Source organism: Aulostomus chinensis, chromosome 10 (assembly GCF_037954235.1).
Source record: "Aulostomus chinensis isolate RoL2024-O1b breed Wild chromosome 10, RoL_Achi_v1.0, whole genome shotgun sequence".
Taxonomy (NCBI): Eukaryota; Metazoa; Chordata; class Actinopteri; order Syngnathiformes; family Aulostomidae; genus Aulostomus; species Aulostomus chinensis.
This window is the reverse complement of record NC_141329.1, coordinates 3,637,450-3,709,538: the sequence shown is the minus strand read 5'-3', so window position 1 is coordinate 3,709,538 and position 72,089 is coordinate 3,637,450. Positions and strand designations below refer to the sequence as shown.

At 42.5% G+C, this 72,089-nt stretch overlaps 1 protein-coding gene and 1 long non-coding RNA gene across 4 annotated transcripts in view; both read right to left on the bottom strand.

Moving 5' to 3' along the window:
• The window catches only part of scn2b (sodium channel, voltage-gated, type II, beta), a 17,966-nt gene extending 386 nt beyond the window's left edge, over positions 1–17,580 (bottom strand). Inside the window, exons 1-7 of one of the 3 annotated variants that reach the window (XR_015118114.1) lie at positions 17,431–17,570; positions 17,291–17,348; positions 9,385–9,545; positions 9,078–9,294; positions 3,561–3,753; positions 2,301–2,364; positions 1–1,484 (exon numbers count right to left, since the gene is read on the bottom strand). The exon at positions 1–1,484 is cut by the window's left edge and continues 386 nt beyond it. Coding sequence is in view for 1 of the 3 variants with exons in the window: in XM_086215613.1 (XP_086071739.1) it covers positions 3,557–3,753; positions 9,078–9,294; positions 9,385–9,545; positions 17,291–17,366 (651 nt within the window). In the remaining 2 variants the exon portion in view is untranslated. Of the gene's footprint in view, positions 1,485–2,300; positions 2,365–3,556; positions 3,754–9,077; positions 9,295–9,384; positions 9,546–17,290 lie in introns of those variants that run through there. The other 2 variants (XR_015118113.1, XM_086215613.1) reach the window with 2 other exon arrangements.
• A 41,543-nt stretch (positions 17,581–59,123) lies between these two features.
• LOC147254092 (uncharacterized) lies at positions 59,124–69,865 on the bottom strand. Its single transcript, XR_015118020.1, has 3 exons — positions 69,807–69,865; positions 66,067–66,216; positions 59,124–59,677 (listed from the first exon to the last, which is right to left on the bottom strand). It is a non-coding gene; the product is annotated as an uncharacterized LOC147254092 (long non-coding RNA).
• Between the last annotated feature and the right edge of the window lie 2,224 nt (positions 69,866–72,089).

The following is a 72,089-nucleotide window of genomic DNA, read 5'->3' as shown; positions in this document are numbered from 1 at the left end:
ATAAAAGGTTTGTACAGAACTTTTTGTAATAACAGGGAAGTTTAATTTCCACATATTTCTTTTACAGGACAGAGATGCAACCAAATACATGTATAATGCATGGAAACTATTGATCCATGTATGAAGTTAAACTAAAATACAATACAAAGTCTTATTTGACAAAAGGTGCCAGTCAGTTGCTACATAGAGTAAAAGCTAAAGCATGCACTAACTGACTCGTAATGTGATGGTCTTCGTTTGTCAAAAGAAGAGAAGTAAATTTGTTAATTTATAATATCTTCGTTTTGAAATGCATTTATTCACATGCATCTGGGTCAGTATGATACACTGTTCATGCTTCGATTTAAAGAACAACAAATTCTACCAGTTCAATTCATAGTTCTGCACCTTCAAAACAATGTGATTACTGGTGCGATGTGCGTGTCATTATCAATGCTTCCTTTTAGGTGTCTTTGATATTTTTGGTTAAAGTGAAATCGGCCGACCACGGAATTTCTGTATTCAGAAAAATGAATGTATCAGATGTCTTGCAATGACACAGGGATGGATAGCCAGTAAGAACTCACGGTATGCGTTGATACACTCCACTATGCTGTATGTACTCATTTATACTTCTCCCGTGTAAATCAGAAATAATCTGGACTGGATCTGCTTGGTGCACATTGGTTGTTGCCTTGGCCAATGTTGCTGACAGGCTGGTAAAACAGAAGTGTACAACCTCACTTTTAAACTAAAAACACTTTTGCATGGAAAAGGGAGGGTGGGGAAAAAAAACTGAGCCAAGTGACAAACCCAGGCGGTGCCAAAAGACGAGGGACTGACACTCACTTTAGACTACAAGGGGGCAAAATAAAAGTGGAGACGCTGCAGGAGTGTAAGCAGGGCAACCATTCTGGAGGGGCATGGAATGTTAAGAGTGGCAAGTTGACATCTGGCTCAGTCGGCTGCTGCTGCTTTTATGAGTCCAAATTCACAGTGCAGCTCAAAGACATGTTGAAAAAAATGCTGTGACAAACGCAGGTCTGCACAGTGAGAAGCTTCTTTTCTTCGATCATTTATAAAACTTTGCCTCTACAATAACAGTAAAAATTGCTAACTGAGAATTAGATGTCACTGTAATTTAACGATAAGCATTATTTGTCCCAAAGCCTCAAACTGCCTTCAAAATCTCATTCATATTAAAATATATTGTTGTACAAATTTGAGGTCCTCCTGCCAGTCCTAGCCTGTCGTAGAGTGTGATCGTATCACTTCGAAAGGAATTAACTCAGACTTGTCATGATGAATAAATTCACTTCCATTTAGTCGTTGTTTTGCAGATGTTCTTGCTGATTTTTTTTTCATTTATTTTAACATCTCTCACTCTTACATATAAGCACACTTGTGTCCATTGACACACACAAAAATGCAGAGGAAGTTGATGGGAGCAGTGGGTGGTGGCTCAAGCAGGGGTTAGTAGAGGTCTTCACAAAGGGGGGTGACGTCTGAAAGGAGAGAGAGAGAAAAGGACGACAAACGTCACTTTGACCTAAACTAGCAGTAGACTTGCTACCGCCGATGACCCAGTAAATAAATCTCTCTGGAGGTAAAGCCCGCAGGTAGATGGTAGATCTGGGACACAACACACACATTAAGCATGTACATGTGCACACGTGTACACAAAAACGACATGGACTTTTTACACCACTTACGAGGACATCGCGCCTACCATTCTCTCTGCTGGAGAAGGAATTTCCTACTTTAGCGCATATCTTCCTCTGTTTGATATGTGACCACTGCAGTGAGTGCAGTTAAGTGGAATTGTAAATGTAAAGAGTAACCTGCCATACAATGCACCTGGCAAACTAAGCTCTAAAGCAATAAGCATGGGGAAAAAATGGTTTGTGTATGCATAAAACCATAAATCCACATAGCTGTGATGCACTGTCACATTATTCACTGAATATCTCTCGTGACAGCTGTCAATGACGCACAAGGGAGAGAGAAGAGCCGTTTCAATGTTTTGCATGATGAAGGTCCCCTAACAGTTTGTGTCTTGTTAGGTCACTACATGATCATTACACACAGCTGTGTGGAGGCCACAGCATTAACTGAGGACATGGGCCTGGAAACCCACTAACTAACCAGTATAAGCCAGAAGTCACTACTGGTCCGTCTGTATGTCCGTGACTCGGTTAATTCAACACCCCATTCGAGGGAAATATGGCGTGCAAACATCAAATATATAACGGGACCCTGTTGCATATGACTGAGGGCATCCATGCTCAGTCCAGATAAGTAGACACGGAACAGGGGTTTACCAGTGGAGGCGTGGGGTTGAGAGCTCCGCAGGCCCACGGCTCAATCTGACCCAGCTACGGCTGTCTGCAATTTGAAAAGAGAGGATGGCAAACAATGGGTTAACTATCAGTCAATAGAGAGGAAGCGACTGTGTGTCTGAGCTCTTCTTTGGCTTTGCTTTAGGAACATTTGGAAGCAAGGTGTTAAAATGTATCCTTTAAACCTGTTATCACAATCTGATGATGCTGATTCCCATTTCTACCTCATATCCTCCCTTGCTCATGCCAACCTATACGGAATGTCCATGAAATATATGGAATTTGCCGAATTTTAAATTTCTATTGGCTACATATAATTGTAGTTTTTTTTTCTAAAGCATAAACAAGGTCACACACAAAGGATGACAAGACGCTTGTTTCCAGATGCCGCACTGTCTGTGCAGGAGACAAGGATACAGTGTCCGCTATGTGTGATAGAACATTTAATTAGAAACGACCCCAGAGGAATGTAAAAGAGAGGCAGAATCAGCCACAGATGACACTGCGTGCTTGGCCGAAATATGACGGCGTTGACAAGGACAGCATGACCCCGTCAGACAATTCTCACTGCCGACCCTCTCCAAACATCTACCAAACATTTGTGGGGACAGAACGATGACAACGGAAAGTAAAAACATAGAGACTAAGTAGATTAGAGACGATCGAATCATGCACCCCAATCCCAAAAGATGAGGGCATATAGCACGTAGGCACAAAGTGTAAAGCTGCTGGATTCTCTGGTCTCCCGCAGCATCACGCCTCATTCACACATACACTGCTCTCTGTAATTTGCTACAATATAAGGAGGAAGAATCACCCTTCACTCAGCCTGTATGTGACTCTTTATCCTGTGGAGTATCTGTATGGGATCACTGCAGAGGCACCACAAAGACAGCAATACCCTGATAGCTCACTTGCAGTCTGTTGGGTGTTCCTTTTCTATTCTGTTTACATGATTTTATGTTTTTTATGTTAACATTATTTGATCTATTATTATTATTATTATTATTATTATTTTTCAGAATTGTAATGCAGCTTTTCACTCAGTGAGTCCAACATTCCACCAACAGCAGCACAGAATTCTACTGGTGCAGGTGACTCAGGTCCTGTGATGGAGTCGGCCCGTCCCTCAAGTGTTTATTGTGACAGGCCCGCGACAGAGGTGTCGATGAGAAGATGTGTGACATGTTTATAGGTGGACTTGGACTTACTTAAAGAAGATGTTATGGTAACATTTCTTACTTGGTTTCCTCCTCAGCAACACCTTCAGCCTCCAGTTTTCCCTCCTCCTCCATCTTCTCCTCTGAAAGTAAGTCTTCTTTCAAGTGTCGACGAAGACATTTCACGATCACCATAGAGAGGATCAGAAGAGCTAATGCTCCTCCCACCGATGCCCCAATCGCAACAGCGATGGTTGAGTCCCTCGGAGGGGGAACTGAGGAGAGGACAGGTGAGGGTTAAATATTTTGTGAAGTTGAAAACAAGTGAGATGCTGGCTAAAAGCTCGACTGGGTTGATTAAACAGAGCGGACTAAAAGTGCTGCTGGGTTGCGTGTGTGTGCGTGTGGGAGAGAGATCCTGGGGAACCTTAAACCTCCTTTAGCTCATTAATAAGTAAAAAAGCTGAGTCACCATCAATAGGTTTTTATGATCTACAAGTACACACACACACACTGTTAAATATGACATCTTTGACACTGAGTAGAGAGGCTTTGTCCTCTGACAACATACGATGTAAATCTGGGGCAAAGGGCCGACATGCTTGAATCTTAACACAAATGTCGAGAGCTACATGCTGAATTTCAATATCTGTTTATAGAGAGCTCACACCAGTGAAAGGTTGGTTGAAACAGGGCTTTTTCATCCGTCTCCCAGAGCAACCTCACAAGGCAAGGCAAGGCAAGGCAAGGCAATTTTATTTGTAGAGCCCGTTTTCACCAACAGTTTGTCTCAAAGGGCTTCACATGGCATCATAACAACATCCTCTGTCCTCAGACCCTCACATCGACTGAGGAAAAACTCCATAGAAAACCCTTTTAACAGGGAAAAATCTGAGAAACCTCAGGGTGAGCAACAGAGGAGGGATCCCTCACCCAGGACGGACAGACGTGCAGTAGATGTTGCTACAGACAAGAAAACAGTCTACAATGCAAAATATGGGAAACATGGAAATGTTAATAACAGTTGAAGAAGGAAGCTTCTGGATGGGGAGGCAGGGAGAGCAAGCCAGCTTGATGGGGGACTGGATGGCAGACTGGTTCATGGAAGGGGAGCGCAGGCCGGTGTAACAGTAGGGAATAAAAGGGGTGGGGGGGTGGGGGGGGGGCGATGCAGGTGGCGGTTGGAGCTCTGGTGGATCTGTGGAAACACAGAGAGACTGCGAGACACCAAGGCCAAACTACAAAGTGCAACAAGTAACGGTAATGACAGTTCCAAAAATGTGCGGGGAGGAGAGGAGGAGAGAGGGGGAGAGAGGAGAGGAGAGGAGAGGAGAGGAGAGGAGGGCTCCATGTAACCTGAAGTGTCCCCCAGCAGTCTAAGCCTATAGCAGCATAGCTATCAATGGTTCAGAGCTACCTGAACCAGTCCTAACTGAAGGCTCTGTCATAAAGTAAAGTCTTAAGCCTGGACTTAAACGTAGTTAAAGTGTCTACCTCTCTGACCCATGGAGAGAGCTGGTTCCATAGTGAAGGAGCCCGGTAACTAAAGGCTCTACCTCCCAGTCTGTTTTAGAGATACTGGGAATCACTAAAAGACCTGCATTCTGGGAGCGGAGTGCTCTGGTGGGACAGCAGGGACTAATGAGTTCTTTCAAATAGGATGCAGCTTCATCATTGAGAGCCTGATGAGTCAGCAGAAGGATTTTGAAGTCGATTCTAGATCCTACAGGAAGCCAGTGGAGAGAAGCTAAAGTGGGAGAGATGTGTTCTCTCTTCTTAACTCCCGTCAAAACCCTCGCTGCAGTGTTCTGGACCAGCTGGAGACTCTTTAGAGAGTATTTAGGACATCCTGACAGGAGAGAGTTGCAGTGGTCCAGCCGAGAAGTGATAAATGCATGCACCAGTTTCTCAGCATCACTCTGGGAAAGGCTATTCCTAATCTTAGCGATACTTCGCAGATGGAAGAAGGCGGTCCTGGTCACATGCTTTATGTGGGAGCTGAAGGAAAGGTCCTGGTCAAAAATGACTCCAAGGTTCCTTGCAGTTGTACTCTGGGTCAAGGTGATGCCATCTAGAGTAGTGATCCGATTCAAGAGTGTGTCCCTTAGGTGTTTAGGTCCAAACACGATGGCCTCAGTTTTATCTGAATTTAGCATTAAGAAGTTAGAAGACATCCAGGATTTCATGTATTTTAGGCAGTCTAGCAGATTAGTAAACTGGCTTGTGTCGTCTGGCTCCATCGACAAGTAAAGTTGTGTGTCGTCAGCATAACAGTGGAAGTTGATCGAGTGCTTCCGGATTATGTCACCTAATGGGAGCATGTGCACAAAGAGTGAAGAGAATCGGTCCTAAAACTGAACCCTGTGGTACACCATATGTAACTCTGCTGTACTCTGAATAGTCATTATTAACATGAACAAACTGAAATCTATCTGATAAGTATGACTTAAACCATTTTAGGGCAGTTCCTTTAATCCCAATGTCATGGTCTAGTCTCTGTAGCAGGATGCTGTGGTCGATGGTGTCAAATGCAGCACTGAGGTCCAAAAGGACAAGTACAGAGACAAGACCTCTGTCTGAAGCTATAAGGAGATCATTAGAGACTCTGACCAGTGCTGTTTCAGTGCTATGGTGTTCCCTGAATCCAGACTGGAAGGTTTCAAAGAGCTCGTTGCTGTGCAGATGTTTATGTAGCTGCTCCAGGACAACCTTCTCAAGGATCTTGGAGATGTAGGGGAGGCTGGATATCGGCCTATAGTTGGCTAACACATCTGGGTCAAGAGAAGGTTTTTTAAGTAAAGGGTTGATGACAGCCTCCTTAAAGGCCTGTGGCACATAACCTGTGACTAAGGAAAGATTAATTTGATTTAATATGGACGTGTTGACAAGAGGGAAGGCATCCTTAAGGAGGCTTGTCGGGATGGGATCCAGCAGACAAGTGGCTGACTTGGAGGAAGTGACTGCAGAAGTTAATTCTGACAGGTCGATGGGGGAGAAGCTGTCCAAGTGAGCACCAAGTCTGGGAGGTGCTTCTATGGGGACGGTAGTCTGTCCTCCATTACTGGCAATCTTTGTTCTAATATTCACAATCTTTTCAGTAAAGAAAGATAGGAAGTCGTTACTGCTGAGAGTTGGGGGGATGCATGGCTCAACAGCACTATGGTTCTTGGTGAGCCTGCCCACGGTGTTGAAGAGGAAACTGGGGTTGTTCTTATTCTTTTCTATTAGGGACGAGTAGTAAGCGCTTCTAGCATTACGGAGTTCTTTTTTATATATTAATAAACTCTCCTTCCAGGCTTGGTGGACTTCCTCGTGCTGGCTGGAATGTGTCTTCCTTTCCAGTTGTCTGGTCTTCTGTTTCAAGGCATGCAGCTCTGGGCTGTACCAGGGAACTATTCTTTTCTGGTTGATAACCTTCTTTTTCAGGGGAGCTACGGCATCAAGTGTCCCAAGGAGTGCTGCTGCAGTGCTGTCCACAAGATAGTCTACCTGGGTGGGGGTGAAATCAGCATAACTGCCCATTATATTACTACAAGATGTGGCAGCAAGTTCTGCTGGAACAAGCTCCTTAAATCTAGAAACAGCAGTGTCAGATAGACATCTACTGAAGCGGGACTTTTTCCTAGGTAGGATATAATTTGTTAAGGTAAATTCAAATGTAATTAAGGAGTGATCAGACAAGACGGGGTTCTGAGGAAGAACTGTGATTCGGTCAGCTTCTATTCCATAAGTGAGTACTAAATCAAGGATGTGATTAAAAGTGTGAGTGGGTTTGTTTACCCTCTGACAGAAGCCAACAGAATCAAGAAGCGACTTCAACGCAGTGGCCAGAGAATCATCATAGACGTCCACATGGATGTTAAAGTGACTCACTAGAATGATTTTGTCTGAGTTCAATGCCAAGTTAGACAGAAAGTCAGGGAATTCTTCTAAGAACTCAGAATAAGGTGCAGGAGGACGGTACACCACAGCAAGTAAGAGTGGTTTCTCTGCTTTCCAGTCTGGGTGGGAAAAGCTGACAGTCAGGCTCTCAAATGAGTTATAGGAACTGTTAGGTCGAGGGTTAAGCACCAAATTTGACTGATAGATTGCAGCTACTCCTCCTCCTCTGCCAGTGGTGCGAGGTACATGGTAGTTAATGTAACCAGGAGGGGAAGATTCATTTAAACTAACATTCTCATCTTGCTGCACCCAGGTTTCAGTAAGTGCTAATACACCAATCTGATAATTAGTAATTAAATCGTTTACTAGGAGAGACTTGGATGGGAGAGATCGAATATTAAGCAAACCACATTTAATATTTGTATTGGGTTGATTTGCTGGAGCAGTCGTTTTAATTTTAACTAAGTTGCTATAAATTACTCCTCCAGATTTGGGTGTAGGCTGATACAGCCTTGTGGCAGACACAGTTTCTATAGGCTGGGTGGGTGACAACACGAAGGAACCAGCAGAGAGGCGTGTTTAACTGCAGCTCTGCCTGCTGGTCTGAACTCTGAGTGATTGTCAGGGATTAGTATGGCTAATAAATTGGCCTATGTTCCGAGATAAGAGAGATGCACCATCCAAAGTAGGATGGACGCCATCTCTCCGAATCAGACCAGGCTTTCCCCAGAAGGAGCTCCAATTGTCTATATAAGCCATGTTGTTATCTAAGCACCACCTAGACATCCAGCGATGGAATGAACGCATGCGGCTAAACATGTCGTCACTCGCTAAATTGGGCAGCAGCTTTAGATTTGCCTCAACGTCGCCCGCTCTGGCCCCTGGGATGCACTTTATGCTTGCTGGAGTCTCTACCTTCACATTGCGGAGAACAGAACTGCCAATGACTAATGTCAGCTTCACAGCGGGGCTGCGAGCAACAGAGCCAACATGTAGAGTTTTACTCTCAGCGGGTGTGTCGCTGAGTGGGGAAACCATGAAGGGGTTGGTGGGCAAACACGTTTACTGCGTCTAGGTTTCCCTCGTGATGTCACCCAGCAGGACTGGCTAGTTCCCGGCTGCTTGGGAGCTGCTAGCGGTGGCTAGGCTTGGTGGCTCCGCACCCGCTAAGGTGGACTGAGAAGCTCCTGAAGGTAAAGGACTAGCGCTAGCTTCCATGGTGCAGGGCCAGGTCTCTAACTCACTAAGCCTCGCCTCCAGGACTACAAACAAACTACACTTATTACACGTACCATTAGCACTAAAGGAGGCAGAGGAGTAACTAAACATCTGGCACATGGAGCAGGAGAGGTGGGGGGAGAAGCGGAAAGAGAGAGAGCAGCCATAGCTAGTATGCTAAGGTGAACGAGTGGACCTGTGGCAAATACAACAAATAGAACAAGGAATTTCAGAGCAAAGTCCTGCTAAAGTCTTAAGTGACAGAAACCTATGTATTACACCAAAACGTAGTATTACACCAAAACGTAGAACAAACATCCACCCCAGATGAAACACCACAAGGCCATGCATCCTCACAAATGCGCTTCCTGTGGTTTGGCACTGAACAGCATGTAAAGAGTTTGAGGGACACAACTGCCAGCAACAACACAATCAGGGGAAGTTAGAGCCAAGTGTCATACCCAGTTCATATGGCCAGAGAGTCAGGTTAAAGTCTTACGTTCAGTGACAACATTGAGCCGTATGACACCGTGTCCCTGGATGCGGTCAGGAGGATTTCTCACGTAGCAGTTGTAAATCCCCTCATCCTCCAGCTGGATATCTGATAGGGTGATTGACAGGTCATTCTTTTCAAGGTTCCCCACAAACGTCACCCTGTCTCCAAACCGGTCAGAACGCATAGCCACCATTCCTTTTTTCTTATAGTACTGCATAAACTGGAGAGACAGAGAGCGAGAGAGAGAGAGAGAAAATTTGTAACTGCAGTCTTGAACACACTGCGTTTGATTTAGCGCTAACCCTCTTACCATCTCTTCTGTGTCGTTGAGCGATTCTTGGTAAGTCCAGTTCATGGCAAACCTGGTGGAATCCATCTTATAGCAGGAGGTGAATGCACATTGGATTTTGATTGTTGAACCGTTCAGTGCATGTATGAGACTCTGCACAGTAACATCCATGCTTGAACAACCTGCAAATAAAACTGAGTAAATTACAGGTACAACAACAACAAAATAAGGGAACTAAACATGTGTCCTCGTCACCTCCTTGAAAACAGCGTTCTCTTGTTGTACCGGTGTTCAGGTGTACACATCACATTGATTTTGCAGGCTAACGTTGACGTTGGCATCACCATTCATCAACCAAGAGCCATTGAGGTTTTTAAATTGGCTTTTAGATACTGACAAAGACACGACTCAAATGTCACTCAACTGGCTGTGCTTTTCCTTCTGCTTCTGGTGTGATTGCATGAGTCGCCTCATTCAGCCACGTGTTGGCAAAAGCCGCTTTTAAGATCAAGCAAATATTTGAAATGCAGAATTTATTGACAATTCTTTCTGTTTAACACAACATTTGAAGTTAGTGTCATCCCCTGAACTTATTTAAGACATTTAACCTAAAGCTCATTAAAAATCCTTGGAGGGAACCAGACATTCAGCAAAGCTAACTTATCCCCAGGTTTTAGGACTCATTTCTTTGCCACTCAACTGCAAATTCTACCTGGTCACTAATCCTGCTTTTGGGCTCATCCCTTCAACTCATTTTCTGATGTAGATAAACTTTCCTCCTTCGGCAGATGAATGCAGGTAATCAGCCTTCACTTGTCAAACCGCACATTCCTCCCTCTGCACAGCGTAGAATGGAGAGGGACTTTGACTTGGAGAAACTAAAATTAAATTCTTCAATTCTTCAGCAGTTGCCAAAGTGGTGTGAGACTGTGTTTCTAACTGCTGACTCCTCTGCTGCTCTCCATCTGGACGGTTTCTCCACAAGACAGTCATCAGACGTGACCTCCTGCCCATTTTTAACTCACAAAACATGTTTTCATGGGGGAGGTTCCACCAAAGCGACAGTAGATCGCACCAAACGCCTGTTATGTACTCAAACCGTCTGTCTTGTCACCACCAAACAGCTACGAGAAAGTGATGCTTCATAGCTGAGTTGCTACACCATAAGCCTGACGCGTCACATTTTAATTTGAATTGCAATCCCACAACAACTGGATCCTTATTTCAATTACTATTGTTGTTTTACATTTATAATACAGAAAATATGAGTAGATAAACAAAAATAACAAAACACATTTTCCACTAAAAAAAAATAACTAATCTGTTCATTGTCTTGATCAGTTGTGATGAATGAAAAAGCAACACAGCAGTTTCACTATTATATTTACAATTTAGTATCTTATGTTATCGTGAAGAAAAGAGCGCTTGATAGAATTTAAGGAAGACTCATTTTAGCATTTATTCTGTCATTCACAGCATGAGCCTTGCAGCATTGAGGCGTAGTCTTGAGTAAGAGGACACCATTTTCCCAACTTTAGAGAAGGGAACGAGGAAAAAAAAAAACAATTTGGCAAAAAGATTTTAGAATCTAATCATGATAATTCCTCAACCATCAGTAATGAGAACATGCAACACAAGTGGATGTCAGTCATTTTAGGAGTGCGCTCTGCTTCACACGGTAAAGTTTAAGTCAAAAGTATATTATGGAACACCTCGCTATTTGAAAACATTAAGTCTCCTCACGTTTCTTCCTGCCTTCTAACATTTTGTCACAGCATGGGCTTACACTCCCCAGACAGAATCTGTGCCTCTGTCTCAGTGTATGTGTGTGTGTGTGTGTGTGTGTGTGTATGTGTGATGGGACTCTGCACCATTCTTTCCTCTGCAGTCGGATGTTTCTGGCTCCCTCCCCACTGCTGCTGCTGCACCACTCCACAGGCCTGCCTCTCTGCACCACACACACCCATGCACTTTCTACATCTTCACCTACCATCCATATATATAATTTACAGACAACACGCACACACACACGCACACAAGCACACAGTCCACCACAGTCAGGTGTCTTGTGATGCAGCACAGCAGTTGCTGTTACGTACACATCGATATCCTGTGTGTGGTCAGCAGAGCTAAACACGCTAGGTGTGTTATGTCAACGTCATCCCCATATGCCGACCTTAACAGCTAACCGACCTCAACTAAGTCAAGCATGCATGTGCGCGCACGCACACACACACACACACACACACACACACACACACACACACACACACACACCCCTCTGCTAGTGTATTTAGGATTTAGAGAATCCATCTGATTCAGGCTCCTACTCCTGCTGACTCAGCAGTCCTGTGGGCGAGTCAGATGCAGAGACACAGACTTGCTAACAGATGAAATACTGCAGTGAAGCAGCCTCACGCAACTCCTCCCTCTCCCTGCCCCTCCCTTTCTCCTCTCCCATCCTTGTCCACCTCAATTGCCTCCTCTCACACCTCACCCCACCCCCCCAAAATAGTCATGCTGTTTCTTCTTGTCTTTCTTCCCCCCAAACATCATGCATGTTTCTGTCTTGCTCCCTTCTGTGTTTGCAAGGTCAGTGCAGGAAAAAAGAAAAGGTAAAATGCAGGTAGGGTCTTGCATCAGCTTTCCTTTGCCCCCCCCCCATCTCTCTCATCCAACTGGAAGCAATTTTCCTCCAGAGTTTATGTTTTCATTCAACTCGATTCACAGCAAAGGTGTGCAGAAGTGATGATATCAGTTTCATGTTCTCACTGATAAACGAAGGCGTGGACTAAAGAGACCCACTGCAGCCGCTGTTTCTATTCAAGATGACTTCTGATTTAGATTGAAGGAGGAAACAGAGAACAGCTGAGAGACTGACGATCAATCTCTGCTTACTGAAACGCCATTAATCACATATTCCTTTTTTCCTGGATGGAGAATATACAAATATGTATTTGTTTCATTTTCAAAGGATTATAACTCCAGCTCCAGTGTTTGGATGATCCAAGACGGTTTTGAATGGCGTGGGCAAATATCCATTGTGGATCAACCTTTAAAATCTCAAGACATCGGGGATGTACCGATTCACAGATGATCTGATGAGCAGCCTGCATCGTACGGCAGCAAGCGCTTGGCTATTCAAATGAAAGGAATTCACTCAGAAAGAACAGCCAACTCTCAGAAAATGAAATGAACATTGTGAGTTGTGCATCAGATTCTCTTTTCCATCACTGATGCGTTACGTCTCCCCACTCTAACCAAACCATTCATGTTCCTGCACCTCAAGAACAAACCCAGTCAGCTTTTGATTTGGTCAAAGCTGGAACTTGACTGCCTTTGGTAGGGCTTCCTAACATCCTGTGGCAGGCAAACTGGATTATGAATTTTTATAAAATCTTTAATATCTAACATAGCATGACCTGACTTTGGCTTTGTTATACATAATATTAAGATGTAACCAGTTTTAAGGCACATCTATGTTCTGTACTGACCTGAACTCCGACAGCTGTTTTTGAATTATAATAATTGAACATAAAGTATTATTTTGACCTTGACAAATAATCAAAGTGTATCTATTTATAATAGGCTCCTTCCTTTTACATCTTTGTCTAAAAAAAACAACAAACAAAAAATACATTCTGTCCTAATTTTGAGGACACAGGAGTGAACACTGTGACAGATTCGATTTCACCGCTGGAGGTTCCCTGTCACACCAACAGATGCTTCAGCCTTCCGTGTCGCTTCATGTCCCTGCTATTCTTGGCTAACCTGTCATTAGCAGTTAGCAAGACACTTTTGCATAAATTAACACATTTGTGTAGATTAGCATGGCTTCTAGCTAAAAAAATAAAAAAAAAGTCCTTTAACTAAATAAACTTGTCTGGTCCAATCCTGTCCAGGTTTTCAGGGGGAAAAAAAATCACCTATTTCCAACACTGGCTGAGAACAAATAATTAGCATTTACTAAAGTAACCATTTATTACACGTTTAGGCTTTTTAACTCTCACATATAAAAAGGTGAAACATGGTGAGGTGTTTAGACATTCACACCAAAGGACACTTTTGTGACTCCAACATTAAAAAATAAATGTAACGACTTAATGCATTTTAAATCTTGACAATACTAAGGGTTCTTTGTTTTTTTTTCCCCCCTTTTAATTCTTCTTCTGTGACAGTAAAAAAAAAAAGCAGCTGCACCATCCTGGGATAGACTATGTCATAAAAATAACATACTTCTTGCCTTCTCTTTGCTTGCTGTTGTGCTCGCCGGTTCAGTGAACCGGGGTTCTGGTCTGGCCACCAGCCAGAGTCTGACCGCTGGCTTCACCTCTTGTAACTTAGATCCAGGTCACGAGTGCAATATTGGAATGTTAATATGAGATGATACACTATCATCATGATGACAGCCCATCACAAGCAGACCGTAACATCAGGTTGGGTTTCCTGCTGCTGTTTCTGTTAGACAATGGGATTTTGTGGTTGAAGTCAACCATCCTGGGCTACATTTGGTGGGACAGCTGAGTACCTGGAGCCTCTTTTATCACAATCATGCATGGAACAAGTTCTAAATGCGTGTCCAGGAACCGGAGCCCTTCACACATGTTAAATTAATCTCCCCCGCGTCCATCTGCTTGTCAATGTCCAGGCCTGTTTTACGCATACAGACACCCGAGAATGTTGGTGCTCCACCAAAGGCTCCCAAAAGCTCCTAATGTACAGTTACTTGACAAATGCAGAAAATTAGATAAGAATGGCTTTCTCTTCTTCTGATAGCATGCCTCAGAGGTCGAGTGGCTGTCTAGCAACTGAAGGGTTGCTGGTTCAATCCTCACTTCCCCCAGTGACCATGTCCAAGTATCCTTGAGCAAGATACTGACCCCTAATTGCTCCTGATGGCCCTGTGATGGACTGGCGACCCATCGAGAATGAACCCTGCCTCTCACCCAATGTCAGCTTGGATAGGCTCCAGCCCCCCCCCCCCCGACCCTTAATGGATAAGCGGTATAGAAAATGGATGGTGGATGGGTTTTCTCCTATGCACTTGAGAAAAAGACTCATGGACCTGCCAATTCTGTATTTGCTTTCAGTGAGATAAACCACAAAGGGATGCAGTTAAGCCACAAGAGTGCACAGTTCATCAGAATATTCCTGTCATACATATTTCCTAGTTGAGAGCTGCAATATTCACATTCATATTTCTTTGATGGGTTGTCACTGTGATATGCATTTCGGTTTTAAGGCCTGTTATTTTGTTAGCGTCCTCCTCTCACCTTTGCTCTTCCATTGTTACGCCACACTCTCCATGTCTGGTTGTGGTTTGTATTACACACACACACACACACACACACACACACACACACACACACACACACACACACACACACACACAGGAAATCATCTGGAACTACAGTTTTTAGCAAACAAGAATCAGAATGAAAGTAATGGATGCACAAACAAATGCTGAGGTAGCATTTTATATATTTATTGTATTATTCTATGCCTCTCACCATCTCATTCTTTGAGGTATATGCAACTGTGTATTGGTACACCTAGTATTTGGCCTCTTTATATGTGCTGCTGCCCTCTAGTGCCTCTATGCCATAACTGTGGAGCTGCTGCTAGAAATAACTGGTGAACAGGAACATTCTCAGTGGGAACCTGCTGGAAAACTGTGCTGAGCACTACAACACTGGCACTCAGCAGCAGGCAGCTACGGCTGGGAATACTGGAATATTACGGGAAAACTGCACTTGGGTTGCTTGTGTAGAATTACTTTTTCTGTAAAGAATTTGTGTGTGTGTGTGTGTGTGTGTGTGTGTGTCTTGATTTTAAAGTTGAAAGCCAAAAAGACACAATACCACTTTAGTCGGATGGTAATATATGTCAATATGCCGCTGTAGCTTTCTTGAGCTCCTTTACGCTTTGATCAAAATCAAGATATGATCTGGTGCCATTTCATTTTCTTCAGACTGAAGAAAACTTTGTTAGTGAGTGACGCCATGATCCCAATGGTCCCGCCCTACTGGCTAATGAAATCTTTGTTTTTCAGCACATGATGAGGATAACTGCCTTCATCTAATATATAAATGAAAAGCCTACACAACAGCTGGAGGCTGACGAGCTTTGTGTACGGGAATGGAATGAAATTATGTCATTTTTGATCTAATCTGTGCAGTATGAATTGAGAACGGCTGCAGCTATCTTATGGTCCTCTGCTTGCAAGAGCTACATCCATGAGGGGAGGAAGAAAGGAGCGATTGTGTAGCAGCTCTGTGGAACAGACACGTCAACCACTGGGGAATTTGGGGTCTTGTGTCACTCAAAAATACAGCAGAAAGAATTCATTAGAAATCCTCCGGGCTGAAAGATTCTTACACTTCAGTTTTAAAATTGTTTAAAAAGAGATTTTCTATCAAAATGGTACGAACTATTTTTGAAACTTTGAATTTTTCCTTCATAACTTTGAGTTTGTGTGAAGCACAGGCTTCAATGACTGAAGGAACTGCTTCCTCTCCCCGATATGACACCCACCCCTAACCCCCCCCCCCAAAAAAACCCATCCTGCTTCCTGGCTGGGTTGTTCCCATCCCACTAGCTTGGGTGTGAAGGCCCAGCAGCGAGGGCCAGGAGCCAAAAGGGAGACCCTTGCATCATCAGAGGATGCCAATCACAAATGTCAGTGGCCAATGCTCATGTGTTGATGTGAAAGGTCGAATCAAATATGGCTGAATTTGTGAGCCAGAAGTCTTGATCGTGGTTGAGTTTAATTTTTTATTAATTTTTTTTGGGGGGGGGGTGCATTTTTTGTGTTACTTGAGCACAAAAGGTGGAATGAAGATGGATGACAGTTCCATACACAAACACACAAAAAAAACCCATCTGCATCGGCCGAATGATTATCTTAAACGTGGGTGTCGATATCGGTGCTTTCTGATCGTGCACATTTTAAAAAAAAAAGGATTAACAGGTGATGTCAACAATTATGAAGTGATCAGTGCTCATTTGATCCCAAAGTCCGGTTTACTTGTTGAGAGTTTTGAATGCATGAGACAGAGCTTCACTGGGGAATCTAATACTCCAACAAAGCAGCAGGAAATGTAGTTTACAAGCCTCCAAGCTCTAATTGTTGACATGCCACAACCATAAGCTGAATTGGATCATGCATGATTAAGTTACAGTTTGTATTTGTAAAGCTGGGCACTGTAGTGGATTACAGATTCACAGGCCCACCATCCTCCATTTAGCAAGGATGCAGTTGGCTGGACAGATGTGGGTCACGCCATGTACATGTTGACATACGGGGACAATATTCAGACAGCATGTACGCTCACATGTGTATCTGTTCTTTGTTTACATGTAAATTCATATGTTGGTGGTTCTTACAGTGGCTCTGTTTGTGGGGGAAGTCCAGTTAGGCTGCTACTTGACCTATTAACATCAATAACACCTCAGTAGCGCATTGTTGGACCTCTTTCCATCAGCACCCATAGTCACACTGATGTCCACTGTCATCCTGCAAAGCTCAGCCCTTATCAATTGTTATATAGTGCATCATAATCCCGTTTAAAGGCTGTGATGCATAGGCTAAACGGGGACATACGGGGTCTTAAGTGCTTGCACACCAAATTGATGAGGAGTGGTGAGCAAAAGCAATGAGGAGCAATGAGGATGGTTCCCACATTATGCAACAATTAACCGGCATTATCTCATGTTACACCCATGCATTGAGCCGTCTTATTCTCCCCCCCCCTCTATCACACACACATACACACACACATACACACACACACACACACACACACACACATAGAAAATAGATTGAGGAACCACATGGAGTATTGTGCGGGAGGTAGAGTGGAATAGAGCTTGTGATCCTCGTCTAATGTATCAGAGTATTCATCGGTGTGGATTTTGTGTTTCTTACCGGAGAGCGAGAGCAGCAGCAGCATCGCGCTCGCCAGCAGCACACCAGACCCCCTCTCCTGCGCGCAGGAAGACATGTTCTCTGTTACAAAATAAAAAAAATAAATAAATAAAAATAAAACAAATTAAATAAACAGCAACCTTTCTATCTTTAAAAAATACTGCTAGTAAGAAAACGCGAAACAAGTCTTCTTTTTTGTGGAAATTAAAAAAGGTTAAAAAATCAGAATATTTTCAGTGGCAGGACGCGGCTGGCAGTGTCAGTAGCCCTATGACGGTTGGTTTCATGGTTGCCGGTTAGTTTGCAGTCGAGGCGAGAGGGCGAGACAGGAAGCAGATGAAAATAAAATGGAGGACAGCTCCCACACCGATGTTTCCCACAGAAATCAGTTGGAAAAGCAACAAATGTGGCCCGTAAAAGAAATGATCAGAAGATGAAGACGCACAGATGGTGGAGATGCGCTCAGATCCGGGGGAACACAAACGGGAGGTTTCTGAGTCAATCAAGCACCTTTCAAATCACATGTGGCCTTAATCACATGCTGTCCGACGCACAAATACGTCCATCAAAACCAGAGGACTTTATTCTAGCTCTTAATTTATTCTTTGAAATTTACAAATCCATCAGGCTTTGCTGAGACCTTCCGTAAGACTCATCCGAGGGCTTTCAAAACAGTCCTGTAGCAACAAAGTTTTGCAAGAGCGTTTCATGAATGAGGCCCATTTTATACACATCTGCAGTTGTTGTAGAATCACCGGATACCTGGCTAACTGCTTGTTACCCCTGAAATGCACCGGGACTGTTGACAGTGCACAACTTCAGCAGCAAGGAGCGGGACTTTTTAGTTGCTACGCCGACTGCACCATCGCCATCATCCTCTCAAAAAGAATTCCGAGTGAAACTTTTTCAAAGGCTGGTACCCAACTCAGACACTTCATTGCTGATAAGTATTTTATAAAGTTGACACGTGCACTCACTGGAGCCATGGCTGCATGTCGGACTTTTATTACAGAAAAATCAACATGGTCCTTCACACAATAATAATCTCACATTGCAAAGTACGACGCTGTCCTGCCTCTTAGTCAAGAAAGCCCCGTTAGAATGGGGTCACAAAGATCAGGATGGCGTGCAGACAAACAAAAAATTAACTAAAGCCCATCCCACCCTTCTTCTAATCCATTTCTCCATCCATCCTTGCAGGGTGGGAGGCAGCAGGAGAGGATACTGGGAAATAGACAGAGGCAATGACGAACTGGCAGTCTAAGGTGTCACATATCCAACACACAGCATTGGTGTGGTGAAGAAATTAGACAAATACAGAAAGGAGGCGGAATCTGTTCGGTAGAACCAAACCGATTCATGGAGGGGGAAAGAGTGATGTCAGGACTGAGGGATGGAGGTTTAGAAAAAAAGGAGGGGGAGATTATGTGGGGACAGGAAGAGGGGGAAGAAGACAGCAAGGAGAAGAGAGTGGTTTAAAGACATCAAGCAGTGAGGAGTAAAGAGTAGGAGGTGGAGGAGGAGAAGGAGGGTGAGCTGATGGCTGCTCTGTGGTCAGTTTACAAGGCTGCTGGCAGCAATGTGAGCGTTTCCGGCTTTACCGACACAGCATCATAAAATATACATCATCAAATCCAATAATGCTGCAACACGAGGGACTTCTTCTAAACAAAGGAAAGATGTTAATCAAAAATGCTTTGGATCTTGTCTGATACTTTCCTGAGTATTTGGTAGATTTATTTCCTTTAATGTGCTCTGTAAATATTCAATCACAATTACTCATTAAGTGTCAAATTTACACATGACATAATAGCAAATTGTCAACATATCTCATGTTTTTAGGGCAAATATGATAATGATGTTGAATTTCTTGGTGCTGAGTGTTTCCTCTGGTGCTGAACATTATCAGCGATGTGGATGCCTCTGCCTTCTCTTAGACTCCTCGTTAGAACATGAGGCTAACTACTCTTAAACAGGGGGCTAACTGAACTTAAACATGAGGCTACCTACACTTAAACATGAGGCTACCTACTCTTAAACACGAGGCTACCTACTCCTAAACACGAAGCTAACTACTTCTAAACAGGAGGCTAACTACTCCTAAACAGGGGGCTAACTACTCTTAAACACGAGGCTACCTACTCCTAAACACGAAGCTAACTACTTCTAAACAGGAGGCTAACTACTTCTAAACAGGAGGCTAACTACTCCTAAACACGAGGCTACCCATTAAGCATTCTATTTGTATGCCTTCTGGAGGAAGCTGGTTGATCTCCAGCCCCCAAAAAGAAAAGAAAAGTTAAGGAAAAACAATGAATCAACATATGTTCACTACATGAGGTAACACCCAAAGGCAGGTAGATTATGCACCGAATGCATGTGTTTTCAGCCCATTGAGATAAAGTGGCTCGAATGCATGAATCCAGTTTAAAATAATAAAACTGATCCACCAAACCAATGAGATAAAGAATAACACAAACCCGTATCTGTCTCTCTCCTCAGTCTCCTGCAGAGAGGAAGGTGGCCTGACTGAAGCTGAGCTGGAGGTAAAAGGACCCTGAACCCAGCAGAGAATGTTCACCCATGTCCCTGTGTTTAGTGCAGGTTCCCTGGGCTTGGAAGGGAAGAGTTTTCTCCAGTTCCTTAATAATAGCCAGTAGTCGATGATGAGCCAAAAAATAATAAGATATTTGACTTTAGTTGGAGAGGAGGTTATTGATATTATATGGAGTGAAGGTTTTTCTTTGAATTTGTTTGATGATTGCAGTTTTTTGCACATGGTTGTTGATTTTTTGTTTTGTTGTTCTTTATTTTGTATTGGGTTTTCTCAGTTTTGTTTTTTTTCAGTTTTGTTGTTGTTGATTTTGTTTTTTTTCAGTTTTGTTGTTATTGATTTTGTTTTTTTCAGTTTTGTTGTTGTTGATTTTGTTTTTTTTCAGTTTTGTTGTTGTTGATTTTGTTTTAGTTTTTTTTCATAGTTCTGTTTGTACGCTTTGCAAGTTTGAGCAGCAAGTTTTTCCACCCTTGGTTCCCTGTTGCTTGGCACTTACCTGCCATCATATACCACAGGTGTTCGGCGTTCCACACGTAGGCTTCCAGTGAGCATTGAACCCACATCGCTGGTGTCAGAGCCTGGAGCGTTAACCATTGTACCATTTTCCCACCCCACTGATTTGCTCCATCTGACCTGCCAAAATAATGTGGGCCCATGAGTGTCATTTATATTTTAAGTTATCAGTTTTTTTTAGGACAGGACACACACTGCTGTGTATGTGTTAAACCACACACACTTTCCTTATCCTATCAATAGTGAGTAAAAAGCAATATGACGATTCCTAAACAAGGATCAACATGGACTTGAACTCAGGCAGTTGAATCAAGAGTCCAGAGTGCAAACCACAAACGCCTGCTGAGAACTCATGAAATCTTCTGCAAAAACAGCACGTTTCATTTTAGCTCCTGTTCCATGCCATCAATACTGCTTCAACCTCCAGTGTGAGCTGAGTGTACAGCAACCGCAAGAAAAGTGTCTGTTTAGACACAAACTGCAGCCTTCAGCTGACTCTGGTGGATCATTTTAAATAGCTTGAGTATAATTTAGTAGAAATAAGATAAGTGTTTTTCACTAGGCTTTTGTATCAATCCACATTTATTTGGCTTATTTGGGGATCCTTGATTCGGTCAGATTACCATGTGACGGGTTCAATAGCACACTGGCCACCTGAACATCCCTTTTATGAGCTCTCCTCCAGCAGAGTGTCATGAAGACAAGTTCAAAGGAGTGGTAGTGCTAACAAAAAAACAAAAAAAAGCATTTTTTTAAGGCGAAAATTCGTCATCCTCAGCATTTGTTACGTTGTTAGACTGCTGGAGGGACTCCAGAGGATGATTTTTCATCCTGGACAACTGTTAAAAGATTCCCCCGTGATTTTTAGGCATTGTTTTATCTGAAATGGCTTTGAGATGAGATGCATGAAGCTGCCAATTGGGGAAAAAAATGTTTGGATGAATGCCCACAGACCCTCCGTGGATTTGGACGTTTACATCATTTGTCTCTGTCCCTGCCCTCCTGTGATATAGAATGACCTCAGGGCGAAATAAAAATGCATCAAAAGTGAGCATTTACTCTCTCAAGTTAGTCGAAACGACAAACGGAAGTCAGGTCAAGATCAGCTTCCCTGAGACAGTTTGTGCACAAACTCTTTGATTCGGCTGGCTTCATCAGCTGTCTCTGGTCTCAGACCATCTCACAGCTGAAGAAGTCGGATGTGGAAATTCTTGGAAATGACGTCATAGTTGTCTGATGGTCATGAGAAATTAAGTGCTAACAGCTCTGGAGGAGTTTCCTGCTGTCAGCTCACCAGCAGCACTCTACGTGTGATTAAACGACTCATTTGAGGGTGTACCTCTATTGCGACCAGTCCAAGACTCACCTGTGCTGCCTAATTAGCATGAAAATGTTCAACACCTGTTAGGAGGAGGGAGCTTCTTGTGCTAATTAATCAAGATTTTAACACGTATTTGAACAAAAATGCATTCTTAGCTTGAAGGGAAATCAAAAGTACAGCGTTTGCATTTGTGTTGAGAGTGTATTTATCCTCATGACTTCACAAGTACACAGAGAAGTACAGAGTACACATAACAAAGTAACAGTGCAGTTCCAGCAGTGGCCTCTGCTGATACTAAGTGGTAAAATAAAGGATCACGGCACATTGAAGTGAGGGAGGTTATTGACAGCAGTACAGCAGCAGAGAGGAGCAGACACATGATTGCGTGAGAGGTAAAAAGACTTGTTTTCTACCGTGACTTCCTCCACGCTCACGACTCATCTCATTATTGAGGCTCCTCTTAAAGCCAGTTGCTAACGTCTAGCACTGCAATGAGTGACTTGTCCATATTGGTTGTCCTGGGATGTTTCTCGCTTCATGCGGTGCGTCTGTGTCATGCTGATCCTGCTGCAGGATGTTGTTTTTAAGCTGTCTGGCTTCGTAATCGTGAGCAGGCTCCCTGGTGTTTTGGGCCAGGCAAGCCAAGCTGCACAAAGCCAAATCTTTTAAGATGATGGCGAATTTGTTAGCGAGGAGTTAGTTACTAACACATCCAGCAGTTGCACATCATTATTATTTATTTGGAGTCAAAATGTAATATTTGATCTTTTGTAGCTCAGTTTTTGGTCTTTTACAACTTGTGAAGGAAATATATGCATGATGAGCTTTGTACAGAGGAGAAGAAGATCACACTCAGGAGTATTTCTGTGTTTTGTTTTACTTGATCACATGTCTGACGGTACAATGGACCACTTCACCAGCTCGTCACCAGCTTTAGTTCTCTGCAGGAACTCAAGTGAACACTGGATCCTAGAGCGTATTTTATGACACAAGAGGAGAGGTTTCTCAGGTTGAGTATATTACAGGAGCATCGATGCACAGATATGAGGAGTCCATGCTCGTAACTGCCCCCACAGGCTGGAGCCTGAGGAGTTGAGAGATAACAGGGAGAAACGAGGTATGACAGAGGGAAACAAGGGGTGAGAGATATGAGGTTTGAAGAAGAAAAGAACATGGAGGCGGCATGGCTCAGCGGTAGAGCAGCCGTCCAGCAACCGAAGGGTCGTTGGTTCGAATCTCACTTCCCCCGGTGACCATGTCTAAGTATCCTTGAGCAAGATACTGAACCCCTAATTACTCCTGATGTCCCTGTGACGGCCTGATGATCCGTCCGGTGTGTACCCTTCCTCTTGCCAAGTTTCTGCTGGGATAGGCTCCAGCCCTCTGCAACCCTTTAAAGATAAGCGGGATAGAAACTGCATGGATTGTTTTTTGTTTTTTTTTAGGATGAGTAAGAGGCCATTGATAATTGGTGGCATTTAATACAACAATTCCGTGTGGATGGATCATAAATTATACGTTTCTGAGCTTTACCTTTAGTGACATTCGGTTTCTCCACATTTTAGTTTTACCAGGATGATGTAAAGATCAGACATGGAGATCAAAATATGGTTTGCCCTCAACTAAACAGCAGTCTTTCAAATATTGTAGTAACTGTATGAATGTGGATGAGTATCCACACACGCAGGAGGGAAAAAAAAAAGCTGGAGCAGCTTTTAAACATAGTTCTTTCTGCGGCCAGGAGAGGGTGCTGTGACTCCACGATTTACAGCCTTCGTGTGGCGCCACGATGACATCATTGGAACATGATGAATTTACCTTCCCTCTGAGCGAACACTGTATATTTTTTCTTTAGCTTATTAAACATCCACATCAGCTTTCAATCTACAGATAAAATGCTCTATTAGAAAGACAATGTTGGAAGGTTGTATAGTTATGAGATGCTTTTCCTGATAAATTCTGTCTTCATACTCTATGTCTTTTTAGCAATGTCCCATTTCAAATTTGTCCCAAAGGAGTAAACGTAGGGACATTTTTGTCTGGAGCCAAATTCAATATCAATATCTAGCGTGTCATTTTTGGAATTAACGCACCTGTACGTGCTGCTTTTAAAAGTTAGAAACGAAGAATATTCATTTATGAGTGTCATCTTCAGCAGTCAACATCAGATATTCAGGAGAGATGATGATCTCCCACTGGAGTGAGGACATAGAGACGTTCGGTAACGACAGCAAAGCAGGAGGTGTGATTGTCCTCCAGGTAAGCTCAGTAAGTCCACTCGTGTGTGACTGGGATACAATCTCCACTGAGTTGAATAGAATGTTTGAATGACAGCTCTGTTCTCCTCCTTCCCTCTCTCATCGTGTCTTCAGCACACGTTCGTCTTGTCCCTCACTTCTGACACCGCCGACTCTTTGATCACTCGGCATGTTTGTGCTGCACTGCAGAGAACTACAGCAGAGGAGAGCGAGAGAGGGGGAGAAGGAAGAGAAGAGAAAACATCCTTTCTCTTTGTTTTTTGTTCTCTATGGCAACTTGCCTTGTGGGAGTGAAGAAGTTGTTTGAGGGGAATTTGAGAGCTTAACACTAGCAGGTGTGCATGAATGCTTGTATGTGCGCAAGAACACGGGTAACCATGACAGTTTCTCTCTCATATTGACTCCTTGATGTCAACCAGTGGCCTGAGACAAGATGTTACACCACTCACGCATGATACCAGGGGATGTGAGCGAGGAAAAGCAAGAGAGAAAGAAGGAAATGGAAGAAAGACACAAAGTAGAGGGAAAAGTGGCAAAATGACAAGGAACATTTAATCAGAATAAAGAAACGAGGCAAGGCAAATTCAACATGTACATAAAATATTAAAAAAATATATATATACAGACATTTTCTGTCAGGGTGACAAGAAGGACAGCTGCCATTCTCTATTTACAGATGATGCCGCTGCTGATTTATTGACTTTGTGTCTCCCCGAGTTCAAATTGCGGTTAACTACCCGGCTCAGAGTGGCACATTCCTACCTGGATGATTCTGAGGGGGCCTTTTAGGCGATGTAACAAAATTAAAAATTCATTTAAAGTCCGGACAGGCTCTATCTATGATGTTTACGGCACAGCAACCTCTTAAGCTTGACTGTAATATAACACACTCACAGCTAAATCCATTTAGCACGGTGATAAAAAACATCCCGCCACGATGGGCTACTCAGCCATCAGTAAAGAGTGAGTTAAGAGTGATGCAGAGCCATGGAGAGCAATTTGACTGGTGCGGTTGAAGAGAGAGATTATTCAACCCTCATGAAGGTGATGCTGACCTCTCCATGTTTATTCGCCATCCCTCACACTGTACCTACTGCTTTTTCTTTGTAAAACTCCAAATCTGGACCCTCCTAGCCGATAACTATGTAGTTTTGACAGCTATCAGGTTCTGCTTAACTAGATATCCTGAAAGATTCTGGATGCTGTGAATATGGCTTTGGAGTCACGTGCGTCTCTGTTCGATGCATCAGAACTCTTGAGTGCGTCCATCTTGACTTCTGTCCACAAGCTCAAACCTCGGACGTGATGTCAGCGGTCACACACCAAAAGTTGGAGAGACAACAACTTCTGTGGCGCAGCAATGTTCCAACTTGGGTCATTTTTTTGTTTCTTGGCTCATAATGTTGTTTGAATCCTACAGATATTGACTGAGAAATTGGCTGCAGACATTGGCTGCAACCAGCATACATGGCAATTGTCTGCCTCAAAGTCGAAAGGCGGAAGACGCACCTCGACAGGAAATGTTTAGTTGAGTTTATTCATTCTGTCTTGCAATGAAAAAAATGAATTATGCAGAATATACAGTTTGAAATAAAATACAAATAAATATGCATAATACATAAACAACAAAAAAGTAATTTTAAAATCCCATGAATACGGTATAAATTATTTAAATTACAGATTATTAAAATACCTGATGCTTCAAGAGGTGGTGGAGTTTCTCGAAAGTGAAACATACATGAGAACGTCTCTGTTAAAGTGTTCAGTCTTGGAACGTTCAGACTGATTTGGTCCCTGTCATTTATTTTTGTTCAAAACACGTTCGAGAGCAGGGCCTATTTGAACAAATCACAGGATTTCCTTGAGTGACACAGTAATGGCTGGACTATGAGCGAGAAAAGCTTGGTTGTATACGTTTGGTTTCTGCAATTGGATTTTTTTTCATAATGTGTTGACTTGTGTCTTGTCAGCTTTAATTAACTGCTCAATATTGCATTGTCCTCTCACAAGACATAAATACTTTTGACGGCCTGTTTGTGACAGATGAAAAGACCCGCACTTAATTATTTTATTAATTATTAATCTGGATGTGTTGCAGCATTAGAATCACTTGACAGGAGAGACAGGGGTGCTGCAGTTAAGGGGGATTTGTCAGCCGCGACTATGAGGTGACACTCAGCTGATGGCTGTAATCCATCCATCGTCATCTTCCGCTTATTCCCACATTAAGGGTCGCGGGGGGGCTGGAGCCTATCCCAGCGTCAACGGGCGAGAGGCGGGGTACACCCTGGGACAGGTCGCCAGTCCATCGCAGGGCCAACATAGAGAGACAGATAACCATTCACACTCACATTCACACCTACGGTCAATTTAGAGCATTCAATCAGCCTAGTACCCAATTGCATGTTTTTGGACGGTGGGAGGAAGCCGGAGTACCTGGAGAGAACCCACACAGACACGGGGAGAACATGGAGACTCCACACAGAAAGATCCCGTGCCCGAGCCGGGACTCGAACCCGGAATCTTCTTGCTGTGAGGCCACAGTGCTGACCACTGCACCACCGTGCAGCCCCTGATGGCTGTAATGTTTAAGGGATCTGAAGTATTTCTGCTTGGGAAAACATACATATGAGTATTAAGACTCCATTACCCAGCTTCCTGTCACGGCTCCGATCGGTTGACAGTGTCACATGATGCAGTATGGCGGTGTCAACGAGGAACAGAGCCGTATGGATTGATGAAAACTCACAAAAGACGTTGCATATCATTCTGGATTTATTGCGCAAGGTCTCCGAAAAGTCAATGAAGTTCCAGGCTGCATGATAAAGGGAGATATTCTCTCTGGACTGAGAGCACGGAGCAAGGCCCTGCTTTCAGGAGCTTCTTAACAGCAGTAAACCAGTTATTTCATTGCAGAATAAAGATCCAACGGACAAATAGAAGTTGATCAGAATGGTGTTAAATGACTCCATTACTGCCTAAAAGTAATATATGACTGGAACACTCTTCTTTAATGTATTCCCAAACCCTTTTCACTGGCAGATATCACCAACATATACCGGTGAAAATATTCTAAAATTTTACAAGTAAAAACTTGTACTATATACTAACATACTATATAGATGCCTTTCACATTTCTTTATGCTCCAAATACCTTCAATATCCTTTTTTTTTTTTTGGCTTTCTCTAATTAACCTCGTTTTCTCCTCTCTGTTCTTTCTTCTCTTCTCTTCTCTTCTCTTCTCTTCTCTTCTCTTCTCTTCTCTTCTGGGTTGATTGTGCAATCAAATATTCAGCTCACCGTGTTTGCGCTCCATTCGGTTCAAATCCTCCCCCAAAGTAGAGGGATCTAATTATTTCTCGCCCGTGCAGCAGTGGTAACACCAGGAATACCCAGCTTTGTCAGTCTAGCAGAGAAACTGTGCAATCTTACTTTTTTTTTTAAACTTTAACAGTGAAAGGGATAGCTTAATCTTATTAGTGGTTGGATTCCAGTAAGCCTAATTTGCGGTATTGTAAAACATGAAGGGAATCTAACGGCCCTTTAAAGGATACACAACAGATTACACAATAAGGACGGCAGTCTTGAGATAATGAGGACTGCACAAATACTCAAATGTATGAAATTACAAGAGCTTGTATCTCTTTGAAAGATGAACACATGATACAAATTCCAGTGTGTGGATGTACAGTATATGTACAGTAGAGATGCAATGACTGAACAAAATAGACTCAGCTACAGTCACACGTGTTCACAATGAAGACACAAATCCACAGCCAGTGTAGAGAGATTTGCAAATGAACAAAACTCCCTCTTTGAAAAACTCTGCATCTATCAAAGAGGTTTCAGCAGGAGTTGGCCAGTGCTCGTCTCTCATCTCTTTCTTCGCCGGCATCGTCCTTCTTGATTCTTCTCCCGGGATTTTTTGCAGCAAAATTCAAAGTGAAAGGATTTTAGAAGCTAATATTCACTGCTTTGTTTGGTGATTAGTCAAGGAGAAGAAAGATGATGAGTGTGTGTGTGTGTGTGTGTGTGTGTGTGTGTGTGTGTGTGAGAACAAATATTGTGTATACTGTGGCCCTTTGCTGACAGCCGATGCAGAGTTAATGTGATAATGACAAGCAGAGATGCAATTTGCTTCCTATGGAGTTGCTTCGTTCGGCTGTTGTAGGGGGTTAAAAGGCGCACAGCAAAACAAAATCAGCAAAAAGTGTTTTGCATTTACTGCCGATTACATTGATGTTACTGCAGAATTCTGACTGAAGCAACAGAAATTGAGTTGTGCTTTCAGCGCCTCTTCTTCGTGTCCACTTCAGAGGATTATTCAACCGCGGATACTGTGAGTCATTTGATTGTTAGATATTCTCCAGCTGTTGGGCGTGAAAAAGAAAGAGGATAAAAGTAGGACAGACATAGTATTTATAGCAGTAGTTTTAGCTCAAAAGTGCACAGAAACAAAGCCAAGGGAAATCCAACCCTTGGTCATGGTGTGCATACAAATTAGTGGAACGGCCAAATACTGAGAGGAAGTTTGTGCACTTTTAAACAACGCAATTTAAGCTGAAAACACACCAGAGATGTGCAGGACATCGGAGTCATTCAGGACTTTGTCAGTTATCCTGTTAAGAGATAAACCAGGAACACATTTTCTCCGTGGAGGTGCTTCGTTCGAAGAATTACATGGAATTAAAATGCTCTGACAGCAATCACATGATATTTCACCCACATCATAAACTACAGTGTCGCAAGCTTGTTCCCTGCTCGTTATTGGCATGCTAAATGAATCTGGTGAAATACCTGTGAAAATAATGGCTTGCTGGACAGAAGCGGCCAGAGCATGCTAATGTTGCTAATGTTGCTAATACCGCTACAGCTTCTCTTACTTCTCTGGTGCATCAGAGTTGGCTCTTTTATTTTCTCAGGCCTTTGACATTTTTGTTTTCTAGCATCACCAAGTGAGATCCGCTTGCTTGCTCATTCTTGCCTTTCTGATAACATGTTCTAGAATGGCAAGTGGAAAGGCACACACTGCAACACTCTCGGGAAGAGCAGAGGCTAAGTGTGCACCACTTAGAGTTCTGCCGGAACAGCTCTGACAGCATGTTAATGCTACTGAGGCGATGGGTGCCAATACTCCACCCGTATTAGGGTTTTCCACTAGAGCAGATGCCATATGTTCTTTTCTGCACCAGCCACATGTCGCCTTCCCTTTCAGCTTCCTCTTAAAGGGACCAAGTGTAAATGAGGGGAAAGGCTTTCTGTTGCTAATGTGGCTCTGTGTTTAAAAGCCAGTTCAGCTGAGAAAAGAACAGCCTTGACAGAAATAAATCATTAGAAAATCATCATATTTCCCCTTTCACAATAAAGCATCTTGTTTTTACATTTCTACTATCTTCCATTTTTCATACACGCTGGAAGGATGGATTTCCATATGAGAGATGATCTTACGCATGTATCGCAATCTCTACTTATACTGCAGCGATGAGATTTTCTCTGGTTGTGTGGTGTGTGAATGCATCAGTGTGTGTTTGAAACAGAAAGATGCGTAGAAGAGAAATCCTCAAAATGAGTGAAAAAACTGGAGCAGTGGAACAAAATAAAAGATGCAAACATTACATTTGTGTCTATCTTCCTCATTCACGTGTCTTCCCTTTCTTTTTTCAGCTTCTTTTTTTTTTCCGATAAAAGTGTCAGAGAGAGGATGTAGTTTTCTGACACAAAGCTAAGAATTCCAGTCTTTTTCATAAGGAAAACTTACACGTCTTCTCCCTGTGACAGGTTCATGCGACACATTCAGACTGTTGCTGATTATTTTTTTTTAAGCAAAGAAAGAATGCACACACATGTCAAGTGTCATAAAATACACACAAACCAGAACATCCACTGAATTATCAGGGAATCATGCTGGCAGCTCGAATGGTGTCATACACCGCAACAGTAGTTCTGTCAGACTCCTGAAATCCTCGTCTCCAAGCACATTTTTGACACTGAATATGGGGGAAATTTCAGAAACTTGCTATCTGACAATCACATGAAGTTTACGGAGCGATGGAGAAGGTGTACTGTGCAGAGATGAAAGTGTGACTGCCTCTTTCATTCTTCACACATGTCAGGTTTTTGCGCTCAAATGTGCAGCACAATAAATGTCTCAGAGGAGTCACTTTCACTCCTCACTGTAACAGCCGGCTGGATTTTCACTCTTGAGCCACACATTTCAAACAGCGATTAACAGTTTGGGCTTCAGATGCTGCCAGATGACTTGTCATAAAAACAAGTTTCTTGCGTGTAACCTGACTCTGTGTGTGTGTGTGTGTGTGTGTGTGTGTGCGTGCGTGCGCGCGTAGCTCACCGTCACACTGCTGAGGCTTATTGACACTTGAATATATCAGTTTCATCTTTCATGTTATTAGATGCAAAATATCAGTTAAAAAAGGGCCACTGCTCCTCTCCCAGGCATCTTTAGTCAACGGTTCAAGTCACACCTCATCCCGCGGCGTTAACTTATTCGTTTATAGTTAAACATTCATCTTGGCGCCTCCTCCGGTTGAATCTCCAAGTTTTGTCATCTCAGCTACAAATTCAACCGTCTGTGTTCAAACTGTGATGCTTCTCCAGCTTTCTGACAGCAACAGGTTTGAAATACAGAGACACTGTCACTGTCCTCCATGCTGCTTCTTTATAGCCAGCGAAGACGGACTACACTCCCATCATGCTACACTCCAGCACTGTTTCCACAACACTGCTCTCTTCTTCCCCGTGCAATGACTCCATTTGCAACAACAAATATGATGCACAGAGAAAAAAAGAGATTCTATTAGTGTGTAACCACTACAAATCTGCGTATGCATGGGTGCTTGCCGCTGGGTCTTACACCTATTATTGCCGACTGGCTCCCCAGTCTTTATTGTATACACTTTTCTTCCTCCACTTTCTTTTTTCCCTCCACATCTCCCTTTTTTCCTGGTACATTATCGTCACACTGCCGAGGCTTATTGACACTTGAATGTATCAGTTTCATCTTTCATGTTGTTAGCTGCAAAATATCAGTTAAAAAAAAGGTCCACTGTTCCTCCCCCAGGCATCTTTTATCGAGGGTAAGAGTCACACCTCATCGGTGTGTTAACTTATTTGTTTATCGTTAAACATTCATCTAAAGCTCCATTCCCACTGGCCAAAAAACCTGCAAACAACCCTTGAGCACTCAGTTTTTTTTCTACTCCTTCTGTTTTTTTCTTCCATCCTGGTACATTATCTGGTGTGAGCAAGTTCCTCTGTGGTGGTTTTTAGTCCACCTCTTGTCTGCAAGTCTGTCAGACTGAGTTGGGATCATCACTTGAGTAAATATCTTGTTCCTCTATTAGTTGCTCTCTCACTCTTCAGCCCACATTTATGCCCTCATCTCAACCACACCGACTTGTTTTGGACTCCTTTTGAATGACAAGATATTCCCGGAATCCCATAATAAAGGGAGACATGAGTTTGTTTACTCAATTTACCAACTTATCCATCAGCCTCAGTTTGGATTAGACTTTATTTTTACGGATGCATTTGCTTTTCCTATCAATCTCTGTCTCATGCTCCCGCTCTTCCTTCTCTCTCTCGCCATCTTTCATGTCCTTCTCTTTTCCTGAGTTTTTAATTACGTGGAATTTTTTAAAACAATTTAAAGCGTACAGCTCAATTAAAACAAATTTCTTTGTACAGTGACACTCCTTGACCCTTGGTGCCACAGTGTGTGTGTGTGTGTGTGTGTGAGAGAGAGAGAGAGAGAGAGAGAGAGAGAGAGAGAGAGAGAGAGAGAGAGAGAGAGAGAGAGAGAGATAACTGGCTTCTCTGTAAGAAACTTCCTGCTGGTAAACCTGGAGCTGTACACACACACCAGCATGAACATGATGACCAGCTGCCTAATAATGGGTGTCGGGGTCCTACAGCTGTAACAGCTTTGATCCATCGAGGCATGGACTCCACCAGACCCCCGAGGGTGCGCTGCAGTATCCTGTAGGTTCCATAAGTAGTGAGGTGGAGCCTCCATGGGTCAGACTTTGAGATTGAGATCTGCAGGATCTGGAGAGCAAATTAACACCTTGAAGTGATGTTGCGTTCCTGATCCATGAAAGATTCTGGAGGTCTGCAGCATGACTTCTACATGAATGGCAGGACTGAAGCTTTCCGAGCAGAACCTGAAGGACCAAAAAGCTTCTGCCAGCTTGCCTTCTTCCCTTAGCATATCCTGGTAACCTGTCCTCCCCAGGCAAGCCAAGCCCACCCCCAGGTAAGACACGCCCACGCCATCACTACCTGGCTGTGATTATAGAAAGACAGCAGGTTAAAACAAACAAATAGCCCAACAACTCACAACAATAAGACCTTGACTTTGACCAAGTCAGCAGGTCCAGCCCTAAAATATGAGACCATTTACAAATCTGAATTTTTAGAAAAGGAGGAACTATTAGTTAAAAAAAAGATTAATTAAGAAAAGGACAGCAAAAACAAAGAAATGCAATAAAAAAAATCATTTCATGGATTGATCTTTTATCGTCTACTTTAATGGATTACTTGTTAATCAATTGCAACTTTACCATCCTGGTGTAGGAGAGTTGCTAACAGATGGGATGGATGAGTTATAAAAGCCTACATCAGTTGCTGATTCCTACTCCTATGAATCAACCCTCATGATTGGCTAAAAAAAATAGTCTTGGCTTCTGAAATCCAACTTTCTCAGAAAAGCATATTAAGGTCTTAAAAATAATCTCCAATAATGAAACAGTCTCTGAATCTGTGACTGTATTATTACATGAACTTTGCCTCCCACATCATCCAGCGGGTATTATCATGTATATATTTATGAATGTTTATTTCTGTTGTCTCCCCCTCTGCCTGGGCAAGCCCAGACTGTAAACCTTATCAAACATTCTGTCTGATCAAAACCAATGAATTATGAATAAAGCAACAAATAAATGTGTGTGCATGCGTGAGTGTGTGTGTGTGTGAGAGAGAGAGAGAGAGAGAGAGAGAGAGAGAGAGAGAGGGAGAGAGAGAGTCTGACAGACATTGATGAAAAGTTCGTTGATTGAGTCTAATCAGGATGAGTTAAGATGATACGAACAAACAATAGTTTGATGGTGGTGGAAGAAGAAGAAGAAGAAAAAGAAGAAGAAGAAGAAGAAGAAGCCCTGCAGACATTTTCAGTTAAGATGGAGTGAAACAGTCAGAACGTGATGTGTTTTACTTTGCTTTGCTCTGAGAAAACCATAAAACCGAGTTTGTTGCATTTGTGTGTGATGTGATTGCATACCTGCCTTGAAAATAAATGTGATCCATCTATTAGTTGGTGTGTGTGTGTTTTTATGCCTCCGTGCCAGTGAAGCCGTCGGCATTTATGTTTGTGGGTTGTCTGTTCTTCCGCAACAAGCATTTCTCATTTATGTGATATTTCAGGAATGCCTGGAGGAAAAGTATTCAACTTGGACTCAAACGTCCACTGGGACTCAAGGGTGAGACGAAGAGGTTTTGGTGGTCAAAGGTCAAAGTTTCATGACATCACATCGACACAAATAACTGGAAGGAACACCTCCAAATATTGATATACATACATTTATATGTACACACACGCGCGCGCGCACACACACACGTATATCTATATCTATGTATAGATATAGATATATACACACAGATATCGGTCACGTCGAGGCATACCATACAACCATGCTTTTTAGTTTGCATGCTTATAACTTTGAAAGTTGAATTTTTCAAATTATACCTTTTTTTTAACCATGTAATTAAATAAATGTCATTTATCTGAACTACCAGACAGTATTTCTGTTGCTTTTAACATTTTTTAAGCTTAAAATTGGCTCCTATCTGCCTTTCTTTATAGACTAAGGTATGTTTGGTGTTTTCATTGATGGACACATTTCAACACCGGGAGAAAACAACTTCCTTTGTGAAATATTAACACACGACCAGAGAGAACAACGCTCTTTTCTCCTAATTCAGCTCAGCGACACACATCATGACTTCTGTCTTTCATTCCAGGGACAAGTTTGTTGTTTTTTTGTCTTATACCTAAAGATCCAAGTCATTTTTTTTTCACAGCCACAACATGTTGCAGTGGTCAAGTTTACTCTCTACTTAATCGTATGCAGTACAATTACTATCTCACTGTGACTCAGAGTTTGTAAAGTTACACTAAACTGACCACACAGGACAACAAGGTTAAAAGAAACAGAAGTCTGTCCATCAAAATTTCCAATTTATAGGAAAAAGCGGCCTGAGGGTGAAATGCAGGACGAGTTGATTTTAAGCCAAATGTCTGAATGAGGTTTGACTCTGTGGAGGAGCTCCTCTGTTGCCTCCACCTTCCTAACGCACCCTGATTTTTGTCTTACAGTGTTGTGACTGTCCTTCTGAGAGCTCTGCTGACTGACTGGTTAGATAACTCCCATTCCTCATCAGCAGTGGGTTTCGACGTGCACATGTTCGTGCGTTTGTGTCTCCATGTGTGCTCTTTGAAGACAGTGCCCATCGTTTCTGTCTGCCAAGACTGACTTCCTCCCACACACCTGCATGGCCACCTGGTCCATATCCAGCAGAATTACGCACTCTCTAGGTCAAAACTCTTCTTGACGGTTTGATGTGTGTGCAACATCATGAGCAGTGCTGTTCACTTAGGAGAGGAACCAGCCTTATGTTCAGCCTGCAGGTTAAGTATTGATTTCTCTCTCTCTCTCTCTCTCTCTCTCTCTCTCTCTCTCTCTCTCTCTCTCTCTCTCTCTCTCTCTCTCTGTCTTAGTGCACCTCCATTCATGCCTTGTGGCCAAATACTGTAAGTTGTAGTAAAATGTATTTCAGGCACAAACATGTACAGTATGTATCCACCTTTGCACTTTTTAATGCACTTCTTCAATGAATTCTATGCTGTGTATGTTTTTTCCATGCTTTTTTTTTTTTTTTTACACATTTTAGCTGTGATTTTATTCACAATTTCCATCTTGTAAAATGCCTTCTGGTTTTATTCATATTTTGTTCTCCTCTCCTCTTGTGCCCATAAACAGGTGCTTTTGGTGCTGACACAAGACCTTAACCAAAGCATTTTCACAACTCTCTTAAAATATTGAGACAAGAAGAGAAATCCAGCATTGAACTGGTGTTAACCCTGCGTTATGTTTTATTATTTGAATGGACTGAATGTGTTTTTTTAATATCTGGCTCCAGCCAAATTTCCCCTTGTGGGACAGCCAAGGAAACTTGAACTTAGCTTGAGGTGCTGTGCGCAGGGGTGTGTACATGTTGTGACACTACACACAAACTCACACCTCATGCCTGCCCAGTAAACTGGTTTCACAGTAATGGAACTCCAAAAGTGTTAGTATGTGCAGAAATGCATTGTTGTCCCGTACAGTATCCAGTGCTAGGATGGGATTGTACTCTTGGCTGACAACCATGTATGTCTTCCAGGTATTTGGAGGAGCAGATCACAAGCACAATGACTCGCTGGCCGCCAGTCCAGTCATGCAAGGACTAAAGTGGAAAACAAGAAGTCGGTCTCCGAAAATGAATCCCCGAGGGGGGCAGATTGGCAACCAGCAAGGAGCTAAATAAAGAGGATGAAAGAAAGAAACAGGAGATTGAAACTAAAACTCTACAGAGAACATTGGCAAAGCAAAATGACACAAACTTGGAGGCTTTGGAGAACAAAGAATGCAACAACAACAAAAAAGACTAATTTGACATCAAACACAGGTAGAGGAAAGAGATAAATCAAGACAAATAAAAGGAAATCTCCTTCCTTCGGGAATCTCTTCTTTCTCAGAATGAGATAAACAATGTTGCCTGGAGAGAGCACAGCAACAGCGCTGGCGTTACGTTGGAGAGCAACATAGTAACACTCCAGAAACTCTGTCAGAGCTGGCAGACGATGCCGCAGCAGTGACAGAGATGACAACAGAGGTGGATGGAAGGAGCTGGGATCTTCTGCCCGCGTGCCTGGACAGGCGGGAGATGCTAAATTCTCACGTTGGCAGATTTCTCTTCAGATCAAGCGTGTAATTTTCCAAATTGAGCAATTTCTTATGTTTGTCAAATTACAGAGGCACAGCAAATTCACTTATGAATGTTAGTAACGTGTTAATTTCTTACCGGGTAGAAAATGCCAAGATGAACCCTGTAGTTATGGAAACCTGACGGCTACAGCATCAACAGTTACCCACTTAGCTCAATGATTGAGAACACACCTGATCATACTGGATGAACAGGATTTTTCAACAGGAGACGGATGCATAATGGAGTAGAAGTTGCTTAACTTGATCCTTGAGATACTGATACTAATTCTCATTTTTGTAGAAAATACTTGTATACAACATTGTCCACTGTGTAAACAAAAAGAAAATACTTGATTTCATATGAACTTAATGTCTAAGTATGGAGCCGTCTCATAGCAACACATTGTTCCTCTATTTGTCTGTCACGGGCGTCAAGGCTCTTCTAGTGGGTGAAGTAAAGACTCCAACTTTTCTAAGTACCAGGAAATATTATCAGTCAGCCGAATCAAATTTTCTGCCCAACATTCTTTTTGAATAAACAGTGAAATACACGTGGTGTGGTTTTTTTTTTGTGGTTTTTTTTTTTACATGCGGTGGAGTTCCATTATCATTAAGGCCTGGAAGACCGTCCTGCTGCATGAGTGAAAAAACAATAGATTAATCACGGGAGAATACCAGTCAGTCACATTCCAATTGATTACAGTTATTAGTGACTGTTAACTGTCACGATGCTCATTGTCTATGTGCTGTAGACAAACCTGATGTGTTTCCAGCAACAAAAATCCGCATCAACTTCATCCACTCTGATGTCTTTGTTGCTCCAAACGTTGGAGTGTCACGTCGTGATAGGTCGACGATCCCAGCTCTCACTCAACGTGTTCGTCCTTTTCGGGAAGTCACTGATTACGCAGCTGATCCCATTCAACTGAGGATCCTCCGTCCTCACATAGTTAACCCTGAATTAAGTCTGAATCCAGTGAAGGGAAGAAAGCAGCCATCATCGCTGTCAGCAGCCTCAAGACTTCCATGTCACAGCTGTTGTTGCAGCTCAGGACGTGATTTATGTGTTTGTGTGCCACTGCCACCCAAAGACACTCGCACAGTCTCCAGATTAGACGAGAATCTTCTTCCTGTGTCAGGTAGGGTGCTGGGGATGACCTCGCCATATTTTACAAAGCATATTTGGAGTCCAGCCCAGCCAACAAGATAAAGAGGTTACAGATGCCACGGCGGCCTGAGAGATGCTGTCTGGACCTTTTATCTCAGTCCTGATGCAACATTTCCCGTCGCTAAAGAAGCTGTGATAGATCATCTTCTTGAACTCCGACCCTTCAATCTTTGCTCAGAACTGCACTGAAGGCTGATGTTCCTCAGTTGTTTCTGCACGGAATCAAGAATTTTACTTAATCTAATTTGATCTACTTAATTTTGGGTCCACAATGGATTTGCGTTATTTCTCTTTTTTGTCTTTTGTGCACATGTATAACAAGTGGGCAGTTGAATTCCTGCTTAAGCTATCAAATATATGTCAACTTTACAATGCTAGAGGTTCTAAAGCTGAATTAATCAACCAGAGACAAGAGTGGTGATATCTTTAACATGTCTGCCTGCTTTAACTGAATCACATCGCTGAGCTCAGGCATTTTGATGTTTTGAGTCGGCCTATCAAACTAGTAATGCTGGAACAGTGTGGCAAGCAAGTTTTGGGTGGATGGAAACAGAGACGTGTGGGACAGAGGGAGATGAGAAATAAAGAGTAAGAGAAAGTACTTGAGAGAGACAGCAGAGGAGGCTGCACCAGATAAAAGAAATGTACTTTTAAGGCAGGAAAAATATAGAAGTGCGAGTCAAATTCAAGTGGTCTGTTTTGTAGTACAGCACAGGCATAATATCTGATGCAAGGCCTTGTAATGTGAACACACACACACCCACACACACATAAATCTACACAAACAATTTATCATTTATTTATTTATATCTACATCTACAAAATATCAGGCTTAAAGATCGCAGAGGAAAATGTCTACAAAACGCAGCCGTTTTGGGTCGGACACGTGTCAATATCCGTTTATTTCCTCTGAATGCAGCAGGCTTCACATCTCCAGAGTTCAACAATCGGTCCTTTGATCGTTCTGTACTGATGCCGATAATAATTGATGACAAACAGTGTGTTTGCAGGAGCTCCGGGGGCCTGTCACAAAGCGCGCTCAACGTGACAAAACCAAACCGCAGGCACGGATGAGCAGGGCCAGTCACATTTCACAGAGAAGTCCAGCCCTGCTTCACTCAAGCAGAACCCACCAGAAACAGATATCAGAAATATAAATGCGTCACACAGGAAGAAGGGAAAGCAGGCAAAAAAAAATGACTATGCAAATGTGTGCCTTAATAGACTTATCAATATCACTTCTCATCGTTATGGCACGAGTAGATCTGACTCTAATCACAGTTGTGTGTTCCATTAACTGAATGAGTTGCTTAGATGTGTTCTCATGGTGTGTAAATCAATATTAGTGCCATTCTTTCAGCTCCAACGCTAGCTGGCACCGTCTTTGGGGAAAATGGAGAACAAAAACATAATTCAACCTGCTAAATACTTGTAAATCTTCTAAGCGCAAGGCTTTAGTGCTTTATTCCGTCTCTGTACTTGGCTTAAATCATAATGGAAAGACTTATAGAACAGGAAAATCAAAATTAATTGTTGCGAACGATTAGAAGTCCACTTGGGTCCACAGGATCATGCGGTACCACTGACATCATTTTCCAAGATGGTGTGATTCTGTGTATTGATCATTGTCTGGTTTTTGGTGCAAAGTCACTGAAAATAAAGATTGTAATTTGTAGTCGAGGCGACCCTGATGGGATTTAGGTGCATCCCCAGGCGGGACAAGCAGGTAAACTGAGGCCCCTGATCTTGGTGTCATACTGTCCATCCCCATTATTTTAAACCGCTTTTCTTCAGTGGTCTTTATGTACTGAGCTTTGCTCTACCGTCAAAGGTGAAGAGGGAGCTGCTTCTTCAAGTATAAGTATTTTTGGAACTGAGACATAGTAAAATAAATAAATAAATAAAAAAAACACAGCATCAACCATCAACAGCACATCTTGAAAAGTTAAATACATGAATACGTTTCCAGTATGTACTTAAAAGACCGTATTGTGCAAGTCTGTCTGTGTCTAAAACATCTGATATATTGCACTTCTGAAGCACACCACAAAAGAAAAAGTCAGACTGTGGGTACTAAAAGCTCCCATTAAGATACATTTTTTATGAGGTGAAGAGATCAAAATAGAGGAGAGAAAAAAAATACCCAAAAACAAAACATGAAGGAAAATGTCACACACACTTTAAGGAAAACTAGAAGATGTGTTGCAATAAACTCAGCGAATATTTCATGCCTATGTGATCAACATTTCCCTGGAACATCACAGCGAGCTTTTTATCAGGAAAAAAAACCAAACAAAAACATAATCATGCCCTTGTGTCTTATTCAAACGATGTCTGATCCAACATCTCTGAAAGTTAAGACCAAGCTGAAAACTGGTGTTGCTTCTGAGCAAGAAGAGAGACCACAACGTTTGTTAAACCCCACAGTATCGCTGGTGGATGGAAGAACGAAGAGACTCAGCCAAAAGTGTGCAGGGGTCACTCAAATTATAAGTGGCTGCTTTGAATGATGAGTTTTAAACAACAAATGGTTACAGAAACCAAAAAGAAAAGAAAGAAAGAAAAAGGGAAGCATGAGCCCAGTGCCTGGTATCAGCATTGGGATGGATATCAGAAATATGTTTAATCCAATCAGATACATTAGTCGGTCATTTTCTCCCTGAAAGACGGAAAAGTCCAACGTGTCGAGTGTTGCATCACCACGTCAGGTTGCGTGTATTTCTTTTGTTATGGAAGCAAAGAATATAATAGAATATTTGTTTCACATTCACGTGTTTTTTTAGATGGCGAATGTTGAATCAACCATACAAATCTATTATTCACTTTAATTTGTCTTTGAGATGGAAAAAAAAAAAAAAACTGCCAGTATCAGCAGATACTCAAGGCTGTGGTCGCAGTACCAAATATGAGAGAATGGTATTCAGCCATCACTAATGAAAACACATCAGGTGTGTACAAGTATTATAAACAAACTCTGATATACAGTAAGGAAACAACTTTCCACACCAGTGACATTTTGGACCTTAACAGAATCAACTCTTTTCCATTCCTGCGCCTAAACGCTTCCACAATGATGAAACTTTACATATTTTTTTTTCTGGTTAAAGTCTCAAGAAAGGTCTCCACCTTTAATGATCTTCCCCCCTTTATCTTTTTCACATGAATATAAGTACATGCTAATTGTATCTGGTGTGACTTTACTTCGCGGCAATTCTTGCCAACCACGGTGACTTTCCTTCTCAGTTTTTAAATCATATTTAAAGGCCTGAAGAGACAAATGACCCTGTATTTCAAAAAGCAGAAAAATCAAGTTAATGCTGTATAGAAGAAATGTGTTTTTTCCCCTTCTTACTCCATTACTCACTTTGCAACCCCTCGAATTTATCTTGCAACTCCTGGGAGTGTACGGGGAGTGTACAAACCCCCAGGTTGTTTTGTTAAAGTGAAAACGCATGCATGTGAACATCCACTGAAAGAAAAGCCCTTCTCCGCCACCTTTTGTCTTTATTTCTTAGGACTGCCAAGCTTCCTAATATCGATTTAACAACTATTGATCATCATGTGGCCTGGGAGGTTTTGGAAGGGTTCAAATAATTTGACTCCGGCGTGCCAGTTTGTCTGTACTGTTTCAAATTAATAGGCCATTGATTTATCTTGGACGTAACAAGAGAACTAACTGGCTGCACACAGACAGCCCTTGATTGATTTCCTCTCTGTGCAAGGTGAGACCTTTGATATTTAATGTGGCAAATCTTGTCTGACCTCACTGCACCTCGCAGAAAGAGAAAAGGGGAAGAATATTTGTGTATTTGTGCTTGTTTGCATTGCATGAGACTGTTTATGGTATATTTTTGTTTAAATGTACACTCATCTGTGCCTGTGGGTGGGATTTTGTGTTGCCTCCTGCAACACACACACACACACACACACACACACACACACACACACACAGAGCGGGAGGCCTGCTTGACAGACAGAAGGTGACAGTGACAGAGTGCAATGCCTTCTAGCGTTCTTCTCTCCAACTGATGCCTGTGATGGTGAGAGGATCTCTTCCACATGTCACCTGTAGAGGTCCCCATCGTACCAAGACAAAAGTCAGATGTGTGAGGTCGTGGGCTGGTGTTCAGGGCTGCTACGATTGTCCTGTGCCTCTAACTCTTTAGTGTCTGTGGCTGGAGGACCCAATACTCTGTAATACAGTAGGTCTTCTTATCTTACTTTGCAGGGATTGAATGCACCTGGATGGAATGAGAGATGCAGGCTTGTGTTTGCATAAACGTGCATATGCTCATGATGCATGTTGCAGAGGCAGAGAAAGGGAAGAGGATGGCCTATGTTAGACTAATAGTGCAAGCATGAATTTTAATGTGCATTTTCTATCACCACAGCAATGCTGGAATACATACAGAATACAACATTTGATAAACAATGTATTTCTACAATATCTGTGCAACGACTAAGCTCCGGTTCGGGACGTATTCATCAGTCATTCAGCTGGCTGGATGGTTATGTGAATATTGGATATGTAAAGCTTTGCGGTATAGCACTATTGCTCTAATCCAATCACATCCCACAAACAACCAACAAGCTCAACCGAGCAGCGAGTGATGACAATAAGTTCCCCCCATCAGGAACGGTATAGACTTGGCGCCAACAGGTAGACCTGCTGGGGTGAAGTGTTGAAATACTATATGAACAGCAGGTGTGGCAGCTGCAGTAGCAGCGGGTGACAGTATATAGCTGTCAGGTGAGGGCTGTGGCAGCAGGCAGGAAGCCAATGACTGATAATCAAAGGAACTTGAATATGGCTTTTGGATGTAAATTGTAAGATTACACAATATGAGCAACATTCTCCGGGATACTGGGCAAGAATTGCGATACAAGGCAGAACTGCCAATGTTTGAATTGGGAACTCGTGTCTGATTTAAGCCCCCAGCACAGGATGTTCTCATTTGCTGTAAAAGTATTGTGCTATAATTTGTAAATAACCCACATAAACATGAGCCAGGAGTTATGTCAGAACATTTTCAGCGGTTCTTGATTTTTAGCAAAGGTGGTGCATCAGTCTATTGCACTGCTTACCGTCGGGGGTGGGGGATGGGGGGGGGGGTTGGATTGGTTGGGTGTCTGACCTCAAAATTAGGGAAGATTCCCACACCAAAGTAAGGAGAGGTGAAGAATCTGCTTCCTACATTTTGCACAGAGTGAAAATAGAAAAGCCTTTTGAAGTGACCACCAGCAGCGTGGCCATCGCCTTCTCATCCTCACGACAGCATCGCGTCTTCCTTGCCGAGCAGGTCTATAATGCTCTACCAACCTCAGTGTTCATGTCCTCAAGTTAATTGGCCCCTTGTCTCCTTGTCTCCTTGTCGATGCGTCCCTGTGCTCACAGTAAAACAATGCTGAAGATTTGACAAAAAGCAAACTTCGTTCCTTCATAAATTTCCTTTTTCCAGAGTGTCCTAGAAAGTACGAATCCTGGTCGCTGCGCTAGCAACTCCCGTAATCAAGTGAAAAGATGCAGCCGCTCCACATGTGACAGAGGAGGTATGTGATCGGGCTTCCCAGGATGAACTGGTGATGTACAGTTCAGGAGAGAAATAGTGGGAAAGGGCGGAGAAAAAAGTATTTGGGGGGGTTTTAAAAAAGTGGAATATCACTGCAAAAGCGCTTGTGCTGCTGGACATGATGTGCAACTTTTCATGTTTTCTCTGAATATTTCATGTGAATATGTCAAGTAGCATTAGCCTGTGAGGCAATCTTGACATACATGACATGACACTACAATCACGAGTTATTGTGTGTAGTACATCACAATTTAATACTGAATAAAATGATGATACAAATACCAATAATTGGACCACCGGCCAATCATGTTCAGGTTGGTCTGTTTGACATGTTATACGTACACATACATACGTTCTCTTAACTTCGAAGCTCGAGTGAGCGTTCTTGTGACACCCATCAGCTTCCAGCATAATACATGAGATGCCACCTTTAAACAGGTCACCCATTTCCTTCAATACATGCATGGTTCATGCATGTGCAGAGTTGCTTCTACAGAACTTCCACAAGTGAGTCAAAACCTGAAGCGTGTCTCTGTGTGAAGCTCTATGAACTGAGACAGAGTGTGAACCTGTAAATGTACTCCCTCCGACAGAGTGCAGACGAATTTACAGAGGTAAATAAAGGATGACAACAGCTCTCGCTTCCCTCTCCTTCTCCTCCCTGCTGTTACATGTAGTTTTTCTCAAGCAGCTATGAATGCATGAGAGAGCCAGAGAAAGAGAGAGAGACAGAAAGAGAGAGAGAGAGAGAGAGAGAGAGAGAGAGATGTGATAATGGTGAAATGTATGATCTTTGCTGACCTGAGTCACAGTTCAACTTCACCTGTTGGAAGTCTGACGAGGGAGAGGACAAGTTAGAGACTGTAGAAGGATGGCCAGTGACAGAGACTGAGTTAGCTTGCAGCAGGAACAGGAAAAAGTGTTGGAAGCAAGCTAAAGAAGGAACGTAAGATCGGGGACATGATGACAGAGAGATGGAAATGAGAGCCGGGAACTGGGAATGGATGCTGGGCAGTTGAGGTGGAAACGTCTACAACACGTGCGACTTGTCAGAGAAGGGAAGCTTGACATTGAGACGACACAGTGAGATGTGTAATAGCCAAGTAAACCACCATCACTTCTCTCTCCCTTCTATCTTCCACAAAGTCTTTCAGTCGTCCTCTTTCTGACACCTCTCATCCCATCCCTCTCTCTTTTCCTCTCTGAATGCCTGTTTTTCATTTGTCAGTAGAATAAGCACCAGTCCACTGGCCTGGAGCCATGTGTTTTATAAAAAATTTGTCTCAATGCAAATCTTAAAAAGAAAACCAACAAATGGCTCCTTAACTTTAAACTCTCCTTGGGTCATTTCTAACTGTGTATTGAATACTTACACTTTATTTTCATTAACGTATGTGAAAATACGGAGTCCCTAATGTCCACCGGAAGCAATTAAGCCGTTTTCTGATAGATGTGTGTGTCAACTCTAGCGCAGCAATTTTATACAGCAGTTCCCCAAGGTCTACCAGCTTCCGTTAAACTCACAAACAGCTTTGACCTCCGACAAAAATCTCAACAGCAAGTGTTCTTTATCACAGACACGAGTCCACATTATAAAAGAAATAATAATAAAATACATTTTCAGGATGACAACACGCAGGTGGATGTTGTGACGCTTCCAAAAGCAAGACCATATGCAGGCCCTGATAAAGATATCTTGACCATCTTTGACCATCAGCATTCTTTTTACAAATGACCCCAATGTACGTATGCAGAAGTATCAGGTTAATGAGAGTATGCAATTCACTTGAAGTGAAGGTGACCTCTGACCATTAAAATTATTTCAGTTCATCCATGCATCCCAGTGGACACGGGAGACACGTTCGAAGAAATTTCTCATTTCATTTATTTCTATTTATTTCAGAGATAATTTGTTAATTAAAAAATGGAATGTACAGATGGATGCATCCAGCCTCGGGCCTCTGCCTGTAGAAGAGGCAAGAAAAAGAGATTTAAGCGTGACAAAAAAACCCAACAAAAAACAACCCATCTTGTTGATGCAAAAGGTTGGAGGGGTGTGGGACCTGATGAGTAAAAGTGTGTCTGAGTTATTTAGAGGATGGAGAACGCTCCAGCACAGAGCGAGCAGCAGATGCCTGGGCAGCCTGGCTTAGCCTCGCCGCTCACCCCCAAACAGGCACCATATTGACTGCCTAAATTCAGTGTGACAATAACATAAAGTATGATTCATAAACTGCACTTCACTGAGCAACACACATCTTTATTGTGTAGATGAGAGAGTGGAGGCAGAGAGAAAGAGAGAATCAGAGAGAGACAGAGGGAGACAGAGAGCGATAGAGGGAGAGATCCACAGTAGCAGTGAACTTTAAATCACTTCTGCTAAGCACAGTATTGTTGTAACACATAGAGCAAACATTAAATGTCATTTAGAGCTCAAAGAAAAAAAAATTAAGACACATATGCATGCACACACACACACACACACACCCACACACACCCACACACCCACACACACACACACACACACACACAGACAAACTAAAAGGGAGAAACAGAGAATATGTGTGGGGGATCATGGAAGGATTGCATTCATTTATTCTGCTCACATTTCCCTTATTCCCTGCACCACAGCTGGAGAAGCAAATGTCAGTGAGGTGTTAATTGCTGCCGCCTCGTCTCTCAAGCCCTGATACGCTAAAAGCACTGGAGCATGTCAATATGTGATGTGCTTGTGTGTGTGTGTGTGTGTGTGTGTGTGTGTGTGTGTGTCTATAGGGCTGTGAAAAACAAAAGTGTAAGTAAAGACAATATGATTTAATAGCATAATAGGACTGCATACGTATTGATCCACATAACTAACGAAAAACATATCGGCGTGATTGCCGCCCCTCCCCTGCACTTGCTTGCTTTCCTTCTGTCTTTCCCAGTGTCCTCTCCTCTGTTTCTCTGTCTTCTTTAGCGAGACAAACAGCTCGTTTTCCTCTGACCTGGTGCATCATCAGCATAACGCTGTTAGGTGATTGCTCGTTGAGGGAGCAAGATGTAACTGGCTGCAGAATATCATGCAGCAGCGCCTGATTAACAATCTGTGTGAGACGTATTATGCAGTCAGTGTTTTCCTCCAGTGGTTTTGGCTGTTGGCTCAGAGGACTGTGAAGAGACAATGACTGCGGTCCAAGAGCACTAATGGAATCATGTGCTGTGGCGTGTGTGTGTGTGCGTGCGTGTGTGTGTGTGTGTTTGGGAGATGAAGGGTGTTCATCTGATGAAATGGCATCTGCCTGAACTCAGTTATACTCCCTAATTGTATTCTAATCCATTCAGTTCTAATGACCGGTCATTTTGAGGAACTCCATGAGTGTGCAGTTAAATAAAACCCAAAATATTAGCCAGATTTATTCAATGCCCTGCATGGACAGACTCATGAAACCTATGACAATTGGATTAAATTAAATGCATTTTTCAAAAGAAAATAGAATCAAATTTGACTGGAGCTCAGCTCTGCTCAGCCGATGGACTGGACAAGGCTGGAAAACTGAAGTTAATATTATAGCCTTTTTTTTTCTCTGTTACCACAAACTGACAAAAACACATGCTTTATTTCTGTCGGAGTAATTAGGTAATTTTATTAGATTAATGATGGTATCTCAGTAAACAAGAACGAGGGGGAAAAAAAAGATTTATTGACCTGAGTATGTGTCCGCCTCCGGAGTGGTAGGAGGAGGCCTGACCCTTACAGCTGGTGGCAATCAGAGTTTCTTCTGGTTGACCTTTTGCATCACAAAACAAAACAAAAAAATAGCTGGTGTTATCCTGACTGGCAGTGGACTCAAATTCAAAGACTACTGAAGAACAACTGACCAGAAATGCATCACTGTTCATCATTTCAACCTCGACTGCAAGTACGACCGTTGTCTCGAAGGACGCACAGAACATGCATGGAATGCCTCCACCAATTCGGGGCAGATTGAAGCGTATGAAAACCTGAGTACTGTACAATGATCCCATCCACATGAGATGTTCGTCCAGCTTCAAAAAGATTGACTTGACAGTCAGATTAACACGTTGACATACTGTATATCGAAAATCTCCAACTTCAATAAAGTCGCTTTGTCCAACATCATGTGACTGCGCTGCCATTACAGCGTATCTGCAGGACTGCTATGAGTTGAGTCCAAATTTGTAAGTCTCACCTACACACTGTCAGGCAAACAGTGACAAGTATAAAAGTTAACACACACTGCACAGCCGCAGCTCCACAAAGGTTCACGGTGAAGAGAGGGAAGCTGTGGAAATATAAAGATGTGTTGTAGGGAAACATTGGATGTGAAAGCTTTGGCTCTGCCTTTGAGTTCATGACTGGGGAAGAGACAGAAACAGAATCAGGGCAAGAAACAAAAAGCAGACAAATGGAGGCGAACGCAGTGAGACAAGGAAGAGGCAGAGCATGAACATGACAGAGCATCCGTGTCTGAGCGTACACACCCACAAGTGAGAGCGATAACAAAAGACTGAGAGGTGCAGAAAAAGAAGCAGAAGAAGGCCATTCTTCTTCTACTCATTTAAGCAGCACACTTTATCTGTGGTTACTTCTCTCTGCCTACATCCTCAAGCCTTCAGTCTGTTGGGGGTGTTTTCTGCCAACTTGTCCCAATGACTGGCTGGAACAAATGAGACTGATCCTGTTTGTTGTCAGAGTGCAGTTCTCATGTCATTGCCTCTTGTTCTGTCTTCTCTTGGTCTGTGCTGTTTTTGTTTTCAGACACTAAAGATGGCTAACTTTTTCCCCTCCAGTACTGTTTTGACTCTGTTTCCAGTTTGCTCATCAGCGCATGTGTGTGTGTGTGTGTGTGTGTGTGTGTGTGTGTGTGTGTGTGTGTGTGTGTGTGTAATACATTTTAAAACGGACAGATGAAAACAGGAAAAAATAATGAGAACTGGAAAACAACAGCAAGAGAACTTCAAAGCAAGTTCAAAGATCCTGCAGCAACCAATAAATGACCAGACGCTGACATTAAATAGATCAGATCCGTGGGTTTACACTGGGCCAATATCTCAAAGCCAAGAGGAAGCACCTCTAACAGGAGCCCCGTGTTGGCCTTAAGAAGGATTAACAGCCAAAAACAACGGCAGATCGAGTTTGACGGAGAAAACTACCATTAAAGTGATGCTCTCTTGTAATGGTAATTCATCATCATATGTGGGTCAACCAAGAGTCTTGTTGTATGCAGAAACTGAAAGTGGCTAGTTAGTGTTTGTAAGCCGGATGCAGTATTTAGGGTGTACCGTGTCAACATAGTGTATAAAAATCACACGGCAGCAACAAGAAAACACAAATCTCAACTAAGGAAGCTACAGATGAAAACTGAGAGCGTAATATAGTAAGATCTGTTTATAAATTCCCCAACCAGCAAAATCAGGTCTGTTACATCACAAACTCAAAGCACAATGCATTTAAATTCTGGAAGCTTAATTTTCACCCTTCAACCAATCAAAAATATGCTCAAGTTCTTTGGATACATTGACATTTATCTCAAAAATAGTTCCTCTGGATTAGGGAACCTGAATACGGCAAGCAGAAGCCTTCTTCTAGCATATGAACACAAGGAATTTGACTGACATTTATCTATGACGTGTCCAGAAAATAGCTCTTAACAACCATCTCTTCTTGAACAGTTTTCAGTAGTTAGGATCCACAAATTGATACAGATCACCTCCAAAAGTTACATACGTCTTCCTTGTAATATTATTTAACTTTCCTCCAAATTTGATCAGAACGTGCCCTTGTTTAAACACTAAGAAGCGAAGGAGGATGATAGCAGTTACGATGTCTCAGCTACGTCTACTGGCATTTATCCTGACACTCACAAAGACGTGCAAACGTGCAATGTTTTTAGGATTCACTAACCTGTTTTGTTACAGTAATGTAACACGAAAGTAAAATACAGGTTTTCAGGGAATACGAGGGAAACTAACAACATTCATTTTGAAAAGAGTAATGAACTTTAACAATAAAAGACCAGCTGTGTTACCGCTCCTCGGCTCTGTCGTCCCTCTGGGCTGTAATTGTCCACCTACATCCTCCCCAGGAATCCAGTTGTCACCGGGAAACCTGCAACGACCCCGTCATGCATATCCAAGTGTTGGAGTTTAGTGTTTGTGTGTGAGTGTGTGTGTGCACTTCCTGATGTTTACTTGTGTGTGTGACTGAGCTGACGGATCGATGCAGCTCTTCTTCTCTGTTTTTGTTGGTGGAGTGTGTAAGTGTTCGTGTGTGTTGTCAGGGTCAGACCCCTCATTAATGGAGCCTAGTCAGTCACTTGGGACGGCACAATCACCTCTAGATCTTCATTACTCCAGGAATGTCTGGTCTGACTGCTACTCTGCTGTTCCAAGGAGCATCTCAGACACAAACCTGAATACAGATCATATCTTAAATGGAATCAGTTATTTAAACACGTGAAGCAATGGGAGGGTCTATGATGAGCTACACTTTCACAACATGTCATATTTCAACCAGGGATACTTCACTCCAAAGAGTAATTTGTCATTTCAGTACTCACAGTTAGGTGTTTTGAACTCACAAATATCTTTTATCTGCAATACTTCCTCCAGAAGTCAGAAAATTCAACATATTTTTTAGCCAAATGCTAAAGGAGACCAAGAGGTTGGAGACTCATTTGGGGATGAGGAGAGAAGTTCAATCAACCGTGAGGGACTTGGCTTTATGTTGGTGCGACAGAGAATTACTCACTGAAATATTCTTATTGATTGTGGCTGGTGTAAAAATATCATAAGAAGGACCAAATCACTTTAATTGATTATGCTTGTAATGGGTATTTAACATGGCTTTATTGGTACTTTTATTAAAGAACAGAATCTAAACACTTCCCCAACCAGAGAGTGATTAAAAGTTAGTAAGTGATTCTGATGGTATTGAGTTTTTGATGATTCCTCACCACACAATTAGTGCCACTCATCGGTCTGCGTTGTAATCTTGGGTTTTGGGTCTTACAGAAGCGTTCTTGACTGCTGGGCCTCTCCCTGACCTCTCTGTACCCAGGTTAAAGACTTTGACCCCCCAATCCCAGTCTTTGGTCTGAACTATAAACATCTGCTAATAAACCTTTGTTGGTCCCATGGAGACTGGTGACATTCTACGTTACAGCCACTGTGAAAAACCGGCACATAAATCATCATAAAGACGATCCACTGTTTTGCTGTCCCCTTGGAGGATTACAGGCTTGACCGGAGCCAGCAAGGATGCATGTTTGTCCTTGGTAAACATGATGAGCTTCCCCTAAAGTCCCTTCAGGTCACCTTTGACACAGCTCATCAAACTGAATTGGCAATAAGAGAACAGAATGACATTTCCTTGCGGCACACGCTTAGGAAGCCAGGACTGACCTCCCCAGAAGCTCGCCATGTCCGGGGACTGCCTTCAGCTCAAGATCTGCCCTCTGAGGCTGGCCCTGATGAAGAAATGGAGAGGGGACTTGACATGAAGATAGAAGCAGTGATTGAGTGTGCCAGGATGAAGGATATAAACTACTCCTGGTGAGGCCTCGTGACACCCTGATGTCACCTGACTCACATTCTCTAAAGGCAGCAAGATGCGACACCCCCTTGAGCACTCACCTGGTGCTTCAGCTGGATTCAAGAGTTCCTCCATGTGCTGAGATCTGTGGATGGCAGATGTTTTCCTGTGAGCGGTGTCTCACCTGGCCGGAGCCCACAGCTGGCAGGTCCAAGGTCAGGATTTCACTTATTTACTGAGTTAAAATCTCCTGTTGGCTGAAAGTGAACATTCCCTCTCAGGTGTTTTTTTTGTTGTTGTTGACAACACCATACTGTATCATGTGATGGTGTCAACCAATCAGAGCTGATACAGGGAGCTGGAGTGCTAGTTGGTGTCCTTCATGAGGGAGTTGGTTACTACTGTGCATGTTTACCCAAGCAGAAATACTTTATGATCTTTTAAATGGTACCACGACACTTACAGATACATGTACAAAGAATTCAATTTATTCGAATGTACACATATACACATTACAGGCAAGAAATGGAAGATTAATTTTCCCGTTATAACAATTTACATGAAAGAATAATCACTTCCATCGTTTGATGCTTCATCATACCTCCACGTTTAGTTTGGTGAAAGCCACATGAGAGTAGTGAAGTCAGTAACATTGCTAAACACAGACTAGTTACTTTTAAATGAAAGTAACTATCAATATCAAATACACTGCAACGTGGAAGTAACTTGCCCAACGCTGGTAAGTGTCGATCATTGCTCTCACAAATCAAACCGATGGATGTTGCTTTTCTCGGAAGGAGCATCTTGCAGTGTGAGACTGAGATTGGTAATAATATTGGTGTAAAGACTCTGGTTTACTCAGCAAGTGGGCATTCAGACTGTCAGTGACCTCCCATACCTCCACATGTGGACAGCTCCCTCACTGTCCCTGCTGCATGCGTCCAGTCATCAGAGCAGGTTTGGGTTTGCGCCGCCACACTCTGACCCAGCCTGTGTAAGTTGCTTCAGCTGGCTACCTCACAGGCTGACAGTGGATAGAAATGGATGGAGGAAATCAAAGAGGAACAAATGTTCATTTGATTGTGTGGGCTTGCAAATATGCTTGAGCTGAGTAAATGAGTATCATCCTAGCAGTTTCTGAATATGAATCAGTGAACTATACAAGGACGACTGTGGTTGCATTCCACCTCATACATCACAACACAATCTCAATTACCCGCGCTAGTGGGCATAATATGAATGAAGAATTTATGCAAACATTATTAATGGACTATTAGTATTACTATCACTGACACTGCTAATCCTCTGTTTGTACAATAGGTGTTTATGAGCGCGCGTGTGTTTATGTGTTGATGCTTACAGTGAAAAGTTTGGGGAAAATTCTTCTTTTGCTGCATCAAGGTTGAATCACAATGAGGTTTGTTGTGAGAGGAAACGTGTCTTTTAACACATCTTGTCTTCCTTGTTGTGCAGCAGAGCAGACCACTGAATCTTCAATGTCACAAAATAAAAAAAGCAATGTTTTTTTTTTTGTTTTTTTTTTGAAGGCAGGGCCTACAAGAATCCAGTGAGGAACAAAACAGGACAAGAAGAGTATAAGAGGAAGAGAAAAAGACGGGAAAAGAGGGTGGAACGTTTCTTTTTTTAACTGTTCCTCTGAAGATTAGCCAATCGAAGAACAAAAAAGGTAGAGAAAGAAGAAGAACAACACAGTTGGAGGAAGCCCCTTGAATGATGACCCTCTTATGTCTGCTTTCCAGATATGAGGAAAGCTCTTGTCTGTCATTCTCACAACCTCAGTTCAGTCAAAAGATGGCACTAGCACCACAGCGCTACACTTTGGCCTTTTGTTTAACAGCTAGAGGAAAGATGTGAGGCTGACGTGACGCATAAAGTCCAACACACATATGAGGAGGTAGGAAGAAAGGAAGTCTTTGAGAGAGTCCAAGAGAAATTGGCAAAGAAACCTGTGTGTTGGTGTGTAAGATTGCGGCTTAGCAGGTATAATTGATTTAGAAAAGCCGAGTGAGCTAAACCTGGACCCATTGCTCACACAGGGGGTCGGAACTTATCTCACTGCCAGTGGGATGACAGGGATCATTTTACACTGCTGCACATCGAGAATATAATCAAAGAAATGGAGTGAAGAAGCAGCTTCCTACTGAGCATAAGTGCTGCTGTCACAATCACTTAGTGAATTTGCTCCAAACACAAGTGGAGGTGGATAAAGATCCTCATTCTGAGGGAGACAGTGCCTTTTCTTGTTGTCTGTCTGACATTATTCCGATTTCACTTCAAGTGTTGAGCACATCTGGCCCACCCAGTCAGGGCCCCCCCATCATAACTTCACCAACCACTGGGCGGCGGGTTGTTCCCAAGGGGGGAAACATACTTTATAAAATTATCATTGCTTGTTTATGTACTTATGCACTTATTTTCCCATTAAGATCAATAACATCTGGTCACCTCCAACAGGAGGAAAATAATGATGTTTAATGGTTTTCAAGTTCTTCATCACAGATCCAGTGAGGAGAACAGCGCCGGAACATTTTCAGAACATGATTGCCATCAGCTGACAGCCATATTGGTTACAGGGAAGACTCTGACCAGCGTAGCGTCACTATCCCACGGCCGGCACCTGTGGACGATGACTGGATGAGATCCAGGACGTGGTCCCATCAGATAGACCTGTCCTCTGTCCCCAAGGCACTAACATGAGACCCTGATTAGCTGAACCCACTATATATAAAAGTGCAGAACCTTTTTTTTTTTTTTTAATAGCTTACTTTATTTTCTGTTAACCACAATTAAAAAAAAAAAATTATGAGTGTTGAAAGTGGAATCTAAACAGCTCAGTGCGATACATAAAAGAATTTCACCAGACAAAAGTCATATTTTTGTAACGTCCAGTGAGCAGTCGGGGTCAAAAAAGAAAAAAAAGAATGGAAAAAAAATCGTTCATCTCTCCGGGGTCAGCTGCCGTGATCAAAAATGTCTCAACAATATTGTGACAGCTTTTCATTTTAGAGGTTTTGGCCAATTCACTGACACAATAAGAAAGCTTTGAAGAATGAAGGTAATTCCTGTGGACCAGTCAAACTGTTGTGTCCTCCCATGAAATAGACATTACTGCACTTGGCATTTAGAAAATGGTAACACTATTTAAAAAGAATGGTTGAAGCAGTTTAGAAACCGTGTAATGTAATGACACTTGCACATACCTGACCTTAAGAAAGGAGAAGCAGGTATAGAGAGCCAAGGGGAATTTATTGTAAACCTGACGCTGGCTTAAAGAGTGAAGGTGAGGGGAGACGCAGGCCTCCATGGAATGAGCAGCTGAGGACAGACCAGGACAGCTGGAGGATCAAGGGGACATTAGTTTAAGGGGCACAATACATCCTAAGAACGGAGTCAGACACAGAATGATAGTCAGCAGTCAAATGCACAACGACTTAACAAGTTATCAGTTGTGGAGGTGGGTGTTCCTTAAACCTCCATTCTTTGTAATAACCAGCAGGGGGTGACAGAGAGTCTCACTGTATAGATGAGAACATCATCCTTAGATGTGGGAAGCCACACTGTCAACTGCACATAGAGTCACATGGGCTGGTGCCCAGGAGGTTGAGCTTGCACCCCTTACATTGAACTTATGTTTGACTCCTCCCTGCAGCCCATGTCACCCCCCCCCCACACACACACACACACACACACACACGCACTCCCTTCTCCCATATTTCCTGTGTCTCCTTGACCCGAGAGTTTTTTAAACTGAATCATCTGAGAAGTCCTCAGTAGAAACTGTTTGGATTCTTAAACATACATGAACTTAAGCTTAGGTCCAAATCTGTGAAGGTGTTGGTTTGGTTCAAGCAGGAACACTTGCAAGTGTACCAAAACGCTTCTCTAAATACACACGAGGATGCAACTGCAGTCGGTGGTCTGATGGTTCTTGGAAGGGAGCAAGAACATGACAATCCCATCTTGCTTGTTAACCTCAATCATGCAACTGGCACTGTTGTGAATGACTCCATTTATTTTCTCCTCTGAATTCTCAGGGTCAAATTTCAACAAATGCCCTGTTGAAGCATTGTTAAGTCACCATGCTCCTACTTCTTCTTGGCTTTGGTTTCCAGCCAAGTTAGACTGTGGTGCCTCTGCTAGTAGCACCAAGGGTGAGAGCAGACCAAAGCAGAACCTGATCTGAGTGGACCAAACAACACCCTCTGTCCTGTATCGGAGCTCCGGTGTTTAATATCTCTACATCTAGTGACTCCGTCAGAGGCATTTCTCCTGCCCCAGCCCCCTTGGTCCTGTGCTGGGCTTCAACCCAAGATGGTTGTCTGCATAAGTGTATTTCTGATTTCTGTCTGCATGAGCCACCCAAAGCTTTCACTCTTACTTTAGTGCTCAGGGAGACAACTCTGCTGCTTCCCCTCTCTTGTTTTTATTTCTTCTTCTTCTCTGAGCCCTCTCTGATTCCTACCTCATGCAGATCTTGTAGCTCGCTGTCCAGCAACTGTGTCGTTTGGTTCTTCAGCTCAAATGTCATCCAGTCTCTTCCTTCTCCCATGACTGCCGACTGCCTGTCGATAAAGCATTCACTAATTGTCTCGTACCACCAACCTTTACCACTGCCCTGCTTTCTTTTTAATTTGTTTCTTCTTTTTTTTAGCGGAGGGTCCATCTTTGCCATGTGATTGCGACATTGTGACAAGTCGTTGTAGGATCAAGTGATGAGAAGGCAACAAACAGTCGATATTCATGAACAGGTTTTAGGCACAACGAGAGCTTCGGCTTCCAGGAGGTCATGTGACTGGTGGGGTTCCTGACAGAAATATCACGATAAGGAGACAGTTTTCTAGAGGGTACAGTAAGAAAAGGGAATGAATTAGCATCTGTGTTTGTGAGGGTAATAATGACAATTTAATGACTGTGGTTATGAAAATCTAATTTGACGGTGCTTTCATTCGTGACTGCAGGGACATGGACACTTTCTTCCTCCTATTCTTGGCTTCTTCTTTCTCCAGACTTATCAGCATTTTCAGCTGCTGTTTCTCACACTCTATTGTGGGTTTCCTTTACGTTTCCCTTTCTTGCATTCATCTATTTCACTCGACAGCTATTGGCAACTGAACCCTGTGAACTCATTTGATTCTTTTCCATCACTGTAATCTCTTCTTTTGACTCCACTTTCCCTCTTCATCAAAAAGTGTCTCCCTTTGTCTCAATATTCATTGACCAACTATAAGTCCAATTTCTGTATTTCAAAAATAAAATGGCTCTGTGTACACTGCGTGGAAAAATCTGCAGTCACCTGGAAGCCAGCAACTATTTCAAGACCATTTACTCAGGTGGCTACTCAATTGTCCCCAAATGTTTTATCCAAGAACAGCTTTAGTACTTTAGCCATACCACGTTCTCACTCACTGCTTTCATTTTCCCCTTTGCCCTGAAGTTAAATGCTGTACTTCCACAAAGCAAATCCAATGAACCCGGCCGATTTTTGTGCTCAAGACTCCCCCTTTTTTCTGTGTACTATCTCCATTCTGCTATTCCATGACAACCTCTGTAATGTTTTTGTCCACTGTTCATCCTCCTTACAACTGATTTCACCCAAATGTTTTGTTTTTTTTGTCCCTGCCACCCCACCTCTCCAATCATGAATGACAGCCAGTAGATTACTTTGCAATATGGGTCACTGCTACAGGATGCTTTAAAAATTACACAGGTAATGAGTTTTACAAATCTTATCGAAAGAGTTCAGTGCGACAAGACACTGGATTCTAATAGCTGTTTATTAACCTCTCCTGTCCTGGCTCTCTGATTCCACCCTCCTTCGCTCTCATCCCCTCCCTCATCGCCTTCATGGCCGACAGTGATCGATGTGCTGCTCTAGCAGACTGTGACGAGGTTAGGAACTATGGCCTCTGGAGGTGAGTGCGTGTACATGATGAACTCAGTCGCTGATTACGCTGGTGCGCATGTATTCATGTGCGCGGGAAGATTTTCACTTCCTTTTGGAGATTTAGGTATAAACGCTAACCTTAGCAGGACCCTTTTTCCTCATGGTCCTGATGCAGCGAATCTTGATTACTTGGGTTTTGGTTTAAGTTCTAAGTATGAAGTGGTGAGGTTTAGACTGTGCACTATGAATGTAAGTCAGTGGAATATCCTAACAAGTATAGCTTCACGAACTTTGTGTGTGTGTGTGTGTGTGTGTGTGTGTGTGCGCGCGCACGCATACACTACATACATTCATTCCCACAGGAATGGATTTGTCTGATGTTAACTTAAGTAATGCCTGAGACGGTCATGTTATTCTGAAGAATTTTATTTTCTTATGGAGGTTCTTGCTTGTGTGTGTGTGTGTGTGTGTGTGTGTGTGTGTGTGTGTGTGTGTGTGTGTGTGTGTGTGTGTGTGTGTGTGTGTGTAAGTGTGTATGTGAGCGTGCACAAAGGATGTTTGTAACCATCAAAATAATCATTCCACTATTCAGGTTTTTTGCTGCTCTTGCAGTGAAGTGAATCCAACTATGTGTCACTGTGTGAATGCACACATGAAACATTCTCCTGTCACATTTCTGCCTCTCCACCTGAAACAGCCATATTGATTGTTCCACTACTGAAACTCCTGTTAAGAGTTTATCAGGTTTTAGCTCATTGCTTCTAACCTGAAAGCTCTGAAAAGTGTATTCCTCTGGGCAGCGAGCATCCTCCCAACGCACAGACTCATACTCATTTTTTTTTTGCACTCTTTTATTTATTGCTGATTTCTTTGCTACATAATTTCAGCGGTGTTTGCTTTTCAGCAGCATTCTATGAAAACTACGACGCTTGTTTTCACCAAACAAAGTGTGGCAAAGCACATATAACCAAGGCAACATGTAGATTAAATGAAGGCTAAATTAACATAGAATTGTCCCCACCGAAGTCGTCATTCTGGGGGACGAAACAACTGTCTGTACATGAAGTAGTGGAACATTTGAGCAGTGTAATCACACAGTTGCTCCTGCTGCATGTAGCCCAGTTTATGCGTCTAAAAATGTCAGTAAAATCAATGTGAGAGAAGAGTCAGGAATAAGAAAGCTTGTTTCAAAGGGCAGGAACTGTGTCATTGTAACAAATGTTATTTATGACAGGACATAATAGTGTGTCAAGTAATGCAACTGTAATAATTCAGGCTTGGAGGAGCAACATATTTTATTGAAGCAGAAAGGCAGAGACTAATGTGAAGAAGGGAGAAGGTGACATCTTGAGAAACATGGGACGTATATGATACTTAAAGTCACTACGAAGCTTCACTGTCAAAACCTCTGACAGACAAACACACACACACATGCATGCACGCACACACACACACACACACACACACACACACACACAGTTTGGCAGCCCTCAGCACTCAATAATTTTATTTTTTTTCTGTCTTTCTTAACTGCCACCATTCCCTCGCCACTGTTTTTTTTTTTAATGTTTTTCCATTGGTACTTTGATAAAGACTTAACAGTGAACATTAACAGGAGTGTGTGGTGAGACTATGACAGAATGTTATGAGCTGATAAGAAGACAAAGAGACGCACACATGCAAGAGTTTGTGTCGAAGCACGCGAGGAAGAAAAAGTGGAGAAACTATTGTAGCTCAAGTATAATTATGGCACGTTTGATAGCTGGGATGTGGATCGAGAGAGAATTTCCAAGTACTTGAATTCAATCCAGCGCTCGAGGCTCTTGCATGTTCTCTTAATGTCTACAAGACAATGACATGCAGCTTTGATAGCATGACAACTTTTTTTAATACGGGGAATTCATTGTGGATGCATCACCTGTCGCGACGTGAACCCAGATTTGACACATTGAAGATTGTGTTTGATTTCTTTTGAGTTTTATCTTCATTTTGTCAGAACAGGCGCCACATTTTTATCTCACGTAGAGTCAAGTCTGCAATTAGAAGTGCAATTCTAAAAGCTTTAGTTCCTTTTGTCTCCTTATTAACTCAAAATGGCCCCCTCTTTCTACTTTTGAAAGAATTTTGAAACTATTATCAGTAAATGGTTATTACAGTAATAAAATTATTCACATCATCCTCACGAATATTACCTCCTAATGCACTGCTGTTTTAAACTAATTTAATTAAAAATGGCGTTGACCCATGCATGGCAGGCCCATTCTCAGAAACTGGATTCTGATAATTAGTTGCATCACATTGTCACAAATCAGTTTTTAATGAATGCTTGAGGGAAAAAAACAATGAATTAAATGTCAAGTATGTCGTATTTTGCACAAAAGCTCTACATGTCACCAACAAGGGAATACGATGTTTGTCAGCGGGGTTCTGTAGGTGTTTGTTTGTGTGGTGTTGCTTCTGTCAATAAAACAGCAAATCAATCATTCTCCCCATTTATTTTGGTTATTTCACACAACACCAGATTAATTATCCTCTCTGGATAAGTGACAGGGATCCAAATCAACAAAGATAAAGAGTGATAATTTACTCTTTGGAGGAGGAAACATCAAGCCCTTTTTGAAGTTAATCAAGATCATAATTTCTTTACACCACTTATGAGAATTAATATTTGACAAACCACTCTTAGCTACAGAGAAGGCCATTTCATTCTATCACGAAGCAGAAGTTGGCAAACATTCACAATGGTTTTACTACAATTTTCATCAACAATATTCCATCATTGCAGCATTCTTGACTGGAAATGACCACAAACGTCCCAGTTGAACACGGACAATGACTGGTCGGGGGACGAGTAGCAGAATCAGCTGCTTCAAAAAGACGGTTGTGTCTCCTCCTTCCTGTTTCTGAAGAATATTACACAAACAAACGTTGGTCGCTTTTGTTCTCAGCATCACCAGATGCATTGAAGCAGGCATTTTCAGTTTCAAGCCTTCGCACAGTTTTTTTGTTTGTTTGTTTGTTTGTTTGTTGTCTGGTCATCAACATACAAAAAATGAGGGATGAGGACCAGAGAGGAGAAACATAAAAAATGAGTTGTTGTCTCATATGGGACCTTTGCCCCAGATTGTCTTTAGGGACCTCAACCTGAGCCAAGAAGCAAACATGTATTTAATGCATGCAAAAAACACTCCTCAAGAAAGGACAAGAAAAGTTCAGCCGGCAGGAGACTTTGATCCTTTGAAGAGGTAGTAGATGGACTGATGAAAGCAGTTACTACAGGCCCGCGTTAGAAGACCTGGCATCTTCAAGCCTGCGTGTCATCTTTGATTCCTGAATATTCCTCAGACGAATGCAGAACATGATTTCAGGAATTCTTTGTCGGGGACACTTTGGAAGGAGCCTGTCCCACCGCCTCACCTCTCAGCTGGTGGTATCGTGCTGACCTCATGGCGGGAGCTGAACAGCGGTATGGACTCTGGATGGGAGGTGAGTCAAGGAAGTCATGAAGCTAACAAGGTCCTGTTAGAAACAAGAGGGCTGTCTGTTGAACTCTGATAGACCTGACCTTTCATTTAATACTGTTGGAGGCTTTCATGAGTATGGAGGATGTGTGTGGGTGTGTGTGAGTGTGTTCTCTACACAACTGCATAGGGGTGTCTCGTCAGACTGAGCTAGAAAAGATTGTGATGCTGTTTCTGTGATATGATTGACAGGTAGGGAAGCAGGGTGCAATTTGGCATCTGATTCTACAGCAGCTTGTACATCACATGGGCCTGTGTGTGTGTGTGTGTGTGCGTGTGTGTGTGTGTGTGCGTGACTCATTAATGACTGAGTCTGAAGAGGGAGCTCTTTGGATCAAACATTTAGCTGAATCAACAACTGCTGAACTCATCTCTCTCTCCCTCTCTCTGTCTCTCTTTTACACGCACACACGCCCGTGCATATGCGCACACACACAGACACACACACACACACACACACACACACACACACACACACTCACAAAACAAGAATATAACAGCTATCTTCCAATTTTTCATACCCCCAAATCTAGGGGGCTTGTCAAACAGTGCTTATAAAAAAAAAAAAATCTTTCAAGTTATTGAAAAAAAGAAAGTGCTGAGGGAGTGTATTAGGTCCCTACTGAGTGTATTCATGCATTTTTTATGTACATGCATCCAAGTCAATGCTGTTCCAGCCCATTGTTTCTTCAAATTGCAGAAAATTATGTTTAATATGCTGTTTATTTCCCATTGGCAGCATTTTAAAAACAAGCCTGGATTGCATCCGACTACCACATTAGTAAAAACAGACGTCCAGTCACAGATAGATGTGACAAACTCCACAAAAGAAAATGTCTCAGCCAGTTGCATGTAGCGGACAGTAGACTGAGAAATTTCATCTCATTTCAGAAAGTGCTGATGCTTTATTAGAAATGTTTCTGCCTCCTTGTGCCTTTGTTAACTTCCAGATGATCAAACGTTTTCTGTAGTGTCATGAGGGAACGATCTTTAGTTGAGATTATTGGCTTTAGCATTTTTTTAGTCTCAATAATGTGAAACTTGCTTACTGACTAACTCCAGTGATCCATTTTTATTTGCGTTTGTCTTGCAATTTTGAACCCCCACTCTGTTTTATTGAATAGAACTAGTGAGGTGTTGTTGTATCGTACTAATCTCCGCTTAAAAGCTTTCCGAATGTCTTCTGTGCCAGTCCCTCTTGACCTTTGACCCCATCATCTTCTCGTACTCTTGATCTCTTTACCACTTTAATTTTTTGATGATGACACTGGGCTGTCCTCCATGCAGGTAGGGTGTGGCGTTGTGGTGGCACAACATCCTACCACGTTCAGAGGTTCTGCTTCTCCTGAGGAACCAGGAAGTGTAGTGAGTGGACAAGTCCACATTTACATGTGCAAATTCCAGAACATGAGAAAATCAAAGAGTCAGGACAAAGGTGGAGTTGGACGGGTCGGACAAAGGCTCAAGAACAGGATCAGGCTGTAGTCAGCTCAGGAACAGGCTGAGGGTCTGGGTGGTGGTTTGGGGACATGGTAGGAGTCTGACAGGATGGTTCTCTGCTGGGGCACAACCTGGGTAGGGTCAGTCCCCGACTGGATGCCAGTTAGCTGCCCTCCATCCTTGGTACACCATGAAAATAGCAAGATTGGTTGCTCAACAGCCAGCCAGACCCGCACAGGCAGGCTGAAGGCTCACAAATCCAAACCCAGTCACCTGCACTGGAGGGCTAGGTGCTTGTAATCCAGGGTCCCGGCCGGCACGCGGACTGAAGCACAAGTGAATGAAGGTTGTGAACTATCTGGCTCAGTCACACACTGAAAGACTTGGGAGCTTGAACACTCCCCAAGGCCCCTGACTGATATCCACCTCCATGAGTGTCAAGAAGCAGTTCATTTGATGGATCCATCTTTGTTGAGATGATACTGTTTGTATTGTTGAATCTGCAGGCCCCAGGAACTCTTCAGAAACATTTACTACAAAAGAAAAAACAAATGGCGCCTAATTTGTGGGTAGAAAAATAAAAGTCCAATTATAACATTCCTAAAACACCAGAAAAGGAGAGTGCCATAGAATAAATTCAAGGGGGCTGACGAGAAAATGGCGAATGTCAAAAAACATACGGTAAAATCCAATTTGATCTTAACACTCACCATACGCGTTGGGAAACGCCCACCTGAGGAAGGAAACACATACTTTTGAAACAAAAATAGATGAAACAAAATTCAGCACTGGCACTTCCTGGAGAATATATGACAAATGTTTGAACATAGGCACAGCGAGTTTTTCACTGACTATAAATAAATAGCTAGCATAGGCACTTTTACTTCATTATGCTGATTATTGAATTGAGCGATTTTCCGAGTCCATCAATAAGAATTAAATCCATCAAATAGGTCCAACAAAGCTTCTTCTTCCCTCCCTCCGCTGTGTATTGTTGGCTCTATCACTCGTCAGGCCTGTTTGTCTCCTCCATTCATCCGGCCTACTGATTATTCACTTTAGAATGCTTGCGCCTCCATGCCTAATTAATTCGTACAGCATATTCTGCTGCCAATTTCAGATTTGTGTTAGTTGCACACAAAAAGACAGCCTGAACTCATCTGATTTAGACACATGGATAAATCTGGATTGCACATATAATGAACATATACACACCAAACTGACAATTCAACACACACACACACACACACACACACACACACACATCGCAACAGGAAAATGATTAAACTGACACTGTTGTGCACACCCACTCACTCAAAAATGGAAAATGTGAGCTTTCACATCTACTTTGAGGAGTGTTTGACTAATAATTTAAATTTGAAGTGTTTCTGCCATTGCGCACCCTCCTCTGATTAATTCCTAATAAGAAGTCATTTTCCAGAGTTCATGTCACCCCCCCCCCCCCCACAGAGCAGACAAATGAGATCTTTTACACATTTGTCAGAGGAATTTCAAATCTTTTATGTTCTATTTTGTTATTATTATGATATATATTGCCATTTTGGACGATCTGCAGGGGTGTTGCCAGTGACTGTAGATCATCATCTCTGCTGCACTGAAGTTGGTCATTTTGTGTCATTACCCATCGCAGTCCTATTATGAATTCTGAATCCGTTTCTCTCCTTCACTGGAAATTGTTCTGTATCTCCTTGTCAACTCTAGATTTGTAGTTTACATCTATCCTTGGTTCATCCTTTTCCCTCTTTCCCTTTCAAGGTATTAACTGCTCCGTCTAATTTGGAATGATGAGAGTGGTACAATAAAAAAGGGAAGAAAATACAAACAAAACAAGGTGAGATGGATAAGAAGGGGGCAGTAATCCAATAATGAGGATGCTGTAATGAAGAAGACCACAAATCAGATCACAATTTGGCTTTATGATTCACTATGACCCCTACTCACATGACATGAGAATAATGAAATTAACCTTGAGACGTACTGAGATGTAGTAGCCTGCACCCAGCACACTCCCTGTCTCACACACGTTGTACATATGCATGTCCCTCATGGTGTATATTCTTAATACTGACCTCAAAAGAAACGACCACAGCCAACTTACGCTGGTGACATCACTTGCAGCCAGAGCAGAAGTGTGTTGAGGTCCAATTCAACTCAACAACTAGTGTTTATTGCTTTTTTTTTCTTTTTTTTTTTTGCTTTTGATAGAGCTAGCTTTATATCTCTCCTTGACTTTCTTACTTTCCGTTCTCAAAAATAAGACGATGCCATTGACTCTGTGGCCACTGGTATTCCGCTCAGGGCAGCTGTCCGACTGAATGAACGCACGAATGAATGAATAAATGACGCATTTCAATGTTGTGGTTCCACAATGTCCTACAAATCATGTGGATAATAAACACAAAGCAACCTAAATATCTCAGTTGCAGCCCTCCTGGCTTAAACACATTATCAATGATCCACAGGATCAAAAACATGCAAAGAATAAAATCAGGCATCAAAGTAGCAACATGCTCATGTTCCTTTGGTCCTGAAAACAAAAGTGAATTTGGGGAATGTTATAGCGTGTTGATAAGGCATTCTTGAAGGTGTTCTGTAAAATTCTCAATTTCAGGTTGTTGTTTTATGTCAGCATTAAGCCATTAAATTGAGAAAAGCATCAAAGAAACTAACTAAAAATGACAATAGAGGAATCACTTTTACCTCGGCAGCTTCATCTGAAGGCTGCAGCTTGAGAACCTATGCCATACAGTGATCTGTTACCAAGACAGAAAGATCGACAACTTTTTGCTGGCTGCACACTCACACATACTCTTGCTAATAACATGGAAAAAATTACAAATAAAAGATCACAATCAATAGAATATAGTAGAAATACAGTAGAGGGTTGTATTCATACATCATCGATACCTGCGTGCTTTGTTATGTTGTGTGTAGCAGTTGGAGGGGAGGGGCAATCAAAGGTAAAACACAATTATGAGGACAGATTGTTGGAGGATTTCTATTCAGTCCCTGCAGCTATAGATTTTGGCACACATGCTTGGCATCCAAAGTCAGCGTTTTTCTTTTTTTTTGTTGTTGTTGTTTTCTTTTGTTTTTTTCTCTCAACTTACGAGTGATGCTGGCAAAATGTCCAAACAGCCTTTAAACACTGGCGTCCCAGTGCATGCGCCTCCATGTGCACGCATGGATATGCTAATGTAGGATAGGGGTTTTTTTGGACCAGTTACGCAATATACTAGCGCCCAAAGAGGATTTTTAGGGCTTCTGAATGAATTTGATCCCTCATGTGCAGCTTCCAAACGCTTGTTACAACGATGGAGGCAGGATAATTTAAACTTCAGCAATAAACTTTTATTAAGTGTTGGAAATTAGTGCACTGAACAATGCAATGAACAATAGTGAATTATGGGGGCTTGCATCATTGCTAGGAGTAAAAATAAATAAGTACATGAAAAATGCAATAAAATTAATTTTAAAAATTGATATACCAGGCAATATACATGAGACAAAATGGAAGCACTTTGAAAATAAATATGATATGACAGCAGTGCACTAAAATAATAAACTTCACTGGGGATTGGGAAGATGCCGTATATCTGTAATAGGTCAATATAGGCTGTTTTATTGGTTATATTTATTAATCGTTAGGGCTCTTCGATGTTCACGGTTAATCAACCCATGTTTATTCTTGCTTCTTGACCAGTGGAAACGACAGGAGCAGAGGTTTACATCCCTGTAGATCCGTGCAGCTTTGCTTTTTTGTGTTTTTTTTTTTTATATTGAGGTTTCTTTCTTCTATCAACTGTGAGTGAAATTTACTTCACCGTGAAAGTCTTGGATACAATTTTGAAAAAAAAAAAAAAAAGCTTTGGTTGTACCTTGCCGAAGTAGAAAAGTGTCCTCTTTTTGCTCAAATTCCGTGTGACTAAAGCCCCATCAAGGTCGATTGTGGATGTTGAAAGGCAAGATGACGGAACACAGCTGTTTAACCGAAGCACAAACGTGTTGTTGATATCAATCTTGGTTAGAAGGAGGAGCAAGATCGTCCTGTGGTGGCATCGCATCAAGTGCGGCACTGGGATATAGCTTTTAAAGGAAGAACTGGAGCGGTTGGCAAATGGCCACATAAGCGAGGACAATCACTTGCTGGTAATTTGATTTTAGAAAGAGACACATGGGAGGTAGACTGTACATAAGCGGAGGAGAGGACGTGTGATGAAAGATAGACTATTTAGGTCAAGCATTTATGGAGGATTCTGTAATCTCCACAGAGTTTAAGTAGAAGCCTTATTGCACTTTCCTTTCGGAAGGGAAAAAAAACACTTAAAAAAAAGAATGTGTGTAAATGGAAGGCAGGAAGACAGCAGCTTGGAATCTAATCAAACCAAGGACACTTTGCTGATTGCCTCTTCAAAAACAAGAGTGAGAAAATTGGTTCGGTTTGTTTCTGTCTTGAAAGCAAGGCACCATTGATACTAAAAATGGTTAAAATGTTGCCGGGGAGAAATGAAAGAAGCTTAAACTGAAATAACTAAATTACTCGTTCACAGACTACAATGGGGGGATGGGTAATGTGTGGCGTCAATCCCATTCTCTCCTCCCAGCTCTTCCTCAAGTCCATTCCTCCCTCAAACAATTACAGAGCTTTTCTAAATCCATCCCTCCGCCTTCTCTCGCTGCCTTCAACTCTTTCTGTCACTTCCTTATTCACGCAAAGATGCTAAAGGCCCAGAAGAGGGAAAGCCACCACACAATGGGTTTGCTTCCAAGACACGCTGACCGCTGATGTCAGGATATGCAGCTCTTTACTTCCTGCATTCGACACACCGCATGTACTAAAATGAGCTCTATTAAATGTGTAAAATAAACCAATAAACTAAAAAGGAATCAGTTGGGTGAATGTGCGGCTGAGTTTATCCACCCTACTTGCTAAGGGTTCGTGGACACCGCCGTTCAATTGGACCGGTTTCGGGTCTCCCCTCCTGACTTCACGTTCTTTTTTCGAGGCTGATCTGAGAGAATCATCTGCCCAGCGAGTCTTAGAGTTTCGCGCGTGATCTCTTTGTTCTTGAAATCCTGTAAAAAATAATAACAGATGGAATATTGAGCAGAAACCCACAATAGCCCATGACACGATATAAAAGCCACACTGATGCATACAACATTACACACACAATCACGACCAGCCTTCAACCACTGTCTTAAGTTTTGTGTGTGTGTCTTTGAGTGTGTTTTTATGCAACCTGTGGCTGTGCTCTCCTAAATGTGTTTAAATCAGTTTGTAAATCCTCCAGTGTGCACCAGGCATTACTCAACTCTGCTGTCTACTTCTCAATACAACTAAACATCCAAAAAATGTTTTGGAATATTACCGTCCTGCAGACTAAGCATCATCAATAAAAGCTCGCAGCACAGCAAGTCCCAGGTCTGGCTGGCGTGTGCGTGAGTGCACTGGAGGTTTGAGAGTCAACAGCGAGGCGATGAAGAGGAGATTGATGGCCTCTTAAGCACGCCATGCTCATCCAAGCGCAACAATCTACCAAACAACATCAGCTGTATTAGCAATAACAACAACCAACGGTAGCACAAGGACATTGTCTTTGACGCAAAAATGTGGAGCCAGCTAATTAAAACATAAGTAAATCAGCGCTTAATGAGTTGTAATTGTAGATAATTGCAGAGTTGTTGATGTATCATGTGTAATAGGCTTGCAATGCTGAGATAATGAGAAAAGTTTGATTACTTTATGCTAAGCGTGTTAGCGAGGTAGCAGGTGTTAATTCGAGAAGGTGTCACAAGCAATCCCGAACCTCACATCTCAATCTCATCACTCAGCCTCTACAGAATAAGAGAAGAAATAGTCCCTCCCTGAGAGGGTGTCTCTAATTTTACACATCAGTTGATGGGACTGCTTTGTTTCACTTTTATTCTGTTATTTGGATTAATTGGATTTTAGTTTCATCAAATAAAAAAGGCCTCCTGTGCCAGCTGTTTGAGATTGTTTTGTTGTTGCGTTGCCTTTTTTAATGTATTTTTCATCAAATGTTTCATCTTCTGTGGAGTTTTTGGTCCATTATGAGCTCTTTCCCTGGATTTAATTATCGGATCAGAAACTTTCATCTTCTGTCCTCTGATCTCCTCTCAAGCTTGCTATTGTCTCCTTTAAAAGATATGAATCACTATCTTCAGGTCCACATGAGCGCCACGTGACTCCTGAGATGAGCGACAGTATATTTTGTCTCACACCTTCCCACTTACGACTGTACTGTACTGCTGCCTACATGATGCTCCTCCACCAAAGTTCTCCACCAAGATGTGTCCATCCATTCATTTTCTTCCGCTTGTTCCTATTAGGGGTCACGGGGGGGGGGGTGGAGCCTATCCCAGCAGCCTTCAGGTGAGAGGCAGGGTTCACCCTGGACAGGTCACCAGTCCATCGCAGGGCCAACACATAGAGACAGACAACCATTCACACGCACAGTCACACCTACGGTCAATTTAGAGTCTGGATTAACCTGGTCCCCTCTTGATGTCTTTGGACTGTGGAGGAAGCTGGAGTACCAGAGAGAACCCAGCAGGAACAGGGAGAACATGGAGACTCACCAGATGGATTTGGAGAATAATTACCAATGAATTTGTCAATATTGTGTATGTGTGACTCCCCAGCTGGCGATGCTGCACCACTGCTGACCCTTTAATCTCCTCACCATGAAAAAAAAAAAGTGGAAAACTTTAGTACTTTTACCATGGGACCAAATCTTAGCTGTTTGCTAGACATGTGTATTTCATAATTGTCAAGTACTTGTGTGATGCCAAAATAAGTAGAGAAATTCACAAAATGTTACCTTTTGGGAGACATAAACATAGGATAGAGTTTGGTAATTGTATCTAATTCCTGTCTACGTGCTACAAAACATAATTGCAGGTTTTCATTTGAACTTTTTAGCTTCCTGTTTGCCTAGTTGGTAGAACACACACAAACACACACACACACACACACACACACACACACACAGGTCTTTGTGATCAGCCATTAAACGGTTCCTGTGGTCTGTGTGGTTGTTGCCACACACTTGACTTTCAAATTCCTGTGATATATTTTTTTTAATGTCGTGAAAATTGCATCATATCATAGTCACACACAAGATGTCTCTCTATTAATGACTCTATCTAACACTGGTGATCCAAAACTGGTTTAAAAACAAAAAAAAGTCAGAGTTCGAGGGGCCGTCTATCAACTGAAGGGTTGCTGTTCAATCCTCACTTCCCCCGGTGGCCGTGTGGAAGTGTCCTTGAGCAAGATACTGAACCCCTAACTGCTCCTGATGGTCCTGTGATGGTCCTGGTGACCCATCCAGGATGAACCCTGCCTCTCACCCAGGCTCTCAGCTGTGATAGGCTCCAGCCCCCCAGTACAGTATAGAAAATGGATGGATGGGTGGATCAAAAACAAAATAGGTAAAGAAACATGAAAAAGGTGGTCAGAGCTTAATGATATTAATTGATCTTTGAAATGTTTATGTCATTGTGTGTGTGTGTGTGTGTGTGTGTGTGTGTGCGTGTGTTTACGTGCGCGTGTGTTTATGTGTGTCCTGAAGGAAATCCTGGTGATGCGCCCAGTCATGCAAGTGATTGGAATTAAAGTCAGATTATGTCCTCAGGATACAAAACCTGTCCTAGGTGCCCTGACCTGTATCTGCTTATTTGCATGGCTCCTTGGCAGGCAGTAGCACAGATGGATCAGTTTACAGGAGGAATCCGTTTGAGAGTAATTCACTCGAGAAAAAAAATGAACAAGTCTGAAGAAAAAGTATCCTAGCAGTACAGTTGCAACATTTTTTTGCTTAATTGTGGAATCTGTGGAGCCTTGAACACATCTGAAACTGAACTTTTTTATCAATGTCATATTCAGTGTTTGAGGACGAAATGAAATTGTGTCTTTAGAGCTTTGTCTTCCATGTTTATCTAATCATTGTTTGCTTACTTGAAAGAATTTATGGTGTTCAAAGTTCCGCCCCATTTACTCAACAATAACGACATAAATCCCCAGAAGACAAACAGACAATAAATACACAACGCACTGAGCCGCACAAAAACAAAAACCCAATGTTTAAGACAAAGTCATACATTAGCGAGCCTAACAAGCAAGAGCAAGAAAAAAACAAGAGAATAAAGGAACTTGATCCTATTTCCTCCATACAAAGTGAAATCCTTCTGTGATACAGGATTGTTCAGCATGGCGAAACGGCATGCACACCTCAAATTCTGCATTTGATAAATCTATTATTCCTATCAAAATTCAAATTTAAAACTGGGTTTCCACTTCAGTAAACATTTCCTCTGTGTTTTATTTGCGGCATCAGCTATGTTTTCAACATGCCGATCAAGAATTAAACGGCATTTATTCAACTTAAGATGATGACAATGAAAAACTGAAAATATACCTTGCCAAAGTGAAATACACAGATCAATGATCAAAGTGTTTGTAGATTAACCGGAAAATCACAGGTTAAAAATTAAAAATGCAAGCAGCGTTGTTAGGGCCTGAGACTCCGCGTGCCTGTGACCGGTTCACAGGAGTCGTCCTGAATCCAATGGTATAAGTATGACATCTGTGGGACTTGTAGTTTTGGAGATACAAGCCTCAGTGTGTGTCGTAGTTTTACCTTATCTGAGGTAGAGTGCTCATTGTGGTGCAGGATTAAATAAAGAGACTTTTAGTTTCTTCTCTTTACTTGCAGCTACTCGGGATCAACAGGTAACAGGTAACCATGACAACAACTGTGTATATGCCCCAGTATCACTCCGCCTGTCAGGAATTTCTGTCAGGAATCCAGTGGTGTGTTTTTTGAATCTGTGGGAGTTTTAGTTTAGACGTGAAAAGCGAGTGTTTGAGAGTATGTAGCATGAGAGGAGACAGGTTGCCCATTGGTTTCCATTGTAAGGTAAAAAGTGTCTCCCCCACTTTGAGGGCTTATAAAATGGAAACCGAGTGACTTATATAAAAACTTTTAACAACTTTTGGAGACACACAGTTTGGAGAGTCATGCAGGAAGTTTTGGAACCGATACCATGAACGCCCTAGGAGGAGATAGCGTTTGTTAGGGGCACAAAATTGTCCAAAATTGGACATTCGTGTCCAAATTGTGGACGTCTTGTTAAAGTTAGGTCAGGGGTGTCAGTGTATGGTTTGTATGTCCTGATGAGACCCGTCTTGATGAGACGAATAAAAGGGTGTTGGTCCCATGTCTGTAGGACATTCCTATCGGCCGTGGCAGGGTTTTTTGTCTATCTAGGTGGTGCTATTGAGTAGAGCGCTGTTTTTTTTTTTTATTTAACTTTTCGCCGGAGCAGATGTGTGTGCCAAATTTGGTGAGTTTTTGAGCGTGTTTAGGGGGTCAAAGAAAACTTTGAAGTGGCGAGTGTGTCGAGCAATGACCAGTGGAGCAATGCTCTGCTACCTCAGATTCTGTAAACAAAACATAGCCACTGTTGTTTTATTGAGTGAAGAGAACTTTAGATTTTTCAGCCTGGACCTTATTTTCCAACCTTCCCTTCATATGGAGCCAGGGCTGAGCTGCCCTGCTGCACCTGAGCGCACGGCAGTGGAATCCAAAAGGGCAGCTGGTTACTGTCAAATTGCATCCACTAAAAGTGCATTGTTTTCCACACTGACAAGCTTAAGTTGCTGTTATTGTCACAGCCTCTTCGTCACCCTCCACTGCGGCCCTGGGATATTTCCGCTCTGCCGCTCAGCCACACCCACCTCATCTCTCTCACCTGGACACTCAGCTGCAACTCATCTGCAATCAAGCCAGTGCGTATGTCTCTGCTACCGCTCAATCACTGCCAGGTTGTTTCACTGGATTATGCACGACGTTCCAGCGTTCCTCTCCCGATTCATCGCCCTTGCTGACCTTGTCTTTCTCTGACCTATGACCTCCGCCTCGAGTCAAACGCCTGGTAATGTCGCAGCCTTCCATTGCTTGGGCACGAGCTCTGTCACTTCAGCTTTTGCTTTCTGCTTGTTAGAGGCTGTTCCTTCTTCTTCTACTTCCTGGCTTGATCCTGTAAACCAGAAGATGCCCCGTCGGCTGGTCGGCGAAGCGATTACTGCCTGTTTCCCTGCCTGCGTTCTTTGTCTGAAGATGATTTGACCCCCTGTGAACTGTCTCGCCGAGCCTCCAGAGAAAGTGAGTGAGTTGAGCATTTCCTTTGAAACCCGATACCCACCAGGACCTGAGGAAAGATTGACTCCATTGATCCTCTGCCCCCCCCCAAGCTGCTTTCCCTAAATCCAGGGCCCAACTCTCAGACGGATGAAGACGCCACCTTGTTTTGCTGTTAAATGCTGCCATTCTAATCGCAGTATTCATTCCAAGTTCATCTGTGAAATGTGTTGCATTTGGGTCCTGCAAAATGAATGTCTGTCTGAATTTAACTTCTGACAGATTTGGACATGCTGAAGTTTGTGGCACCTGCAGGGGCCATTTTGATCAGAATAATAAGATCAAGTCCTGGATACTAAAATAAAAGCTGTTCCAAGAGGGGGGAGACCTGCTGTAGACAATACATATAAATTGATTGAATATTGTGGGAACTTATCACTTTAAAATGCTGCCTCACTGACTGACTTGCAGGATCCGTTGATGGATTTGCAGGTTTTTGTCATCCAGGGTCATGAAGAGAATCCAGTTGAGCTCTAATAATTGTCCATCCTTGTCTACAGCTACAAACATTCTCACTGTGTTCTCTGAACCCAGTCTGACCTCTGACCCTTCTTAAGTAGCAGCTCTTGGTTGTGGACATTTCAAAAATGAGAATGGCACCTGGACCAGAGGAACCGTGTGAGAACAAAGATCAGAACCCTGTCCCTGCGCTGGAGCAGCCGAGCCGCCTCTCATGATAAAAGCAGAGATCATCTGATCGAGTGAGCAAGTTCTAACCCA